General features: G+C 35.3%; 3 protein-coding genes across 4 annotated transcripts; 1 reads left to right on the top strand and 2 right to left on the bottom strand.

The window, feature by feature from the left end:
- Positions 1 to 319: 319 nt before the first annotated feature.
- Positions 320 to 28,934, bottom strand: LOC136116999 (uncharacterized). Its single transcript, XM_070996888.1, has 2 exons — positions 28,282 to 28,934; positions 320 to 2,058 (listed from the first exon to the last, which is right to left on the bottom strand). The coding sequence occupies exon 2, from the start codon at positions 1,977 to 1,979 to the stop codon at positions 909 to 911; it is 1,071 nt and encodes a 356-aa protein (XP_070852989.1). The 5' UTR covers positions 1,980 to 2,058; positions 28,282 to 28,934; the 3' UTR covers positions 320 to 908.
- On the top strand, positions 5,964 to 8,018 carry LOC139352872 (uncharacterized). The gene is made up of 6 exons (XM_070995509.1): positions 5,964 to 6,629; positions 6,680 to 6,801; positions 6,860 to 6,964; positions 7,106 to 7,318; positions 7,392 to 7,730; positions 7,824 to 8,018. Exons 1-6 carry the CDS (start codon positions 6,530 to 6,532, stop codon positions 8,016 to 8,018), a joined length of 1,074 nt encoding a protein of 357 aa, XP_070851610.1. The 5' UTR covers positions 5,964 to 6,529.
- On the bottom strand, positions 23,938 to 25,890 carry LOC108013799 (uncharacterized). 2 transcript variants are annotated; one of them, XM_017079773.4, is made up of 2 exons: positions 24,272 to 25,890; positions 23,938 to 24,205 (listed from the first exon to the last, which is right to left on the bottom strand). In XM_017079773.4, exons 1-2 carry the CDS (start codon positions 24,664 to 24,666, stop codon positions 24,103 to 24,105), a joined length of 498 nt encoding a protein of 165 aa, XP_016935262.3. In that variant the 5' UTR covers positions 24,667 to 25,890; the 3' UTR covers positions 23,938 to 24,102. The 2 variants fall into 2 exon arrangements, with proteins under 2 accessions (XP_016935262.3, XP_070852749.1); XM_070996648.1 differs by having other exon boundaries at positions 23,938 to 25,879.
- Positions 28,935 to 60,948: the final 32,014 nt, after the last annotated feature.

The following is a 60,948-nucleotide window of genomic DNA, read 5'->3' as shown; positions in this document are numbered from 1 at the left end:
TATCCCGACTTCCTTCGTTTTGTGTTTTATCGCTCTGAAAATTTTAGATGGTGCTTACAGCTGCTTACAAGAAACTTAAGTTTTACCACTTTTGGGGAAATTTAATTACAGCATCCGATTTTTGTGGCAGTGAGGATTATAAAAGGAGAAGGAATATAAAATACTTGGGCATTTAAACACCAACAAACTGAGTCACACGTTTGTCATTCTAGTTTAAAGCTGTGCCACTTTGGCTTCTGCTACACTGAGAAGATTGCAGTGTAAAAAATAGATTAACAAGAGTATCTCAAAAATGGTATCCCTTTATTACAAGCCATTGTATTTAACGAGTAAAAACCAATTTTTCTTTATTTAAGTCTAATTTAATATTAAAAAAAAGGATTTAAGGGTATAAATAAAGTATCGTGTTCGTAATAAGGATACGTTGAGATCTCAGAAACTATTAGATCTAAAGAGTTGAAATTTTGCATGCAGATTGATAAGATCAATTCAAAGATAAGAAATGCTTGCCCGAAAAGAAAGTAGTAAATTCAGTACAGTTAATTTACTTCTTGTATCCCAACAATTGGTTTTCTTTTCACAGTGCAGTACTGCTTCATTTTGCCATGAGTGCAGCTAAGCCAAAGCGGAAGCAGCCAGCGAGGATGACAACTCGTGACAATGGGAAAGGCGGATGCAAAGGATGGGTGGGCTTGGGAGCGGGCTGGGGATGAGCAGGGGCTGGAGGAAATGGCGTCGAAATAATTCATGTGCAAATGCATTAGTCGCTGACTTGCATGGGCACTTGATTGCTGGAGTACACTCAAAGAAGCCAAGCGAAAGATAAAAAGTTTGCTTAAACGAAGTCGGCATAATGGCCATTTAATGTGTTTCAAGGGGATACAGACTATGGGAACTATTGACTATAGTTATTTAATAATATGATTGGAGAACTTATAGTCACTTATCAAGAAAGCTGGTATGGCACCCATGGGCATCACTAACAGACTGACCAAGAGATCGGCTATGGCCAGGGAAAACAGGAAGTAGTTGGTGACGTTCTGAAGCTTCCGGTCCAAGGCCACAGCCAGGCAGACGAGGATGTTGCCCAAGCCCCTCGCAAAGATGAAGAAGACCACGAACAGGAAAAGCCAATCGTAGCCGTGGGGACTGTAGTCCAGAAAGCTCTTCGTAACCCCGATATCGCTCGACGTGGCTTCGGTGGAGGCGACTGTTGTTGTGGTATGGGCCGTGTAGTTGGCCAGAATCATGTCCAAACTGCTGCTGGTGGCATTCACGATGCCAGAGGTGTCGTTGCCGGCTTCCATTAGCTCGCTCAGGTTGAGGAAGGACCAGAGTCCGTCGTGTTCGTTGCCCAGCTCGATGGGATAGGCCTCCAGTAGGCTGCCGTTCGAGAGGGGCTCCGCCTCCCCCAGGCCATCCAGCTCCCCAAATGGCTCCTGCTGCGGCTGCAAATGACAAAGAAATAGTTCCTGGGTCAGCCCCAGCTCACATTGCAAAACATCCTCTCCCTCCTCGCAGCTCGAACTATCACTAAGTATATCACTGGATGTATCACTGAGTTCCCCGTTGATTGCCAGTCCAAATTGCTCATACGCCTCGTACGGAACTTGCAACAGTCGCGCCCTCAGCCTCAACGTGCAGCTTTCTGACAATGGACCCTCCCCATCGCATCTGTAGAGGGCCGTCTGCTCCGCTTTATCGAAGGCTTGCCGGGCACACTGGAATGTGCTGCTGCTGCCGTTGACGAGGATGTTGCTGGTGGGCAGGATGAGGTTGCTGTTGCTGCTGCTGCTGGTGTTGCTGTCGCAGCCAATAAAAGGCTGCCAGACCTCCGGCCGGGCCGCCTCTTCCAGTCGACAACTGAAGTGTCGCTGTGTGAATGTTGCTGCTGGGACTGCTGCAGTTGCTGTTGCACTTTCCGCTGTGGCTGAAGTTGTTGTCGTTGGTCCATGACTAGAGTAGCTTTGCATCTCCATTTCATTCTAAAGCTGTTTGGCCCCCTCGACGACAACAACAACTCAAAAGAGTAGCTGTTGTTGAGTGCAAAGTAATTGGCTGCAACGAAAAATGGGAAAGGTTGGTTGGTTAGTTGCAACTTATTTATTTCAAGTTTTCAGATTTGACTTTTTGTTTAGCACGCTTTTTTTAGGTCAGTTCTGGGAATCAGCACACTGCTTCTGAATTCTCTATTCATGAGCATGAAAGAACGCTATAGCGTAGAGCAAGCGTAGATTTCCCAATCAATGGTCAGACTTAAACAATTCAAGGCATATGGATGAGTATTGATAATCCTGCGCTGCGCAGGAAGCCCTAGAATCTGCATGGGTAATCCCAACATAATTTTTGAGATCTCAGCGTTGATATGGAACTGGCTAGAAGGATTCGTCGAGGAATCTGACTGTCCGTGTGAACGCTGTGATCTTGCGAAATTTATTATCAGATTCCGATTCAGTTCAAGTTTGTAATTTTAAGATCTCACGCTGTTTATAAACGCCAATCTAATATAATATCTCCATTTCCCCTTTCTAGATCTGCACATGATCAAAGAGCCAGTCTTTAACAAAGCCAAAAGAAAATATTTTCATGTTACACTGTAAACTAAAATAAAATAAATATTTTGAGAAAGTAAGGTATGGCAACTATTCGACAAACCATTTATTAATTTTAAAACCAGACATTTTTTTGCAACGCTTGTCGAAACCACTGTTAGAGCAATTATCGCAATTTCCCATGTGGCCATTTCACGAACAACCTTCATTAGAGAGACCTGAACAAAACGAAGAATAAAGCGACCATATTTTCCAATATGTGTTTGTGTGCTCCTGTCAATAGATGACACCTGAAGAGTTGAGCTCGATGGGATACATCAGATGATGATGATGTTGATGTCGATAGCGCTGATGCCTGTGACGATGGCAGTGTCAACAAGAGCTGGCGACTCGATTTGAATTCGCTTTAAATGGCACGGCCAACAAAGGGTCGCGCGCTCATGGGTCCCCCTTTGACCTTCTGCCAAACATCCGCCCACTTCCCGCTCCAACGGCCTTGAATGCGGCTTTTGTGCTTGTGTCAGTGCCAAATTCAGCCGCCAACCGCGTGCTTCTAAAATGTGGTTTTAATTTTCATTTAGGGCTTGAATGTTTTCCGTTTTGTTGTCACCACTGATAATGGGTTGCGCCACACACACAAATTGATTAAAAATGCTGCAGAACCAACCCTGCAGTTCCACAATTTTGTTAAGCGCCCAATCATCACGAAGCCGACTGCGACGTCGGCAGAGAAGCCAGCGACGCCGGCAGAGCTGAGCGCAACGGCGGCAAAGCGACGCGCTCTCAGTCGGGTCCGCAAAGAGAACGCACAAAAAGTAATTTTGGGCTCTCCCTCTCTCGCCATGTCTCAGACGGAAAAGTGCGTGTGATGGGAAGGAGGCCCAGCAACTAAAATATATAGACTTTTGTGCACCCTTGCCTTTTGAATAATGCAACATTTGTTCGTAAATGATAAAACAACCATTTAAAATAATAGGTTTCTGTTTTCAAATATTTGTATTTCTTAAAAAAATTTATAGGTTTATTAATATTATTTAATAATATGTGAAGTTTTAAGAATAGATTTTTATAAACCGATTTGCATAGTCGGATATGTCTATAAATACCCTGCTTTTATGTGCAAGATGCATAGACCAAACGGGACATGCCTAAAAAACAGAACAACAACGGAATAGCGGAACCGTTGTTGTTGTTGCTTGTTGTTTTTCTGGAAGGCACGCGACTTTTTTCGTCTTTTTCACTTGGGTTTACTTATGTGAAGGAGTTAGAATTGCCCGCAATTAAGGTAGTTAAATAAAATAAACCAGTGGTTTAAAAGTGATACCTATACGATTCCCAGGTAAGTCTGTCGCAGACCAATATTTATTTAATCAGTGAGAGTAAAAACATGTTAAAGTATATTGAAAAAATGGAAAATAGAAGATTCCCAAAAAAACACGTGGCGGAAAAAAAATAGCTGTGAAAAATATTAATTTTTGACGTGAAAAACAACAAACATGCACAAAAACAATAAACAAATGAATGAATCTGTGAAAAAATTTGAAAATCTTATTGAGTGCTAAGTTCCTAGGGACCAAAAATATGAGATGTTTGTGTTTTTAACTTATGATTTTTTGTATTAATAACATTAAAGCACAATTTTTATTTTTGTGTAAGTAAACAAACATGGCTATTTAAATAAAAATCTCAAACATCTCTAATTTTCCGTCCCTGGAAAAAAGGTATTTTTTCCGCATCTGCAAAATAAATAAATGATTTAATAAATAATAAAAAAAATACATAAATAATTTTTTACAACAAAATAAAATAAATCAAGTGACCGAAAACAAAAGTTTGCAAATTTCTTCTCGATATTTTTTTAATTTTCTTATATTTTTAGACAAGGCTGATGGTAAATCTATAAAAAAATGGAAGGCTAAGTCGTTCCATCTTAAGCATATTATCCGAGGAACTTGTTCTGTCCCACAACTTGGAGGGGGGCAAAACAAGAAGATGCTCAGACTACCCAAATTTCGCCCGTGCCTTATTAAGTAAGTTTTTGTTGAGGCTGAAAACTATTGTTTGTAAGTTTAATTTTTAAAAGACTTCTGGGATTTTTACATTGAATGCCAAAGATAACATTTCTTTTATTATAAATAAATCTTACAAATAACGATTACTTTCGGTCACTCGTTTTTATTCTCGTCTTGTTTTATTTTTAAAACTAATTTTTTTCTAATACTAGATGCAATCGCCCTGGTGGATCCCTCGGAGCCTCCCGAAAAGGCGCTGCAGAAGGCAATGCGGTGCGTTAAAAACTTGAGTTGTTGCATCTACACACATCAGCGTGCTTTTACCGTTCCTGACAAAGTCGAAAGACCCAGTCGTAAATGACAGCATTCCAGCACGCGTTCTTTCATTATGAAATGGCATCGAAAAGGTGTTCCGGAAGTGATGAGTCTGTCCATTCTTTTTACACGGGTGCGGGACAAAAAAGAATGCACCCGTTGCATGCTTCTGGAAGCATATATCTGGAATGCACCTGGAAGTAACAAACTAAACACATTCTGGGTGTACTCTTTTTTAATGCACCTGGAAGCAACATACTAAACACATTCTGGGTGTATTATTTTTTAATGCACCTGGAAGCAACATACTAAACTCCTTCTGGGTGTACTCTTTTTTAATGCACCTGTAACATGTACCCAGGAATGCACCTAGAAGCATTCAAAAACGAAATATCTGGAAGTTTTCCCGAGGAATACATAAAACTGGATTTCAATTTCATATTTATTTTCATTTCAATATTCAAAAACGCAACTAATTTTTAATCGGAGTAACTCCCCTTCTGTACGGTGCTTTGGTGCTTCCTTCTTGTTTATGTACTTTTGTCATTTACGCAGTTCAGTCCTTGGTGTGCCCATTTATTTTTTGCGATTCTGAAAAATATAAAGCAAATTGAATATTATATATTTTGAAATATGTGTATATACATTACAAATATACAATATGTTTATATTGTATGTACAATTTACATACAAATAGTTATTATTTTATTTGTTTAATATGTTTTTAGTTTGAATGTTCAGTGTACATGTACTGTGTTATTTTATTGTGTTCATATTGAACTAAATTATCTACACTTTACTTACCTGTGAAAATATTGATGTAAAATTGGTGGCAGAAAGCAACAAACTTTTTCAAAACACGTGGCACGAACTTCACTTTTCAGAACTAAAAATGCAACTGACGAGAAATGCAAGAGACAAGAAAAACCGCTCGCTTCCTTGCATGTTCCCTTTTGTCTTTATTATTTGTTTGTCAAGAGAACAGTTCCGAAAAAAGACGATTGTAAAAAAAATGCGCATCGGCAACCTTCGGGTTTGAGTTTGGTTTTTTCACATTCCCACTAAAATGCACCTGGATGTACTATATTGAAATACACCCAGATGGCACCCAAAAGACTGCCCCCAGCACGCACATTTTGCTGGGTAAATTTGCATGCGTGCTGTTTTGCGTAAAAAAGATACGACCCAGAACTATTTCTTTCGGAATACGTTCCCGAAACGGGTGTTTGGGCATGCTTCTGGATGCATTATTCTGAAACACTTCTAGAAGGCACCGCAATAGAATGCACCCAGCACGCACATTTGCCTTGGAAAATTTGCATGCGTGCTGTTTTGCGTAAAAAAGGTACGACCCAGAACTATGTTTTTTTAAAACACGTTCCGCAACTTACGACTGGGGAGTCGCGAGTTTCTGACTTTACTAATACGAACATTTTGCATAGGTAAGTAAAAAACGTAGAAATATATACATTTTTAAAATTAAAAATACGGCAAAAAAGATTTTATAATAAATAATAACTTTTTGAAACAATCTTTTATTATTAACTTAAATTTTAAAATAATAGCGGAATAAAAATTGTTTGCCCAAATTAATTAATAGGTATTAGATATTATTATTAAAATTCCTTTTTAATTTTCGCTGTCCTAGAAATGGATACTGAAAACAGAATTGATGAAATGGACGACGAAGCCCAGTTAAAAACTTTACTAAAAAGTTTTAACTTGGAGGCAATAACGGAAAATTTAAAATGTGAGTGTTGTATAAGGTGTTTTTATTTAAATATTATAATCTTATTATAGCATGTGGGATTACCTATCGTTCTCTGAAATATATAAATACTGACGACATACGCGATGCTATTTCAAATGTTGGCTTAAGAGCCGAACTCAGAGAAAAACTATTCTTTTGGCGTAAGTCAGAAGTAAGTAAACACCAAATTACATATATAAACATATTTAAAAATATTGACCAATTTCAAGTTTAATATCGATGATAAAACCATTTCTGCGGATTCAAAAGTAAGTGGTTGGTTAAAGGAACAGACGTCGACGGGATCAAGTATTCAGTCTGCTGTGGCGCATTTGGTATGATAATATTTTTATTTTGTTTTTGAATAGTTTGTTTTACATTATTGTCAAACTCCATTTGCATGTTTCAAATTATAATGTATTTATTTCATTATGTTTATTGACAAAGACTAATTAGAAAATATTTGTTTTTTCTAGAATATTTCAAATATTTTGCAACTTTATCCCAAAGCACAAGGGCTTCTCCACTATTATGAAACAAAAAACGTTCTAACAAATGTTCACCGGGAGGATCTAATTTCCGTAATAGTTGAGCACGCCATTGCAACGGAGTTCCAAATAAGAACTTCTGAATTCCCCCTAATTGTAGACCAAATTGTTTCTATTTTTCCAACTGAAAGTGAGGTCAGGGTAAGTGAAACGCCATATAAATTATGCTTTTTAATATGAGAATACATTTTTACCATACCAAATGTATTTCCAGGATTTCTATTTTATCCCTCGCAGTGGCAAAAAAAACCCTGCTGGGAAACTATATGCCAAATATACAAATAACAGAACGAAGCGTATAAAACTGGACAGAATATTGGAAGTTCCTGTTAAGGACCAGACAAAAAGTCAAAAGTGGAACCTGCTAGATTTTGACGAAACTTTGTACTTAGCTGACAAAACAGAATTAATGAGGGAGATCTCAGACTGGAATCTCGTCTTAGAAAAATGGAATAAAACCCATCTTACTCGGCGTAAGGATGTTAAAACTCTGGATGGAGCTGAGTTTTTGAAAGCATGGCCAAAATATGCTGATTCGCGGGCGCCGGAATTGGTAATTTACAATTATAATCAGACTACATTCAGATTTTTATTTTTTTATTATTTTTATTTATTTTTTTGTGCTCTTTTATTGTTTTTTTTTCAGATTCAAATAGATTTTAAACTTTTGTTCCCCGGTAGAGAGGACGCATTATCCGGTAAATGGGAAAATTTTAAGGAAAAAATATCTCTTTACTATGAATCAAATATTCATGGCCCTAGCAGCAAGGACCTGCTAAAGACTTTAACCAAAGCGGAGAATATTTGTAATTTAATATTTTGTTTGAACTCTTTAAAATGAAATCTCTAATTTTCTTTTTTATCTTACTATTTATTTCACAGATTCGACTGATTTTATTTTGACTATTCTGCTACCGTCGGTTTTACCATCGAATACCTGGTTTTCATCAAAAACATCAAGGAGCAGGACAAAATACACATTGTTCGACTCCCAGGAAAGTTTAGTCCTCCGCGTTAACTCTATCGTAGACTATCAGCAAAGAATTGCTGATATAATAAGTAAAAACTATTCAAATTTGGAAACGGTCCAACCTTTTGTGTTCGTAGAAGGCCAGGGTGCAACTTCTTTAAAATCTTTCTTTGTTTACTTTGATAAAACTATTTATAAATTTGATTCATTTATTCAATCCTTAGATATTTGTTTTAAAATATTTAACACGCTGGACTTAAAGTATCCCCCGGCTTCTGAATTATCATGGAATTTTATCCAACAGTATTTTTATAACATATACACCGAATACGATAAAAAATCAGCCAATTTGTCATCCTTGCTAAGTTTCCTAAAAAGTTAAGTTTTAAATATGTATCCTTGTTATAAATGTAACAAAAGCTTTAAAGGTGGCGATTTATTAATTAAGCACTTGCAGCTTTACCACTTAATTAAAAAACCATCACTTGATGATCCCTTACAATGTAAGCTTCCCTCATGTAATCAACTGTTTTCTGCATATTTTAATTTTAGAAAACACATACGAAAACCTCACGACATACCATTTTGTGAAACACCCATTGAAACAGCAGTTGAATCAGTTCCAGAAAAATTAAATTTAAGTTTAAATAGTTTTGATTTTGATTTTTGTTTTGATGAACTTAATGATTCACACATTCAACGTATATTCAATTACTTTAAAGAAAATTCGTTTTTGTTTACCCTTCGTTTGCACGAAAAATCTTTTTTACCACGAAACGAAATAGTTAAAGTTCAAAGCATGGTTGCAGAGCTGATAGCTCCTATAGGCATCGCCCTTTACAAAGCTGGCACAAATGCCGAGGCCTTAAAAAAGATTCAAGAATCGATTATTTCTTTCTGCGCGAACCCTTTTGAAACCATACAATCGGAACATACGTTTTTCAAAACATTGAAAATGAAAAAATTGTTTGAAGACCCTAAGCCGTACACAATATCAAATGTTATTGCTCCTACAAATAAAAAGGGCAGAGCTTCTCTCCTTCCTAATAAAGTAGACATAATTATGATGCCTGTAGTTTTTCAAATAAAGTCATTTTTTGAACTTCCAAATATCTTAAAATTAACTATTCAAAATCAGAAATTTCTAGAGGCATCTAATAATTTTCGTAATTTTGTTAATACAGAGTCTTGGACGAAAAAACTGAAAAACTATAAAGACGATGATATTGTTATACCGTTTTTTTTGTATTTTGACGATTTCCAAACAAATAATCCTATAGGGGCCCATGTATCCTCGATTTGCGGCTGCTACTACTCATTTCCAACGCTGCCTCAGTATTTATTATCCAAACTAGATTTTGTTTTTCCTTTCGCTTACATACCGTCTAATGCTTTTAAGGACATTGAGTACGACATAATATTATACCCTTTATTTCAAACTCTTAAAGAATTGGAAAATGGTGTCAGCATTAAGATTGAAGAGGAAATTAAAACTGTTTATTTTGTCATCGGCCTAATACTGGGCGATAATTTGGGCTTAAACTCACTATTCGGTTTTGTTAAATCTTTTAGAGCTAAGCGGTTCTGCAGGGCATGCAAGCGAACAAACATTGAAACACAATCTGATTTTGAAGAAAAAAATAAATATCTTAGAAATAAAAAATCATACAGCACAGATGTAAAAGTAAATAACTTTTTAGAAACCGGAATAAAAACCGAATGTATATTTAATGAGCTAAAAAACTTTCATGTTATTGACAATTTTTACTTCGATCTTATGCATGACGTACTAGAAGGGATATGTGTGTATGGAATTTGTCAAACTCTAACTGCCTTGATTAAAGATAAAATTTTAAACATTGATTTGATAAACAACCGCAAAAATATGTTTCCATTTGGCGAATTGGATATAAGAAATATTTCACGACCTTTAGATTTAAATAAATTAAGAAAAAATGAACTTAGAATGACCGCCATTGAAAAGCTTTGTTTTGCCAGATTTTTACCGTTAATGATTGCTAATGATATACCTAAAAATAATGATATTTGGATACTGTATACGCTTATGTTAGAAATAATCGATATTTTGTTTCAAAATGTATTCACTACTCATGATTTAAACGTTTTAGAAGGTAAAATTAAATCGCATCATAAGTTATATGTACAACTATATGGTCCTAGTTTAAAACCAAAGCATCATTTCCTCTTACATTACCCTACTGCTATAAAAAAATGTGGTCCAATTAAATATGCATGGGTAATGAGGCTTGAAGCTAAGCATAGATTGTCAAAAACGTATTTAAGTTCAATAACATCACGAAGAAATCAATGCCGATCAGCAGCCATTAAAGAGTCTGTAAAGTTTGCCAATTTTTTAATGAATTTTAAAAACGGAATTCCCCCTATTTTTGATAAATCTTGTTTTAAAAATGTGAATGTTGAAACTATAGAATCTGTGAATCAATCAAATCGATTTTTGTTCAAAACTAAAAATGTTGAATATGCAGAAAACTTTGTATACAAAGGAATAACTTACAAAACAAATTATTGTTTAGCTATTAAGGTTGGTAATACTCTAAGACTGTTTAAAGTACTTTTTTTCGTTAATGAATTGACAACTGTGTATGTAGCCTGTAATGCTATTGAAGTTAAAACATTCTGCAACCATATGCAGGCATATGAATGCGGAAAAATTAAAAATGTATTAGTTCTTAAACCCATTGAAGAGTTTTCAAGCCATCCAATGCACATGTATGATGTAAATGATAAAAAATATGTTGTATACAGATCTCTGTAAAATAAGTATAAGTGTAACTGTATTATTTGTACCTTCCAGCAAGCCGTTATGAAAAATGTATGTTTAAATATAATCAAAAAAAAACAAAAATAAAATTTTTGTACTAATTTTTTTTAGTGTACCAAAAATATTTGAATACCTATCATATTTAATATTACAATTGGCATATTTTAAATAAATATGTCTAGTATTGAATCTTAATACAACTTATATTGAATTTTAATATTTCGGTTATTCATTTAACTATTAAAATTTTAGAATTTAATATGGTTTCTGTTTATATTAAACACGTGTACTATTTAATTTAATTTTTTAAAATTTAAAATCAAATAGTCATTGTATTAAATATAAATATGCATTGTATTTAATTTAAATATGGCTTATATTTAACTTAAATATTTAAAATATTAAAATCTATTCCGAAAATATTTAAATTTAATATGGAAAAAAAGGTTAATATGCGCATATTGAAATTTAATAAAAACCGCAATGGATGAAAATCAAAGCGAAAAATATTTGGGTTGAATATGAAATATTTGGATTTACTACGTTTTTTTATCAGTGTAGGCGAGTCGAATAAATCGGTCGACTATATCATACAGCTGTTATAGGAACGATCGAATAATTGATGGGAAAATAATAGGAAAATACTTGTTGCTTTGTTATTTTGGATCTTATTCTTATTTACTCCGATATATAGCATTTCTTAATATTGAAGAAATATGAATTTAATTAAATAAAAGTCGGATTACTTTGTCATATAGCTGCCTTAGGAAGGATCGGAAGATTAATGTTATAGTATTATAAAAACCGATATATCTCTTTTTCGATAAATCATATTCGCTTGTTAATGGAAATCAAATATTATTGTAATATTTCTGTAATTATTTTTTAGTTCATTAAAAATCGGAAAGGTCTGTACATACATTGCTCCTATAGGAAGGACCTGCAAGGGTATAGAAACTTCGGCTTGCGAAGCTAAGATGTTTACTAAAATTTAGATCGCGGTTCAAAAACGAAATTTCGGTAACATGCTCTAATTGTTCCCCATACTGTTTTTTTTCTCGCCCACACTGATAAAAAAAACGTAGTAAATCCAAATATTTCATATTCAACCCAAATATTTTTCGCTTTGATTTTCATCCATTGCGGTTTTTATTAAATTTAAATATGCGCATATTAACTTTTTTTCCATATTAAATTTAAATATTTTCGGAATAGATTTGAATACTTAAATATTTAAGTTAAATATAAGCCATATTTAAATTAAATACAATGCATATTTCTATTTAATATTATGACTATTTGATTTTAAACTTTTAAAATTTGAATTAAATAGTACACGTGTTTAATATAAATAGAAACCATATTAAATTCTTAAATTTTAATAGTTAAATGAATAACCGAAATATTAAAATTCAATATAAGTCGTATTAAGATTCAATACTAGACATATTTATTCAAAATATGCCAATTATAATATTAAATATGATAAGTATTCAAATATTTTTGGTACACTAAAAAAAAATAGTACACAAATTTTATTTCTGTTTTTTCGATTTTATTTAAACATTTATTCTTCATTACGGCTTGCTGGAAGGTACAAATAATACAGTTACACTTATATTTATTTTACAGAGATCTGTATAAAACATATTTTTTAGCATTTACATCATACATACATACATGTGCATTGGATGGCTTGAAAACTCTTCAATGTTTTTTAAGAACTAATTTTTAATTATTCCACATTCATATGCCTGCAAATGGTTGCATGTTTTAACTTCTATAGCATTACACGCTACATACACAGTTGTCAATTCATAAACGAAAGAAAGTACTTTAAACAATCTTAGAGTATTACCAATCTTAATAGCTAAACACTAATTAGTTTTGTAAGTTATCTGCGAAATAAATAGTAAGATAAAAAAGAAAATTATAGATTTCGTTTTAAAGAGATCAATCAAAATATGAATGGTTAAAGATTTGGACCTGAAAGAAAACAACAAAAGAGCACAAAAAAAATAAATAAAAAGACAAAATCCGAATGTAGTCTGACTAAAATTATAAATTACCAATTCCGGAGCCCGCGAGTCAGCATATTTTGGCCATGCTTTCAAAAGCTCAGCTCCATCGAAAGTTTTCACATCCTTACGCCGAGTATGGGTTTTATTCTCAACAGGAACCTCCAATATTTTATCCAGTTTTATATGCTTCGTTCTGGAATTTGTATATTTGGCATATATGTATGTTGGTTCGAGAATGTATTTGTTTGCCACTGCGAGGAATGATATAGAAAAAATGTATTATTTAATTTAAAACCTCCTTTGCCGTATTCTTACTTTTAAAAATGTATTTATTTCTACGTTTTTTACTTACCTATGACTTTGCCAGGAACGGTAAACGCACGCTGTGTGTGGGTAGATGTGTTGCAGAAAATGTACATTTGTGTGTTCGCTAGGGCACGCTCAACTTTGTTGGCGACCAAGCAACGGTAAGCGCACTGTGTGGTATATGTATGTGTGTGTAGCTGCACTTGATTGTATGTTCATACGTTTCTGAGAACCGAAAATTTAAATCCACTTAATAATTAATACATTCTACGTGCATATGTATGTATGTATATGTATGCGTGTAACGGCGCGCGCTAATTTGTTGTATTCTAGGAAAACGCAGTACGAGTAAAATATTTTTGATAATTTTAATTTAACTTTTATACACACATATGCACATATTAATTTTTAGGCTATTTTCACTTTAAAAAAGATACGACACGTCCTACTTCTTTGGCTGCAATTATGAAATGGCAAGCGTCGTGCCGTGTTGAAAAAGCGGAATCAATTGTACATACATATGTATTTCCGAATACAGTTTAAAGAAAAGACATGCCGCGAAAAATGTACTTTTTGGCATTGAATGTTGCTGCCAACATACACACTTATTTACATATTTAAAGAAACTTCACATGATTTTTTGATAGCGCGATCAAGTTTAGTTTTATATTTGTATGCCACCTTCACTTTTATAAAGACCCGACACGTCCAACTTCTTCGGCTGCAACTCTTCAATAACACGCGTCGTTTAGTGATCAAGAAGAAGAGTCATTGATCAAAGCAAACACGAAAGAATGTGTGTAGGATAGATAAAAAAAAAACCGCCAAAAATTATCTTAGCGCCTTCGTTTTTGTTCTGCCCATTTACATACATAAGTACATACATATGTACATATGTCAATTTACTTTAATGTATATAAATTTGTTTTTAAAAATATATAATGTTTGGCCTGAACAAATGTATGGACATGAATATACAGTTTATGAAATAAATCTTTTTGTTATAGTCAGCTTAAAATATTTATTTTAAATATTATCGTACTTAAAAACGGACATGGCAGAAACTAATATTTAAATATGAAACATATTTAAATGTGATAGTACAAATAAAATACATTTTAATTAATTAATTTGTACGTAAATATAAAAGATATCTTCTTGAGGTGTTTTTATTTGATATAAACATTGAAAAACCCTTTCAAATTGACACTTTGTATATTATTATTACAAACATTTTTATTTTAAATATTAAAAACTTTAAAATAAAATAATTTGAATACTCAAAATTAATATGAAACATTTTTAATTTAAATACGGATTTTTTTAATTCTGAAAATATTAACGATAAATATAATATTTTTAAAAATAAATATAAGCAAATTTAAATTAAATATGCTTTTCTTTGATTTAAATATTTTAGTATTAAACTATGCAATTTAATATGTTTCGTATTTAATACAATGTTTTTTGTATTAAATTTAAATACGAAATATGAAATTTTTGATTCAATATGCGGATATTTAAATGTACTATTCCATTTTTTTATCAGTGCAGCTAATGTCTCTCTCTCTCCATACAGTAAAAGTACTATTTAGATATTTCGAAACATATATACAATTGACAGATTCTAAAAATTTTATTGCTGGTATACAATTTTTTATTAACATTTATTGGTTCCTTCAATACCTATCGTTTTACCCAAAAGAAATTTTCCCACGCTCGCTCGAGCCCCAACAAAAGCTCATAACCCTAAAATTTGTTGTAAGCCCAAAATTTTAAAGATTTGGAAAAAGTCTTATTGATATTTTGTTTTGTATGTCAATATATTTGTTCCAATTAACTATTTAAATGTGACCTTTCATTAACAAGTTAAGACCCAATAATGTAATCGCCACTAGGTGGCGCTCTGCAATTTGAAAAAAAATTGCTTTGCTGGTGGCATATCTCCCTTGCGCTTAGAGTTTAGTAACAGGTATCTGATAGTCCAGGCATTTTTAATTAAAGGAACTAGTGCAGTACAGTGAGTAATAAGTAATAACAGCACTTTCGTAAAGTTACGGGAGATTATAATACTTAAAGAGCCGGTGAAGTAAACGAAAATACTGGTATGGGTACTTTATTTTATGAGTTTACGAATTATGTTTTCTGTTAGAGAGACGTCGAGTAGAATGCAACCTTATGTTCCAGTAAAACCAAATTATTCGACAAGATTTGCAGCCTGGGTTAAGCTTGCCCCGAGATCGCCCCAAAACTGGGCCAACCACATACATGGTGATGGGTAGAGACGCAAGAAGGTCCCTTATGCATATGAAATGCGCTTTGACAGTGCACTTTGCCGACTTAATTTGAGTGGCGACGTGGCTGCAGCAGCAACATTAGGGCGTGTCGATTTGAATGGGGCCGAAAAAAGTGACAAATCGTATGAGTGGAACATAATCTTTAGAATGTTTAAAGCAATATTTTGTTTGGGGAAAAATATCGTAACGCGCTCCAGATATTTAAAAATTTTAACTAGGAAAGTAGGGACCTAAAATGTTGTAACACAAATGTGCTGTCTACTATATTTTTGCCCAAGAAACAATATTTTTCATTCCCGTTTGGGGAGTTTTAGCGCCATTTTAGGCCATACGTTTGTTTGCCAAAATTGCTTGGAATCCTTCAAAGATTACGTTTTTGGCACCCAAATCGAACCACCCTTTTGCACATATATCCCCGTAGCGAAAAGCTTTAATGATGTCGCTGCATTTTGAAGTCGAGGGTTGGCACTTGAGGAAGGAATCACTTTAATCACACACAACGCCTTTGTTTCAATGTGAGTGTTGGTGGGTCCCTGAAGAAGATACATTTATGTAGCAGACAATGATTTGAGTGTCGCAGAGTAAAGACTCTGTTAGTTGATGGTAAAAATAATGATGTTGTTCTCTGGCTCTTGGAAAGCAAGTGCTTAGAACAATGTCGAATTTTCCAATTCGGAGCTCCAAGTTTACGGGTTAAAAAATAACCAATCCTACATAAAAACGGAAAATTTACAAAAGTCGAGAAAGGAAGCTAACTTCGGCGAGCTAAACGATATAGGAGTCCAATTTATAAAAATTAATTTAATTTCAAATAAAAAATGATTTGCTTGTACGTTAAAACATACAAATCCAATCGGGTTTTATATTAATTTTTTATTCATTTTAATTTTGCATATGCGTATTGCATTTGCATATAAAATTGGGTCTTCAACTTTTTAAAACTTAATTAATAGTGTATTTACTTTGTTGTCATAAATTATTTAAATCGGTCCGTTCACTAAAAAGTTGTAATCAAAAAATAATTAATTAACAGCTGATAGGGATGAACGATAGGTGGTGCTTTTTTGTTAGCTGAGTAACGGGTATCTGATAGTCGGGGCCGTCGACTATAGCGTTTTCTTTTGTTTATGGTTACGGAACTATCTGCATTGGTAAATTTTGCCAACCAAATTTTTTTTGTGTGTAGATAACATTTCTTCAACCCGGACTAAGCTACTTCCGGGAAAGCTAGTACTTAAAATTTTGTATAAAAAATTCGATCATCACGACTTTATTACCCATTTTTGTCAGAGGCTTATCAAGGGCTAAAAAGGGAAGAGATTATTTGGCACGCCAAGTTTGCTGGTGTATGACTGCCATAAACAATGCAAAGCAAGTGAGAAAACGGCATGGCAAGCCAGGAAAAATAATATTTGCTTGAAATTCAATATTTGTTTTATGGGCCTCCTCGTTTGAGTGATGTGCAAAGTATCGATTAGAAGAAAAATAAAACCTTTCCAATTGATCTGTGACAAGCGACTTGGGTCTTTCTTATTTATTTCTCCGAGTGAGTAACCAACTGTGTTAATATTGCTTTTTTTTGTTTTGCCAGTGCCATTATCCATGGTTGCTGTGGTTGCTGCTGTCATCACTCGTGTGTGGCTTAATTTGCGGTTCATTATGCAACTAATTATTAACGGGGCGTTGCATTTTGCGTTTTTCCGTATCGTCATCATTTTTTTGTTCAAATTTCGCTTTATTTATAGACAACACTTGATGGCTGTGTTTACTTATTACATGACTCGTTCCTGGACGGTGATATTCAAGCAGCCGTGTCGTATAAATTACAAATCCACTTTAATGTCACATCAGAAAGCCTGATCTTCTTAAAAACATACTTTTAATATCTTTGAACATACACACAACAAAATTCAGCTATTCAAATTGTATTTCTTGTCACTTTGTTTACTATTAAATGGTTAACCCACAATTAACATAGTTACGTGTGTATTTTGCAATGTGTTGTTTATAAAGCCCAACTGGGTCTTGCGTCTCGTACACCTAGACTCCAAAGAAAAAGGCCTAAAAAGTTAAGACTTTACACAAAACATAATTAGGGTATTCAATTGCGTTGCAAAAGTGTAAACTTTGTAAGTTTGCCAGACGAGAATTGTGAACGCCCTCTATTTTAAAATATCGTTGCAGGAAATTGACGTACAAAATAACGCCAACTTTTAAATTTTTGTGAAAAGAAGGCTATGATATTTTCTGTCATTAAAACCCAACTTTTCAGTATATTTTTAGTATTTTAGATAAAATTCCTACCCATTATTAACCCCCTATTTCTACACAAGTACAACAGATTTGTATACATAGGCTGGGGTGTTGTAGGCCTTGAAAACTATTTTGTATTGAAATTGTTGTTGGAACTGCTTACACTTTTACACTTTTCAAACGATTGCAACGCAATTGAATACCCTAATTTAATATATTGTCTAAAGTCTTTAACATACTTTCACACTAGCTGGAAGTCTCCTTTAAAAAGTGCAATTTAACAACAAGAAATAGCGGTATAGTCGAGTGTCTCGATAGTGTCAGATACCTGTTACTCAGCTTTTAAATTGAAAATTGATAAAAGTTAATTAAATGTTTAAATGACCGCTTTGAAAATTTGAATACGCATCGAAGATTCGCAAAAAATCGCATTTGGCACACGGGTCTTACCATACGAGAGTATGGTTACAGTGTTACGCGCACAAATTTTCGGGCCTTTTACTGCCTTTAAGTGCTTTTCAACACTGGGCGAACGATCTTCCGTCTTCTTCTTTTTCGTTTTTGTGAGTTAGTTAGAGTGGGCGTGGAAAAGTTTTTTAGGTCAATCGACAGGTATAGACGAGATCAATACATTTCTGTTAAATTTGTTTTCTGGTTTTCTGTGGGCGCCACAGTTTTGCGCGGCTTGTGGGCGTTACAGTGAGCGTGGCACATTAGCGTAACCAACTTTCGCTGCGTACGAAGCTAAGGAATCTAAATCTTAAGTACCAACCCTCTTTCTTTGATAGTATCCGAGATATGCACGATTTTTGTAAGTTTGTGGGCGTTAGAGTGGGCGAGAAAAGATTTTTTTAGTCAAGCAATAGGTACAGTTTTGGGTGGTTTGTGGGTGTCATAGTGGGCGTGGCACCCTGACGAATAAAACTTGCGCTGCGCAGGAATCTGTAGAATCTGCATCTGTAATCCCAGTATTGTAGCTTGTGTTGTTTCCGAGATCACAGCGTTCATACGGGCAGACGAACATGGCTAGGTTAACTAGTCGGCTAGTGATCCTGATCAAGAATATATATATGTACTTTATGGGGTCTGAAACGCTTCCTTCTACCTGTAACCCTATTACTCTACGAGTGTCGGGTATAATTACTTGTTTTATTTTCCATATAAATTACCATGCTGCCGTGACGTATCTGTGAGTTTAGTTAAGAACTTTGCCAATTTTAAGGTTTATATGTACATAAGAACAATTTACTAACTGTATTTTATAATTGGATAATTATAAAAATAGTTATTTAACTACAATCAATGTGTTGCGTTTACTCTACCCTTTTTATAGTTACACAACTATTTTTGTAGTAACTCTAACGCTTGCGTACTAAGTGAGAATTACTGTTTAATGGGCAAATCTGACAATTTGATGGTTGGGGACCGTTTTACTATTATATTGGTCAATTTTACCAATAGTTTCTTTTGTGTGTAGTAAGCAAGAGCAGCAGCTGTTAGAACCAAAGACTAATTAGTAAAAGTTATTCGTTTGCGATTTGTATTAATGTTTGTATATAATTCGTTGCGATTCCGCATTTTGCGGCTATTTAAAATAGTTTCCTGGCGGACACTCAAAGTTCGATTCGGCAACGCGTGTACTGGTTCGATACTGGCAATAGGAATACAAAAGTGATAAAATAAAAAAAAGGAGGAAATAAAGAAATATCAACATAATAAAAACCGCCATAAATTGTATATAAAAGTGAATTTTTTAACTTATATCCATTGGGATCAATGCAAGTTTATATTCGTTCCTAACTTCTCTCCATTCAACACTACTATCTAACAAATAAATATGTTGATGTTATTAAGTTTTCAAATATAAAAGTATTTTCAGAGCCGTCATAAAACTAGTAATGAATTTTTAACGTGGTGCTTTTGGTTGAAAACATATCCCCTTATTTGTGGCGTTATCGTGCGGCTTTTTGTGGTTGCTTGCGGAAGTGCGCATAAATAAAAGTTCGTTTATTACACTTTTGCGGAATTTCGGCAATTTTTTGAGACTAGACCGCGTCTCACGCATTTTTCTAATAGCTGGCACGCTTTAACGGCGATGCCAGCTATTTGATATGGACCAATAAAGAATACGACCTTCTGCCCGACCATAAATATAAAGTGGGAGATATATGCTTGGCCATTAATCTGACTGGCCCAATAAGTAAATAAACCTAAAGAGTGCATCGCGTCGAAATAATTGGGTTTTTCTCTTGTTTGGATATAAATAATCTAAGCACGTTGCACACTAAAAGAGTTGAACGTGAAACCGAGACGAACACGTCGAAGATGAAACATTCGTCAATTATGCAACGTGCATTGAACCATCTGGCGACCCTTAGGGAAAAATAACTTCTAGTGAATCGTCAGTGCATTAAAAACAAAGCTTTTTTAAACTCTAAAATTTTAGTTTTCCGTTAAGGAATATTTGCAGTAGAAACAGTTAATTCAGTTATATTCGTTAGTTGGTTGTAGCAAACTCCTGTCACTTTTAATGTGAAAAACTAACTAACTAATAACGCAAGTTTGGATTGCCTACATAATTTCACTGCCGTAGGTCCTATTCATAGAATTCGCTAGAGCTCTGCCCGAGTGTACTTGGATAACTCTTTGGCTCAACCTTTCCGAAAAAACAGAACAAGTCAAACAGCTCACAAAAAGGTTATTTTCATGTCAGGAACCGTAAATAAAACTGTGTTACAGAATTTGACCATTAAATATTTATCTCAATGGCTGCTAAAAAATCTTATTCGCTTTGATTCCCCATTTTGAAATTTGTTCGCCAAAAAATTGCCCTACACAAGGATTTTAAGAAAATGGACTTCTTGATTTGTTAATAAAAAAAAAAACAAAAAAATTTAAAGATATTTTTAAGGGAGATCTAAACGACAGATGACATAGTCTTCATAGTAGTACCCCCGCCCTTTATTTTTAAAAGTGACTTGGTGTCATTTATCTTATCCAATTCGTCCAATAGTATAATATTATAATAAATCAATAAAATTTAAGCAGATGAAGATACATTACAAAAACAATGTTTGTGCCTAACCGAAGTAGACACTTCCGGGTCACACCGCGGGACAAGGGGGTAATGAGCACTTCTCGCTGGCACGGGGACGCTTTGATGGCAGGACGATCGCGTCGCGGCAATGGTAACGATGGTTACTGCGATGCCGGATCACAGGCGATGCTGGAGCTGCGCTGAGGGTGAGCTAACGTGGTTAGCTGCTAGTTGAGATAGTGTATTACGAGCCCTATTCCCAGTTGTAGAAAGTAGAACCGCGGAGTTAAGAGGTGTGTTGATAACTGTTTTATTCTTCATTTGGAACATGTTTATATACTACTTGGAACACGGAAGTTTAGTGTAATGTTTAGTGAAGTAAGCTATATTCTAAAGTTGGTCAGGGAATTATGATTATGGTAGCAGTTTGCGTAGTTGGCTTTGCGTAGTTGGCTGACACTGCAAAATGTGCTGACTGCATTGGCCGGTCAGTGTGCCGTTGAGTCGGTGAGACGGTGAGTTAGTGAGACATATAATATGCTGATCAGCAATTCTCATATTCAGTGAGTGCTACTGAGCGCCTGGTACTGTTCCCAACTTGGCTACTGCTTGATTTGTTGGGTGTGGTCATGTTGAGTACCTTTGGGTACGAACAAACAAACTTCTAAATATGAAGGACGTTGGCACTCCTATTATATTGACCGCAGCTGTATGTATATGACAATGTCTTCTTTCGTTAATAGCTCCCTTCAAAAAATTGTACAATTATTTTGAGTATTTTGATCCAAGAATTCATTCGTCTGTAATTGCGTTTGAAATATAGTAAAAACAGATTTCTTCCAACTTTGACATCCATTTTCTCTGAATCCCTGGCAAGGGGAACTTTTTGGTATGTACAGTTTAAAATGGCGATTCAAGGCGAATCAAATTATCTTGCAGCCATCGGAGTAAATTTTTGATGCAACAGTATATTTAATATTAACATACATTTTTTTTCCAAGCAAAAACAAGAAAGGAAGTTAACTTCGGCAAGTTGAAGTTTGTATACCCTTGCAGTTATAATTATTAAATTTAAAAATACAAAAAATGATATTCCTACACAGAGAAAATTATGACGTTCTGAAATTGAGAATTTGTATTCTCATTTTGAGGATGTACTCAATTTAAGTTCAAAATTTGTGGAAAAAGCTCATGTTGAGAAAAGTTGCACTCATTTTAAGAAAAATAACTTGAATTGATAACAAAATTCTAAGTTTGAGGAAATGTGTTCTTCAATTTCAAGCTTGAGAATTAATATTCTCATTATGAGTAATCGATAAACTCAAAAATGAGTTGATAATTCTCATAATTGGTTCTAGAGAGTTCCGTTCTGCGAACGAGACGAGAGATGAGCGGCCTTTAGTTCGTTGCGTATATGGTTGTCTCTTTCTCACTAATGGGTGTGTAAAGTGGTACGCGCCGCATTTGTGTGACTGTCATTTGCCGTGTGATTTAGCAAAGTGAAGACGTGCGCGTAACACAAAGTTAAAAAACTTTTGTAGTGAACTGGACATTCGTGCCACCCTTCCGTACCTCGAGGGTAAGTTCTTTAATTTTAACTGTATTTATAATGTGCTTAATAATGATACAATAAACAAACACTGCAAAAATATTGCCAAAGCGTGTACATCAATATGTATGTATGTGTGATTGTAAGTGGCGTGAAGCACGTGTCTAGTTTTGTTAGTTTTTTATGTATAATGTACATACATACATACATGCATTTTAAATGTACATTTAATAACATTCTAATTTTAGTGTTTCATATTTATATATGCATATATATTTACAATATTTGCTAACAATAACGTTTTCTTTTCAGCCTCTTTGCTTTTCGCTAGACCAGACAGCTAAGGGAATAATATCATAACATGGAACATAAACTTAAATAAAAAATAATATGCTTGTATATATATAACTGTATTACAAAATATAATGAAAAAAAATATTTTACCTTTTTTCTGGGAATGGGTGGAGCGGGTTTAAGTGCAAAAGTTCTTCATTTAAGAATTTATAAGTTCACTATCAAGAACTTGTTTCTCATTTTGAGCGCTAGAAATTTCTCAGTTTGAGAAAAGGGGATACTCGATTCTAAAATTCAAGCTAAATTATTTCTTAAAATGAGTGCAGTTTGTACTCATATTGAGGAAAAATGTTCAAAAAAGAGCACAAACGTACTCAATTTAAGTACACATTTTTTGAGAAATTTGTACTGAAAGTGATTATTTTGCACTCAATGTGAGAATTTTTGTTCATGCTGAATTTTTGAGTACAAAAATACTCAATTTGAGTACAAATTACTTGAATAATTATCTCTGTGCATATACCCTATAAGTGCGAAATAAATATACTACATTGTTATTAGTTATATAAAATTACAAAAACTATAATGATCTGATATGGAAGGGCTATCGAAAATTAAATAAAGCCTTGTACCGTATACATTAAAGACGCTGAGTTTAACAATATCCTTTCTTCTAGATTAGGATTTCTAAAATATTTCATGAATTGTATACTCATAAATGTACCTGCGAGTACGGAAAGGGTAAATCCCTTAAATCCAAGCCGCGTAATTGCTTGTTTGGCAAGTGTAAGTTACACTATTGCACATTCGGCTTGACATTGTGGCGCAATGTAGTTCAAGCAGCCGAATACTTAGCCTATAAGTCTTGTGCTGGGATTTCCTCCACCTTAAAAGACCTACCTGCCCAGAGCCACACTGCTTTCATTCTCATTCTGGGCACTCAGCAGAGCATTTTCACCTGCGATGCGTTTATAATGGAAGGCGGGAAGGTATGAAAAGCTGCGAGCGACACATCGCGTATACGCCACGTTGTGCATAGTGGTTTGGAGGATGAGCAGGTGGGCGGGTGAAGGAGCACTGCGTGTTTGTTTTTTGCGTATGCATATTCCACTTGCTGGCTTTCCTGCTTTTCATGTTGTCATTCATTTGTTTGACGACTTTTGTTTGCTGGCAATCAGCCAAGGCTAATAAAAGAACAAAATAAGCCAAATAAAACGCTTCAACAACTAGTTTCAGTTGAATTGTGTTGACTTAATTCCATTTTATTTTATTTAAGGTTCCGTCAGTTAGATTAAATTGAGAACTCTAGCCATGTGGTTCCTGATATAAGGAAAGTAATGGAAATTGATTGAACTGTGTGACTAGAGACTCTTTGTGGGAATTAACAAAGTATCTTTAGGTAGGTTTACTATTCTTGCCAGTTTTCCTAGTAGTCGACGGGGGCTTGGGATCAGCGGAGCCAGTGGGACTCCTCTGTTTGGAAATTTCATCGGTCTGCCTGGAAAACACGAAACGATGATACTGTCTGGCCAAATTTGAGCACTGCAGAGGTTCGTTGGGATACCGTTGATAGCAGTGTATCAGTTCCTCCTCGAACTTTCCGATCTCGCCTTCACAGTCCTTGGCCCATTTTACGGGCTTTCCAAAGAGGTCCAGAACTCGCTGCAAAGACTTTCCAAACTCAGTTTCCTCAACCTCATGGGAGCGCCTTTTCCAGGACTTGGCTACTTTTACAGGATGCATATCTTGCACTTCATTCGGCTTGTGTTCCATGGTAGTGGGAGAATCGGAACGTGCTTCTGCTGTGGGTCTTTGACTACATTTTTCGCAGATGGTAGTCCCCTGTTTAGTGGATTTGGCGGTGGCCTGATCGATCCTATGCACCACATCCCGAGTAATCTCAAAGGGCATAGGATTTGCCATCTGCACAGTCTGCGGCTTGCTGTTGCTAGCACCCATTTTTTAATATTTTCTGAGAGCTCGCTTCGACTTTTCAGTTTATATTTATTGCTCCTTTATGGAGAGACAGATAATTTGAAATATTTGACCTCAAATGCGAAGCCTTACCTTTGGTTTCTTCCCTAAACCGTTCGTTCTATCTTTTTTGTAATTAATACGACTCAAATGCATTCGACCAACAAAAAACTTAATTTCCTAACCTTTTTTATTCGGCCAGCTGTCAGATTAAAGCATTTTGGCTGTATAAGTATTCAACATGCTGAGTGTCGATTTGTTTAGTCGAACTGTTTATCATTTTGGTCAAAAAAATGTATACGAATGTAACGATTTGGATTATCTCGTAGTGCTCGTAAAGTGGGTCACTAAGATCTAAGCTTGAGACACAAACAAAGAAGGCTTAGATTTTTTTTAAATTCATGCCAAATTTTACTTGTTGCATTTATTTTTACACGATGTTTTGATTTCATATTTAACATACGTCATAAAATTTCTCATATAGGATACCTCCGATGTCGACTAAGTTGTTAATTAGGACACTCTTTGTCATATATTCGGATCTGCAAAGCGGCGTCAACTTTTAATATATTAATACAAATTGGGTCATTGAGTTCTCGTTGAGAAGTGCAATCTCGACTGGCAGCATCACTAGCACCATGAAAACTATATATAGTTAAACAAATATATATCAAATATTACCTTCAATTATCCATGCCCCACAAGGAGTGTTTTGAGTGTTTTAAAATATCACAAAAAGTAGAGAATTTAAAAAAAATGAAAAACGATTACTCGTTTAACACAAGATTTCGCTTCAGAAAAAAATTACATTAAAAATCTCGTGAGCGACCAATGTCCAATTAATTCCTAATTCTTCAATTAATGGCGTTCAAATCTTAAATTTTTAGTGTCGTCTTTTAGAGTTTTAATGTGTTTAAGTTAGCCGTTTAGTCGCTAGGGTCAAAAGCTATTCTTGACCGTTAACTATATCTGCCCCTTTCCCCTACATGCTTTTTAAAGAATAAACTTAAAATAATGAACAGGAAAAAAATGTGTTTCCTCGAACTTTAAGTCCCTGTACCTCGAATATTCTACTTGGCAGATGGAAGTTCGAAGCTCGATCGACTTGACTAGCTGACTGGGTTAAAATGTAAGCAAGTTGTAAAATATTTTTACCACCTTTGCCCACTGCACCACGTGTTCTGCGAAGTTCATTGTTTTTCTGCTGAATAAGAACGAAATTGTAGCTGTGGCAGCCTTATAAGGTTGCAGCTTCTGGCACGTGCCCCTGTCATTAGCCCCTCCGCACCTCAACTAACACTCGTTTGCGGCATCTTAATTGTGCTGTCAATCATTTTGCATATTTGCACAGATCCAACAACAAATTTATACGGGTTAAAAGATAAATAAAATGAAATAAATTTGTGATGGTCAAGCGGAAGCACAGTAAATTGTAATGGGAAATGAATTTAAATATATGCAAAATGAGCACAACGAGGATGCTGAATGTATGGGTGCTGGATAATGACAAATCATGCGAAATGGCTAAGAGGTCGCACTAACTGAATAATAATTATTGATTGTTGATACTTGATTGCTCGTGAGCAATTTACACAGCAGCCAATTAAATGATTTGGCAGAAAGGAAGGAGAGATTTTTCGAATGCCAATTTGGCATAGGAATGTTTCATCAATTGCTCAAAGTCAACGGGCAAAACGATTAATTACCAGCGCAAACAATCTTCTTGTTTTGGATATTTAGAATGGCGGACCAAGCACACATTTTTAACATTATACAAATTTTTAGGGGAATAAACTATTGTGGATGGTGTGATTGCAGACCATCGACTGGTATACGACACCCAATGCTTTAAAGAGTGGAAAAAGCTTAAATCTCCAAGGCAGGTGATATCTTAGCAAGAAATTGTGTACTTGTATGAGATTATAATGTATTCATTTTTTACAGTCCGAAAGTAAGATTTAGTTAGTTTATAAGACAAATGGAAAGCTGATTGAATTTAAAGTGTTTGCAGAAAATCTATAAATCTACATGAGCAAAAAAATAGAAATCGGTATCAGCCCCGGGAAAGATATATGCTAATACTAAATAAAGCATGAAGACAATGGAGTGGTCAAAATATTTAAGCTATTTGATGTCCGAACAAAATAAAGACTGTGTTGATTGAGTCTTTTTACGTATGTATCTAGTAAGGGCGCTGATCAATTGCCATATGAGAGATCCGGATTTCTCATCAATATTAAATGCTTTTGTACATTGCCTGCTGTTTTTGAATAAAATAGATCTTTAAAGAAACATGGTACCAAAATAAACTCAATGGTTGTACATAACATCGACTGAAATAAAACCACAAGCTTTATTAAACAATAGAAGATCAGAAAAGTATTTTTATGGGACAGATTAAAGGGACGAAACGTAAAAATGCATTCCAATTTTATTACGAAATTAAATTACCCATATTTAATAAGTAACAGCGCATTTTGATTTGCGGTTAGCCTAGGCCTTGCCAAAGGTCTTGATTTTTATGCCATCCCCTCTGAATCCCTGCACACTTTCCACAGCAAAGTTAATGGCTTACAGTTGAGCCAGAGGCATCATAACCTCTGTGCCTGTTGCTGACAGGCCCTCGAATGCGGCTTAAACACCTTGGTGGCAGAAGGGCGACAAAGAACCAAATTACCTCCAGGTAATCAGCGGCAGTTTACGTTTGTTCGGTCCACTTATCTTGTGAATTTATCTGCGAACCGCACGGAAGATGACTTTCGCTCCATCTTAATGACAGCTGGCCTGATAGCAGGATCTGGGCCTGAGGCCGGCATATTTGCAGCGCGTCCTTTATGTCTCATTAAAACTTTACGCACATCAGAAGCAGCAGTGGCAAAAAGCTTAATAGTTTAATTTCCCGACAGGAGACCCAAGACCTCAGAATGGGTCAAATGAAAAAGGTAGTTGAAAGGTAAAAACAAAAGATAACCAAAATAAAGAGAAACGGCCAACATTTGGTTTTAGGTTTCTTGGTAATAAATCTTATTTTTCTGCTGACATGTGAGTAATCATGTGCGAGGTGGGGTTGGGTCCCTGAAAGCAGGAAAAAAGAGTGGAAACAGGAAGAGGTTGGGGTGTCTGACTTTACCTTCCTTTTTCCTGACTGCCCTTAGATTCCTTAGATTTGCGTGTTCTACATTTTAATACTGTTTGCTTTTCGTTGAGGTTTAAAGAGGGAGTCAAGAGAATTGAAAAAATACATTTTTAATTACGTAATCAGTGCTATGTTTATTTTATTTTTATGCTTAACCCGAAGTATGCTTGTACGCTATGCTACGGTTTCCGTTTCCCCTTTCTTTCGGTGGACCTAATTTACTCAGCCTTACACCACGCAAAATACATAAATCGCTTTTAAACATTTTTAAAAATTACATTTTCTTTGTTAAGAGTTCTGTTTTTCTTGCACATAACTTACGCATTGTTCTCGTCTTCTTTAAATAAACTGACCAATACATTTACCTTAAAAAAATTAAATTCTATGGCCATAGTATCTACTATGAATAAAGCATTTATACTAATAATAATCATTTGTAACAGACATTCATCCGTCTTACTTACTTGTTCTAGATCTACAGATATTTGTGAGTTTCTAAATCCATGTGATGCACAACAATATTAGTTTTTCATTATTAACACCTACTATTTTTTCATGATTTTCAATAACACACTCAGCGGTTTTACTCATTACTCCACATTTTTAACTTTTAATAAGCTACAACTGCATATATAACTTTACTGCTTTTGCAATAATAACTTCAACCTAAGCCCGCATATTGCAATCGTTCTTCAACGCCAAATGTAATTCTTAAGTACTTGTACATTCGGGTATTTTACTTATATTGTATGCTATATTTTACGATTGATTTCTGTATTTCTTTTTTTTTTCGGTGACACTTAAAGTTTTGTTATTTCACATTTAGATAATGAAACTATTTATTCTGCTCGAGTACTTTTGGTTGAGGAGAGCGCTTTGGAACGAACGCATCGCGGCAAAATTTCAAAACAAACTGATTGTGTGAATTTTCCGAACTGGTCCATTGAGTCAGAAAAGCAAGTGGAAAACAGCACCAGCGACTTCGTAGTCGGCATCAGCTCAATTTGCTCTCTTCGGCGCTCCATTCGCGAACCGCTCTCTTGTGCGAAACAGTGGGAAATTTTCCTGGTTTTGTTTGGGAAATTTAGCGTGGAAATGCTGCTGTTTCTGCTCGCTGCGATGGGCGGGAAAAGTGGCACGTGCTTCTGCTTTGGGCCGTCAACGTCTGCTACGTGATTCTGGCGGGTCCTCTCCTTCCCGAGTCTTGTGTACTTTATGAATGAGTTACATATACGCACACATGCCCTCAGAAGGCCAGAACTGAACGGAACAAATAATCACTGGTCGCCCACTTGACAGCCTTCTAAACAGAACCTATTTATATGTATACCCTTTCAGAAGGTATTACGATATCAGTCAAAAGTTTGCAATGCAGTGAAGGAGACGAAACGAGCCGGGTCGAACAGTCATGTTATTTAGCCGCCATATGAACGATCGGAAAAATAAGGAAACTTAATTGGTGTACTAAGAAGCTCGAGATATAAATCTTTTTTACGACTTTTGTAAAATCCGATAGTTTGGCGGAAAATCCAAGGAATGACACAGATCTTTAAGGCCTATATAGTCAAAATAAATTTTACCCTAGATTTTAGAAAATCGCCATTAAAATTTATTTTCTCTAAATGCAAGAAAGTTATTTCTAAAGCTAGGGAAATTTTTTAAAATCAAAATAGTTTTTCTTAAATAATGAAAGCTTATCTTAAAAGTTTGTTTGAATGGTTACCATCAACTAAAATCACCCTAAAAATAAGAAAAAATGGATTTAAATAAAGAAATTATTTTATAAAAAATAGAAAGTCTGTCACAAAAATAAAATTGTTTTGCAGTTCCTTTTATAAAAATGAATAACCTAAAATTATACCCAAGCCCTAAAATGATTCTTACCCAAAAAAAATAGACAAATTTCAATCAAAAATAGAAATTATTTCTAGAAAATATCAACGTTTTCTAAAAAATAGAAATACTTTCTAAATAATAGGAACACATGTTAATTCTTAATATTAACATTATATGTTGCGTGAGCATCACCACAATTTTATTGGAACTTGTATTCTGTTACTTGCGACTGTTTATACATATGTACACATGCATATAAGGTAATAAACCTAGAAATGGCCAAGTGAATACTCCTGTTAGTTTCAGAATTTTTTTGTTTACGAAACTAAGTTTATAGGGGTGGGAGAGGTGAGCGGCAACTTATCGATAACACTCACGGTCTTTGCCCAATTCCACAATATTTAAATTAAGTCTAGGAATATATGTATAATGTTTAATGATTTCTGATGAATGGCACTACAGTGTATTTGTTTATGCTGTGCTTATTATTGCATTTATTTCATTGTTATTACTCGCTGGCGATATCTGAGGAAAGCCAAACATGAGGAAGAAAAAATGTCGATAGTGCTATCAATAACTTACGATAACAAGTATGGTCGCGAACGTAGCTTTGGTCCATCTCTAAGACTTAAACCGCATGTTTTTTTTCATTTCGCAGTTCTTAAAAGTGTTACCGATTACAAGTGAAATCACCCAATACAGATCTTATGGATACTTAGCTCCAAAGTCTAAACTGAGAAGCGTTAGCTTCTCGGGTAAGTAGTTTAATTTAACTAAAAATACAAACTTAGTATTAATTATGAACGCATGCTATATCTGAATTTTGGAGAAGAAAGCTTAAGATCGTTAAGCAGGGAGCAATTTAGGATGGAAATTCCAAAGGAATTAGTAGGGCAAGCGGTAGTTCTTTTCCGAGCTGCAAAATTGGAAACGCCGAGTGAGTAAATATGTACACTTACTCGCAAATATCTGCGTACACCTCCAAACAATTGCAAAATCAAACTATGAACATTAATTGTTCGGTCATTTATGCATTAATTTTATTCATTCTTTTTTTAACGAAATTGTCTTTAATGACGTTTTCTTTCCAGAAATATTTAACAGGGGGTTGTATCTTATTTTTAATTTTAAACTTAACACTACGAAAAAGTGTACGTTAAAAAGTCTGCGTACAGCTGTTTAAAGACAAGTGGAATGCAACATTGTGCAACTACCGTTAAGATTTCTGGCGCCGATCTATCTTCTGCAGATTGTCTATGCATGTAGGTATTGAGCAGTTGAAACTAAATTTTTTCAAATCAAGTTCAGTAGAGTTTTAACATTTATATTACATTTATTTATTTAACACCAATATTAATTTTAAATATTTTTATAGAAAACATATTTCATAAAAATTGTTGGCAAGCAACCAGGAGGTATTTGATACAGTAAAATCTATAATTTAAAAGCCAAGGCAAAAAAGCAGTCTGCTGTTCAACTCAGCGGCACTTCCAACGTGAAAAATACTTGCCCGAATCCAACTGATCTGTACGAGGGTGTTCAATATAGAACCACGAAACGAAGTTGATGAAAAGTGGGCTCTTACATTTGAGTGGCGTCAAAGTTTCCGGTCGACGACTGCTACACTTAGCACAATTATTGAAAAATTTAAAACGGCCTTTTTAATTTTGTCAGAGTATAAATTTAATGAAATCATTCTCTAATCAAAGCGAAGGTAAGAAAACAAAAAACTTTACAAGACTAAGCAAACTTTTACTTTACGAGAAAATATATTTAGTGTCGTTTTCTAGTCCGCATGTTAAATTTAAAGTAGTCTTTAAACCTTAAAATCGTATGGGAATTCAGTGTTTTACACCAAATTTTCATAATTCAGTCTCTTGTTGTTAATTACACTGTGTTACTAAATAAACAGTTTACTTATTTACCTCGATGGATACCTTAAAATTGTTATACCCGTTACTCGTAGAGTAAAAGGGTATACTAGACTCGTCGGAAAGTATGTAACAGGCAGAAGGAAGCGTTTCCAACCACATAAAGTATATATATTCTTGATCAGGATCACTAGCCGAGTCGATCTAGCCATGTCCGTCTGCCCGTATGAACGCTGATATCACGGAAACTATACAAGCTACAATACTGGGATTAGGAATGCAGATTCCTGAGATTCCTGCGCAGCGCAAGTTTGTTTCAGAAGAGTGCCACGCCCACAAACCGCCCAAAACTGTGGCTCCTACAGTTTTGATCCTAGAATTAAAATTTTAACTGAAATGTATTGTTCTCCGCTCACAATTTTCATGCTAGATACAAAATTTTAACTGAAATGTATTGGTCTCGTTAATACCTATCGATTGATCCCAAAAAAAATTGGCCACGCCCACTCTAACGCCCATATCGCTTAAATCTGTCTACCGCCGGTAGGTGGCGCATTTTAATCTCGCTTTGCTGCTTGCTTATCTCCATTTCCCTTTGGTCCCATTAGCTGAGTAACGGGTATCTGATAGTCGAGGTACTCGACTATAGCGTTCTTCCTTGTTTTCGATTCGAATTACCAATTCAATCTGATTTGAAACCAACTTTAAATCTATTCTATGAGCGAACGGATTCTTGTTTTGATATGCAGTCAAAACATTTTAAAAGTGTATCTCTTTTTCTTCTACTCCCACATACTCAAAATAATAAATTTTAATCGAGTTCTAAACTAACACAGTGTTATCAAAGTATTGAGTAATTTAATACGGGTGTTTCAAATGTTATAAGCAGATATTATTAAGAAATACTATTTACAAAATTAGACAATACATTTTTAAACTTTCGAAGCATAGAAAATATACAGAAGCAAAATTAAGCTTGACATTTCAAAAAAATCGTATATATGCGTGTTTTTTATTATCACAAAATTATGTTTTGTTCACAGATACCAAGGACGACCTACTCTTTGATGTCATTCACTCTGTTCTCATCCCTAGCAAGAGAGGAAAAAGAGGATCTTCGGGGAACTTGAAGTTAAGTATACTGCCTATATTAAAGGGATTGCTGCCCTAGATTTTGGAAAATAAATGCCATCAAATTTAGAAAGAAAATTATTTATTTCGAGAAAACTATTTCTAAAATCTAGGAAGAATAGCCATATTATTTAGAATTTTTTTGCATATTTAAGAAATATTTTTCTATATTTAAGAATCGTTTTCCTGTATTTTATGAATATTTTCCTATATGTAAGAAATATTTTCGTATACTTTAGAAAGTGGTTTATAATTAGTATGGCTTTTAGCCCTGGATTTTAAAATTTTTCGACAATATTTTTAGAAAATCCTTACCTTTCAATTTCTTGCGAGCATGTCTTGAAGACAAAAATAGGGCGATTTCCTTGACTTTTTTTGGTTATTTTTATTTTGAGTGTAGATTCTTAAAAAACTAATGCTGCAGATACGTGCTACTTGGCGCGGAAAGGGTAACTCAATATTCTAGTCACGCAGCTTAAATTGGCTAAGTACAAGCGATTTAAAGTTATAGCGTTTAATTTTTAAATCTCAACTAAATTAACCCTTGAGATTCCTCAACTTTAAATACATAACACTTTTTGCAATATAAATTACCGATTGGAAGTTCTTAAGCGACAAAACTCCAACTTGTTTGAATGCGCAAGAAACTATGCAACTCTATTATGTAAAAAAAATTTTAATTCCTGAGCTCCACATTTATCACTTTTGGAAAACCCGCTAGTTTGGCGGGAAATAAAAAAATTTTTTTTTTTAATTTGAAACTTTTTTGACAAATCATTCAAAATCACCTCTTTACGAGGTTAAAAAAAAAGTGACGATCGCAACTTCAGCGTACAATAGTAAAAAATCAATTATTGTGATGAAAAATGGTTTTAAATTCTTAAAAATAAATTCACTATCTTAAATGTATTCACTCGACAAACCACCCAAAACTGTGGCTCCTACACTTAATATAAAATTAACCCTAAGGTCAAGGAAGTATATCTACAATTTAAGGCTAAAAGCCCTAAGAATTTTAATTTAAAAAAAAATATTTTTAAAATAAATGACACATTTTTTCTTGTTTAAGACCCTATAAATACGAAAACACTTTCAAAATATGGGATAAGTCAAATACAAATTATACATATATACAGCTTTACTATACATTCATAAATAGGTAGGAGAGTGTAGAACAAGGTGACGAGTAGGGTAAGGTGACGAACTCGCCAAATCTCATACGTGACGTTACGTATAAAAATTCCAAATAATTGTATTCGATTTCTCTTATCGTTAACTTTTTTAAGAACTCGCGTAATTTCTTTGTGAGATAATTATACCCGTTACTCGTAGAGTAAAAGTATATACTATATTCGTCGGAAAGTATGTAACATGCAGAAGGAAGCGTTTCCGAGCCCATAAAGTATATATATTCTTGATCAGGATCACTAGCCGAGTCGATCTATCCATGTTCGTCTGTCCGTATGAACGCTGAGATCTCGGAAACTATAAAAGCTACAATTCTGGGACTAGGCATGCAGATTCCTGAGATTCCTGCGCAGCGCAAGTTTGTTTCAGCAGAGTGCCACGCCCACTCTAACGCCCACAAACTTCAAAAAATCGTAAATATGATCTCGGAAACTATCAAAGGTAGAGCATTGGGATCTCAGATTTACATTCCCTAGCCTTGTACACAGCGCAAGCTTGTTACGCGAATATGCCACGCCCGCTTTAACGCCCACAAGCCGCCCAAGCCTGTGGCGCAATACAATGAAATGTATTGGTCTCGTCAATACCTATCGATTGATCCAAAAAAAAATTTGCCACGCCCACTCTAACGAACATAACGCATAAATCTGTCTACCGCCGGTAGGTGGCGCATTTCAATCTCACTTTGCTGCTTGCATATCTCCATTTCCCATTGGGCCTTTTAGCTGAGTAACGGGTATCTGATAGTCGAGGTACTTGACTATAGCGTTCTTTCTTGTTTTTTGTTGAATTTTGTGAACTAGAAGTTGAACCAGTTAATTTGATCAATTTAAACGAAGAACTGAAGTAGTCATGTTTTTTAGGTGTACAGTTAAATTTGTATTATATATTCTTCTATTCTGTTTACAAAAAAAAATCGACGAAATACGCCACGAAGGTGAACTTGGTTTTCCGGTAAGGTACATCTCCCTGATTAAGAAAAGGGCACTTAACATTTCTTGTATGGTACCACTTGTTTTCAAAGTGAAAAAAAGTTTTTCGCACTTTTTTATTTTCTAACTCGAGTTCTGATTAACCGAATTCGGTCATCAAAGACTCATTTTACAGGTAATAATGGCCTTTAACTTTCCATTACAGACCATTGAGTTCCATTCATTAGTTTACAAGCTAGACTTCGTCAAAGTTGAAAAAGTTGGAAAAAATGCAAAAACGCTGGGACAAATGGTTTTTTTTTAAATATACACGCCTAAAAACCGAAATTAGTTTATACCCAAGTGCAAGTTCACATTCTTCAGTTGGTTGTCGACGAGTACACATCTTACAGCTCTCCAATTTATTTTTGACTTTTAAGCCTAGTACTCAGATCGGCTAAGAGTTTCACTAGTCGAAAAATCTTATTCTTTGCAGAGTGACCGAAGTTTTCAAAGTTCACCCGCAATGCATGTAGCATGGTCTTACTGTCAAGAAGCTGGTTTGACGAACGGAAAACAAATCAACTGGAGCAATTAAAAAAAGAAGAGTCTGCTGGTGCACAAAGAAATTAACATAAATATAAATGAAATGTTTAAGGAATGTTTTATTTATGTAAATTAGTAGTATAAAGTAAGTATCTTTCCCGCGCCATCTGTAGTCCAGCTCCGAAGCCCAATATGCATATTGGACTTTAAGGAAGTGGGAACGGGGTTGTTCCGCCTGATGCTGCATACAGTCACCCAGCATCCCGGTAATAGCTGGTGATGGCTCCTCCAGCTGGCCATTACCGTGCGATCTTGTTTCCTTCTCCCTATAGAAGAAGGTGCGTCCTCCATCTCCGCTTTAGCTGCCAAGTAGTTAGTGGAGGTGGAGTCCAGTGGTTCCTCAATGGAGACCTCGTCGGAGATCGAGCGAAGTCCCACTCGGCATGTTCCTTCCCACTGGGATTCTCTGGTGTATCTCATCACCTCTAGCACTTCAACTATTCTGCGGACTTGCCCTATTGTGGTATTGCTTCCTGTACATGAAATCCCACAATAATGGCCAACAGCAATAAATGATCCCTGACACATTGTAAGAAATCAAAGCGGGATTTCCTTCTACAGATTAATTTATTTTTATAGAATGGGCAAAGCAATGCTGCTTTACGGAAGATTTTGTGGCAAACTCCGGTTCGCTCTGTTTATGTGAAGACCACTTTTTACCTGAAAATATCGGTCAAAGGTATTTAAAAAAGGGTGCCATCCCAGTTCTTAGTTTTGTCGAGACCAATGGAAAAGGTGGAGAATACAGAAGAGGGCGCGCACCTGTTTCAACCCCTTCCAAGAAAAAGAATTCAATCCGAGTCTCCGGCGGAATCTTGCCGCCAATGCCATAGACATGTTACAACTTTAAAGGCCTTTCAAAAAATAATTATTTTAAATAAAAAAAATTTACAATATAATAAGAAACGACTGGAATTGCTGGAAAAAGAAAATGTTAATCTCAAGAAACGATAGAACGGCTTAAACAAAAAGGAAGCAAGCATTTTGTATCGGAAATAGATTCTATAGCCCTAAGTGAAAATGAGAACATATTAGTAAAAATGCTTATAAAAGAAAAAAAGTGGAAGAAACGTTAGGTGGAATACAACAGAAAAACAAGGGAGAACGCTATAGTCGAGTACCTCGACTATCAGATACCCGTTACTCAGCTAAATGGAGATATGCAAGCAGCAAAGCGAGATTAAAATGCGCCACCTACCGGCGGTATACAGATTTAAGCGTTATGGGCGTTAGAGTGGGCGTGGCAAATTTTTTTTTGGATCAATCGATAGGTATTGACGAGACCAATACATTTCAGTTAAAATTTTTTATCTAGCATGAAAATTGTGGGCGTCACAGGGTTTTGCGGTTTGTGGGCGTTAAAGTGGGCGTGGCAAATTTTTTTTTGGATCAATCGATAGGTATTGACGAGACCAATACATTTCAGTTAAAATTTTTTATCTAGCATAAAAATTGTGGGCGTCACAGGGTTTTGCGGTTTGTGGGCGTTAAAGTGGGCGTGGCAAATTTTTTTTTGGGTCAATCGATAGGTATTGATGAGAACATTACATTTCAGTTAAAATTTTCTATCTAGCATCAAAACTGTAGGAGCCACAGTTTTGGGCGGTTTGTGGGCGTTAGAGTGGGCGTGGCACTCTACTGAAACAAACTTGCGCTGCGCAGGAATCTCAGGAATCTGCGTGCCTAATCCCAGTATTGTAACTCTCATAGTTTCCGAGATCTCAGCGTTCATACGGACAGACGGACAGACGGACAGACGGACAGACGGACAGACGGACAGACGGACAGACGGACAGACGGACAGACGGACAGACGGACATGGCTAGATCGACTCGGCTAGTGATCCTGATCAAGAATATATATACTTTATGGGGTCGGAAACGCTTCCTTCTGCCTGTTACATACTTTCCGACGAATCTAGTATACCCTTTTACTCTACGAGTAACGGGTATAATTATTTGCGCAATCCATTTTTTTTAGGTCAGCATCGACCTACATATTTTTGCGAAATTCTCTTAAGCTGAATCTTCCTAGTCCTTCGTCGTTGCAAAAGTGGAGCTACATTAAAAAACGTCAACCGGGCGACAATGAATGCTTATATAAAGCATTAAAAGATGCAATCAAACCGATGAATAAAGCTGAAAGGGTATTTTAGCCTGCAACGAACTATCTATTAAAAACTTGACGTATAATTCATCTAGCGACATAATTGACGGCTTGAAGCATTTACTGGAACGCTCAAATAACTTGGGAACACATATGCGTTTTTATTTTAAAAGGTCTTTTTTCGAATTGGAAGTTTGTTTTAAATTATTTTGTCCCAGCTTATTTTGATAGCTCCGCAGATGATTTTGTTTGCACCAATATACCCATTAAATTGACCTCAAGCCGATATTTTGTAGGTTATATTGCTAAGGAATCATTTTAAAACAGTGAGAAATGTTAAATTCGCATTCCGAAATTTTTATTGCAGAAAAAAATTTCTCTAACGATTTGGACTTTGAAAAGTTAAGTGCTCCTTCAGATATTTTTTTAATGTATGTAAAATACACATCAAGGTTTTTGAAAACATTTTTAATAACAATAAACAACAAGAACACATTAAACAGTTTATAATGAGTAAATGTGTAACGTGTACTGGAGAAAGTCATTTTTCATCGTGCTTTGATGAAAATGATGAGTGCTATTCACATAAAATGCTTATGTTAGATGAATTGACTAGATTTTTGCTGTACAAACATTGTAAGTGGCTAGACTCCCCAGACAAATGTTGTTAATGCTGAAATCGAGCCGATACCAAATATAAGTAAGAACGCCGAATTTACGTGCGCACACGACAAACGTATTTTATTGAGTGAGACATATAAAGCATCATAAAGCTAGAGGAACAAGAAGAAAGAGAATAAGAAAATACTATCGCTTAGAGATGTGCAAGTAGAACGATATAACTTGTAAACTTCAACAAATGTAAAGCTAGCAATAAGCTAAATATACTTCGTCATAAATAAATAAATACCTGGGGATCTTTAAACAGTAAAGCTTTAATTTGTTTATCGAACATTTGCAGTTTATATGGAAAGCACTCACCATATTCATCAAAATATAATGAAAAATCGTTTTTTCGAGTACACATTACGCTTTGATTCAAAGTGAATTGCTTATTGTGTTCATGTTTTTATTGTTATTAGCTATTTTTTTAAAACCTTTGATATGTAATTTTCACAAAAAAAAATATATTTATAGCAGCGATTAATTACTAAAGTCCCAATTGGTACATCAAAAAAAGTTTCGGCTATAAAAACATAATATAATATATTAAAAAAAAAAAAATGTATTAAAAATATTAATAAAATAAATAAGTAAAATAAAAAAAAACAAGGAAGAACGCTATAGTCGAGTACCTCGACTATCAGATACCCGTTACTCAACTAAATAGAGATATGCAAGTAGCAAAGCGAGATTAAAATGCGCCACCTACCGGCGGTATACAGATTTAAGCGTTATGGGCGTTAGAGTGGGCGTGCCAAATTTTTTTTGGACCAATCGATAGGTATTGACAAGTTCAATACATTTCAGTTAAATTTGTTTATCTAGCATGAAAATTGTGGGCGTCACAGGTTTTCGCGGTTTGTGGGCGGTAAAGTGGGCGTGGTAAATTTTTTGTTGTGTCAATCGATAGGTATTGATGAGAACAATACATTTCAGTTAATATTTTCTATCTAGCATCAAAACTGTATGAGCCACAGTTTTGGGCGGTTTGTGGGCGTTAGAGTGGGCGTGGCACTCTACTGAAACAAACTTGCGCTGCGCAGGAATCTCAGGAATCTGCGTGCCTAATCCCAGTATTGTAACTCTCATAGTTTCCGAGATCTCAGCGTTCATACGGACAGACGGACATGGCTAGATCGACTCGGCTAGTGATCCTGATCAAGAATATATACACTTTATGGGGTCGGAAACGCTTCCTTCTGCCTGTTACATACTTTTAGACGAATTTAGTATACCCTTTTACTCTTCGAGTAACGGATATAAATACCAAATGAAAAAAAGTATAAATACCTTAGGGGCCGGGTTCTCTAGTGCTAACATTTCTCGAACGGAAATAGTCCTTGCTAGGCGATTTTGGCTTTCTCGAGCCTCAATGTGAGAGCTAACATTGACAGGGACTCACACTCCCTGTTAAGTCTTTTTCGACTCGACAAAGTGACAGCTGATTTCACAAAGCCAACAAAGAGGAAGAGGAAGAATGAAAAACAATAGAGTTTTGCTTAATTTGGACAGGGACCTTGAGTTTGGAGGTGAAAGAAAAGATTTTTTTGGCTGAATTGGACGAGGACAAGTTTATACAACGTTTCCGATTGAATAAAGCTAAACGCAAAAAAGTATTAGCGAAAGTTTATAGCGTAATATCCACTTATACTTACCGGTAGTACCCTTACATCAAGTAAAAATAGCCAAATAATGTATTCAAAATATGCGTTAAAATCAGATACCAAATGCTTGTTGGCTCTACGATTCTATTCACGGCAAGAAACTAATTACGGCAAGAGACTTCTGTGGTGTCAGCGTTCTCTCTGCCTCCCGAGCGGTCAAAGAAGTATCAGAAGCGATTGCAATGCTGAGCCAGGAAATTATAAGTATGGAATGTTGGAATACCCCTATTCCTATACAGAAATACCATTTTACTATTATCCACATTAGGCATTAATGAAAGAGTAGCCTTTGGTCACACTGATCATTTTTCTTCCCCTTTTCTTGTGACATCTTCATGAGTTAAGTTGTGGTGCTGGTGTTGCGGTAAAATAAAACATAAAACATAGTTCCTTCTGCGTAATTATTGGAATAACATAGGAAAGTTTCCGAAAGTTCTTGGTGCCATAGATTGCACCCATGTCCGTATCCATTTTTGGCAACAGTCGCCTTCAGAATCGTCTCGACAACGGCGAATTTAAAAAGCATTATATTTTAAAAGTTGGAGGATACAAAACCACTGAATGTAGAACTGAACTGAGCTGAGCGACTATATAATGAGTCACAAATACGAGCTCGGAATACAATGGAACGCTGCTTTGGAATTCTGAAAAAACGGTTTCCAGTTATATCTACGGGCATGCGGATTTCTTTAACCACGGCAATGGCAGTAGTAGTCTCATGCGGAGTTTTGCACAATATTGCCATTTTGGAAAATAGTCACTTACCTGATGATAAATATATCCAAGCCCAGAAGAAACTCCCAATATTTATGAAACAGTACAGGAAAACAGGAACGATGTGACCGGAACACAAAGCCAAATTTTGATTAGTAAATACTTCGCTACGTAAAATTTTTATTTCCTATTTTAATATCAATAATAACTTATTTCAGACTATGAATTCAGCCTTTTCGGATTTCAGTTTCACAAAGTATCAGCATTGGTTAAAAACAAAGAAAAAATATTAATCAGAATATCTTCCTAGCATTTGTCTGTTCTATCTCCACATCAATCAGATCGTTTTTTAAGTTTATGTTTCGGAGTTCAGACAGCTGCTTTTTCATATCCAGTTTGTGACGCTCGTTTTCATTCCTATAGTATTCTTGCTGAAGCTTAAGCAACGACTCCTCCACCAGTGCGATATCTTTTAAGTTTCTCGGCAGCAAATTCACATCGGATTTTCTTTTTTTAGGTGGTCAACTTGTCGCTCAAAATTTTCCACGTCCGTTCTATTCCAGATTGGGCAGCGAATTTCTCAGCAAGACGTTCCCAAGCAACTTCTTTCTCCTTCCAGGTTACGGCATCACATTTTTATTTTCCAAAAATGCTTCACACTGTTCACAAGATCAATGAGGATATGCTCCTACACCAATGAAAAGTTTTTTCTACGAACTTTCCTTCACGACATTTAACAAAGTTTTACAAACCAAACATGAACAAAAGAGCTGATACAAAACGTAATCAGCTGATGCAAGAGTCAATGCAACCATGTGTTTCGCTCAACAGCGCAATTTTATGTTTAACAGCACACTGTAATTGTTTCTCAATCAGACAAATTAAAGGCGTCGAAAAAACCGACCACTTTATCTGGTCTTTCAGTTTTTCGGACAGGGACTTTGACAGGGACTCGAGAAACCGGCCCTTAGTCAATTTGACACTGGGATCAAGCACAATAAAAACAAAAGCAAAAGAACGCGTAAGATCTGAAAAAGCGAGAGAGCGCGAGACAGTTACTTTTCGACCGGCTTGCGAAACAGAAACATATATGCACGACAACAGTTTTAAATGAAAAGAAACGGAATAGAGATTACAGAGAGCTATGAGAAACAACACAGAAGCCAAAAGTCAATATTAAATAAACAAAGAACACCAAATACCGATATAAGACATCAACACGGCGACTAGGCTAGTTTTGGTTAAAAAACAAGACACCGGTCTCGCAGAGATCAACACAACCGGATTAAATGATAGAGTTGTCTCGTGAGTCCTGAGTTGTATATTTCAGTTTGAAGTTCCCCGAAAATCATATTTTTCCTATCTTGCTAGGGATGAGAACGGAGTGAATAACGTGCAATAGCAGGTTGTCCTTGGTATCTGTGAACCAAATATAGTTTTGTGATAATGTATTATTTTTTTTTTCAAAAATTCAGAAATGTACTGTTTTATTTTTGTTAATAACTTAGATAATGATATCGTAAGTAAAAATTTGTTCTAATTATGGTTAAGTATTTTTGCATTCATACCTTGGCTTTGGTTAAAAAATGTTTTGAGTATATTTATACTCTCGACTTCATTAATTTAAAAAAAATATGGAGACCAATTCTTTTTAATGGTTGCCACTTTGAAATAAATGTTTCACTGTCCTTAAAAATGTATTTTTTAGTAGTCTGCAACCATTTAAAAATAACACAAATTGTAATTTTGAAATAAAGTTAGTAGATCAAATTTATATATAAGAATACAAGCAATTCGTGTCCGAATGTCTGCTTAAGAATATTTGACTCCTCAAAAGCTAAGTGTAGAAGTCGAAGACAGGAAACTTTGACGCCACCAAAATGTAAGGTCCCACTTTTCATCAACCTCGTTTCGTTGTTCTTTGATAAATATAAGCCTCTGTTTTTTAGCGGTCACCTTACCGTTGTCCAGATCAGTTCATTTTGGCAACTATTTACCTCGATTCTTTGCCTTGACATTTAAATTATAGATTTTACTATAAAAAGGCCTCACCTGGTTTCTTGCCAAAATTCTAAAAATAATATGTTTCCTTCAAAAATGTATAAATTGGTGTTAAGTAAAAAAATGTTAAATAATTATATTCCTTAATTTGGGATTCAGGAGCACAGCTTGATTTGGATGAATACACAAAATGTTCAAAAATGTATTCTCAAAATCTTTTGAAATTCGTTGTGAAGTCGACCAGTTTCTTTGAAGTAATTTATTACTGGAACAGATAGCTTGCTTCACGGAAAAATTGATGCTAAATCAATCTTTAAATATATAAAATTATAACTAGTAAAATGGTAACCTAAAGTTACAAGAAATTTACCTCACTGACTTTAATCCAGGATGCTTTGCCTTTATCGATGTGGTAATTATTCCGATGTAAATTAACAAAATACAATTTTACGTACACGAATTTTCGGTCTCTTACTGTCTTCTAGTGCCTTGCAACACTTGCTAAATGATCTTCCGTCTCTTTCTTTTTCGGCGCATGTCGGACACGCTCCCCTTTACCTGTTACATATTCTCCAGCGAATCTAGTATACTTTTCTACTCGACGAGTAACGGGTATACACAATTGTCAGTGTCATCGATACTTTTACCAATAAAGGCGTATGCCAGACTTAAACCTTGGGTGTAATCTTTTATAAAAACTATTTGCTTATGGTATTGATATTTTTAATAAATATTTCGATATCGCGAGGTAGAGTCAGGATTGACAGAATTGGGGCCCTGAGAATTTAGTATTTTCGTACAATCTAGTATTAAGAAATCCCACTTTAGGTGTTTTTATAAAAAAGAGGAACGGACGACACAATGACACAACGGACACAAGCGAGTGACACAATGCAAAAGCGCGCTCGTGGACCGAAAATTTTTAAAATAATAAATATTGATGATGTGATGCTTTTATAATATAAATTAAGGATTCCTTACTTTTTATTCCCTTGCAGAGGGTATTGTGATTTCAGTCAGAAGTTTGCAACGAAGTAAAGGAGACGTTTCCGACCCCATAAAGTATATACATATATTCTTGATCAGGATCACTAGTCGAGTCGACATATTATCTTATAAATTGGGAATACAATTTTTGTATTTTTCGGAATTACTAATTAAATGTATTAATTATAACTGCAAGGGTATACAAACTTCGGCTTGCAGAAGTTAACTTCCTTGTTGAAAATGTAATGACAATAAAAACTCAATTCATTACTTTAAAAGAGGTAGTACTAATAGAATATCATTGCAATACTTTTAAAAAATATAATGCTAATGGCATAGCAATGCATTTCTATTCAATTAAAATAATGGCAATGGGAAAACAATCCATTACTTTCAAATTCAAAGTAAAAAGAATTCAATACTTCTGACAAAACTCATTACTATTGAAAAAAAAAGCTATTGGCATTTTTCTGTAAACGATTGGGAAACAATTTTCGAACGCATGTAACCAAATGTGTGAACAGAACGTTTTTATATATATATATATATATATATAACGGTTGGTAAATAATTCTAATTGCCGTAATAAAAAACGTTTATAAATTTTCTGTTTTCTACATATTTATTGGTCAATAGATTCATATTTAGTTCTTAAAATTTCTTTGTTATTATTAATAGGATGAATGTTAAATGGGAAAAAATATATGATATCGAAAACCTTAAAACTAATGGAATCCTTTGCAGAAACAACTTCAAATACCTGAAAATGGTCATCAAAACGATTAACATTAATTTTATTACCTGCTATATCTACTGGACTACTCTAAATTATAAAATATTTTGTTCTATACAATTAAGTTATTTTTTACGGCAAAGTGGTAATTACATTTATAACGCGTTCCTTTTAAAACTGTATCATCCGTAATTTTTCAGCTGAAGAAACTAATATTAAAGACAGGTTTCATGTTTTTAAAATATGTCTATTGCGTTAAGCCGAAAGTTTTGGAAAACTCAAAATGAAACTGAGAGGGATGAATTTACTCTTGACATTGAAATGTTGAAATACATTTTCGCGGTTCTGTGTTTTCCCTCTAAGCGCGTACACCATAAATTCCGAAGAGGAGTACATTTCCTAATCGCCTTTGCGTAATGCACCAGGAAATGATGCGTTGGCTTCAGGGCTCTGTACAGATTTGTATACAAATTTAATGATGTTTCTTAATTAATAATTCCAAATGACTTAAATCTTTTTCTGAGAAACTTGGTTTTAAAATAACATCAATATTTTGCAATAACGATGTGAAAACTAACCAATGCTTGTTGTTTACAGGTATCAATCATCTAAAATGATATTTGAAAAATGTATATAAAACATTGATTCATTTGCGACATGGCCAAGTTAAAATTTAGCCTAATAAAATATTAAGCCTTAACAAATATTTCCAATTTCTATTTCTCCAAACTGGAAAAGAGATTTCCTACTTTTTGTAAACCTTCAAATATGCAACAACTTATAACTTCTGTTTCCTTAAAAACATTCAATTGTAAATCGGTCTCATAATTTTCTTTGTTTCTTAAGGATTCCGTTGACTGTTCTGTATCAAATAGCATTTCGGAACGAGATCTAGTACAAGCTCTACAGTATTTAAAAGCATTGAATGACTGCACGTAGCCTACAACGCTATTGAGACCTATATAAATTTTCACCTACAATTAAGCCTAACACAAATTGGACTATGCATTTTTTACCTTTAGTATCTATTGCTACTCCTTCTTGTAACTCTTTCAGCATTTCTACTAAAGAAGAAAATGACTTCCATAAACAAGATATTTTAAATCTTTTGTCTGCATGAAAGCAACAGGACAAAAATATATTCTAATTTGGATAGTAAATATTGTGGCATAGTTGGAAAACTGATAGAAACACCACATATGGAAGTTTTGTGAAAATAATCTAGATAGAGAATAAACGGTATAATTCAGACCTAAGCTCTTGAACATTCTTTTTAAACAACTCTACACTAGCAAAGTTATTTATGGTTCTGCATTTCAAGTATATTTCGGTAATTTTTAAAGTTGTGTTTAAAAGTTTGGGGATTTAAAAGATTGCGTTAAAAATAAACTTTAGTGGCATTATGCAAATAGTTGCCGATTTGGAAGATAAGGTAGGATACTGACTTTTTCGCCAATTGTTGCTAGAATAATCTAATCGGTTGGTTCCTCGTACAACTGATGTTCCTTTAACATTATAAGCCCTCTATATTTCGTTTTAATGTCAATAAATTGTTCCCACTATTTAGAATACAATTTAAATATTCATTAATTTCAATATTGTTTAACGTTTTTATAATTGCAGTGGATGCTGATGAAAACAATCTCGATTTCATGTTCTAAATTTTAAAAACTTCCTAACTGTTCATGGAATTTTCTTGTTACAGGTTAAGGGATAAATGTAACGCTTGCTTTTTTAAAATTTGGATAGTATTGGAAATATTTATCCTTCTTAAATCGAGATCTGGCAAGTTATTTTGACTTATGTGGTCAAAGATATCTTGTTCTAACATAAATGTATGAAATGAACAACTGTGCTTTCATCGCATTTTAAAGGAACGCTTTTACATCTGTGCATTTTTTCAAGGTGCACTCTAAAGTTTCTCAAAGTTGTAAAGTTTTGACTACATCTTTCTTGGTTACACTCTAACTTTAAAAAACTTGTGGGTAATACATGGTCATCTTTTAAGTCGCGTATTAATAATGTGGGAGATAGAATATCTTTATGACTTAAAATAAAAATAAATAAAACAAGGAAGAACGCCATAATCGAGTACCTCGACTATCAGATACCCGTTACTCAGCGAAAGGGAGATGGAGATATGCCAGCAGGAAAGCGAAATTGTAATACGCCACCTACCCCTGATCACAATATGTGGTTATGTGGGCCGTATACAGATTTAAGCGTTATGTGCGTTAGAGTGGGCGTGGCAAACTTTATTTGGGTCAATCGATAGGTATTGACGGGACTAATTTCAGTTAAAATTTTATTTCTGGCATGAAAATTGTAGACGCCACAGGCTTGGGCGGTTTGTGGGCGTTAGAGTGGGCGTGGCATATTCGCGTGACAAACTTGCGCTGCGCTCAAGGCTACGATATCTATCTTTGATATTTTCCGAGATATCCGCGTTCATATTTACGATTTTTTGAAGTTTGTGAACGTTAAAGTGGGCGTGGCAAACTTTTTTTTTGATCAATGAACCCAAGAGACAAATAAATTTCAGTTAAATTTTTTTTAGCATGAAACTTGTGGCTTGTGGACGTGGCAAACTTTCAATCAATAGGTATTGAGCATGCCAATTGTGGACGCCACTGGTTTTGGCGCTGCGTACAAGGCTACGGAATCTAAATTTGAAAACACATTTTTGCTTATTGCCGATTCCTACTAACTTTAATTCGCAAAAAAGAAGAGTATTTTGGACATTTATGATACCTGTAAAATTTATCCGAGGATAAAGCCGAGGAAGGTCCATGAAGGCGCAAAATTTTTCGGCTCCGGTTTGAGAGACTCCAAGCATCCTCATGGCAAAAACAAGTCTGCGATTGACTTCGAAAGCGTTTTTTATGCAAGGGCAAGAAGGAATTTTCGTTGGAACACATGTGTTACACTTCATTATTAAATTGAAACCCAATCCTCTGCTCGCAGTTTCAGAGAACTCCACGTCTCCTCCACATTTTTTACAATTGACTACTTGCCCTAGCTTTGGAAAAATAGATAAAAAATTGATGACTCTATAAGAAACACTTGGATCGATCGACACTTTAGAATCATCAAAAGAAGTATTGAGCTTCTGCTCAGATGTACTAGTATTCACTGTCACTTTCTCTGCAACAAATCTATTTTCTGGACCAACTCTTCGTTTTTTTCTATCACTTCTGTTTGTCTGCTTACCAGCACAGTGTCTTTTATTTTTTCTATCCATTATTCAAAAATAAACACAAGAATTTAACTTTAAAAAACACGACAATGAAAAATTTCGACAACAAAACAAGAGCACGTGTTTACCAAATATGTAAATATGCTCAGCCGGCACTTACTTTAAACTTTACAAATATGTTAATCAATGTTTGAATTATCGGAAAAAATTTTTTTTTTTTTTTTTGGCGGCCATGTTTTTCTTCTGTAGCTGATCCAAATTGGCGTCTTTTTGAAACTTCCCTTGCCTGGTTGACAGCAAATCAGCAAAACGGCGCCACCTAGATCAAAAAACCAAACAGATTCTTGAAATATACATTACTGGCTATCGTTCGACATATGGGATTTTAAAAATATTGATTAGAAAAAAAATGGCGGCTGTTTGAAAAAAAAAATTTTTTTTTCGCGTAAAATTTTGCACTTAATTGTTTATAAAAAAAAAAATTACATATATCAAAAAACGGCTACGTCCAACTGAAACGACACTTTTCCCGAATAGAATGCCATTTGGATCAGGTCGATCGGATAAGAATTTTTTCAGTTATGCTGTCAACCAGGTCAAAAAACATGGTTTCGAGATAATCGCGTTTAAAGTTTTGAAAGGGTCAAATCGAATTGAAAAAGGTAGTTTAAAAGGTCTTACGTGGTTTATTTTGTTACTCGGCAATCCCTGGACCGTAGAGCAGCTCTTCCGCATCCATCATTTGTTTTTGGCGCAATTCCTGGGCATGCAAACGTCCTTCACGCGTGTTTGCCAGGGTATGACGATTGGCGTAATTGATGCGTTCTTTGTCAATCTTTTGACAGTAATCGTAAAGATTCATTCCGATACAGACTCCCATGAATTCTAACACACGTAGAAGTGCTGTGTGACCATTATTAAATATAATAGTAGCTATGTTTGCTGCAATATGTACAGTTGTTACTCCATTGAACGTTGTTTTCGGCGCGAATTTCCAGATAACGTTGTTGAAACTTTCGTTGTTATTCTGATTGAAAGCACCCAAGCATCGTTTTAAGAGATCGTCACGACTGAGATCAGTATATATCGGCTTTATAGCATCCAGAACGTCTTGGGGTAATGCAGGTTTGTGTTCAAAACCTTTCAGTTTTCCGAGCGCGCGAGCCTTTTGCCATTGGCACCAAGATTCCGGACCTTCCGGGCAATTTTCGTGCTTTGGATGTGAATCGGTGGAAGATTTATGTAAAAAGGTTGCCCATATGGCTTTTTTCATATTCTCTAAAGAATCCATGTTGCGCCTTATAGCTAACCCGTAATAAAGGGTAAGATCCTTAATAATCTTATCAGTAAGCTTACCCCTGCCTCCAAGACCTTTAGTGGTTTTTTTGCAATTGCGCAATCGAGTTCCCATGCGTTTGGATACATGATTGACGCATTCTTTTTTCGTCACATCATAAGGAACATTCTCGACGACTTCATTATATGTCTTGGAATCGCCGTCGCCGACGTAACAATCATACTTTACTTGATGCAATTGTTCCGACCTTTGAAACATCTCAACCATAGCGTGCGGCTCCATATTTCCAGAGGGACCAACGTGATTCGCATCGCACGATTCCTCGTGCTCTTCGTACCATGAATCGTACTCAGCTGTACCTTTTTTATTTTTCCCCTAAACGTCCCACTATGGGGAAAATTACCACTTTATCTGGCATTTGCATGTTTTTTAAAAGTTTTCTAATTACGACAATTTTACTGTTAACGCATTAAGAAAACATCAGACTGTTATGCCCCAAACTCAAAATGTTAAATTTAACAGTCCCCTGTTAGAAAAACGGCTGTTAAGTCAGCTGTTGCAATCGAAAGCACGTGCGGCTAAGTTGTGTGAATTTGTACGCTGAGTTTGGATTTTAATATTTAATGATGGAACAACAACTAGAGGAAAACCAAAACATGAATGCTGATCTCGCAGGTTTGCACTGTGTGTTAAATGTACTAAATCGTTAAAATTGTGCGTGTGTATACTAATATTTTGCAGTTTTCTAAGAGCTTCCTTAGCTGAATTTTTAGAAACAAATTTCAACTTTGGAAAGGATTATCTAAGAGAGTTTAGAATTGTTTAAGTGTTTGTCCAAGTGATTGTTGTAGCGTTGTCAATTCTGAGTTTACAGGAATTGGTCCTAATGTCATATTTTTCCATATTTTGGCGGAATTTGCATTTTTATTAGGTAACCTCACTTTTTCCAACGTCGACTTGTTTGCAGTGTGGAATAGCGAGAGGGGCCGGCACGAGCGAGAGAAGGCCGTTCAAAGATATTTTGAACTGCATGCGTGCAATAATGTGGATGATAATATTTTAAAACATAAAAGTCACCAATTTTGCAACAATTTGTATTACAACTGGCTTAAATGTCATAGCTCTTATAAGAACTTCGAAACAAAACATTCCACATGGATGAAAGGCAACACAACTTTGCCTTTAAAAAAAAGTAACAGACCAGTTGGACGACCACTACTTCCATTTGAATCGAAAGGCGAAAGGGCTCAAAGACTGCAAGCAGCGGAACTTTCCAAATTCCAAGGGGACGATGTTTTTTTGCTAGTACATGCAGCAACCGCAGCTGCCCGGAAACAAGGACTACATGATCTTGCTGCAGTTCTTCAAATACTAGGAAGTACCCCGGAAAAAGCCAAGCAAGTCAGAGAAGGATTGACAAAGCCCGTTGATCAGCCTATAAGTGCGTCCAAAGACGAAGCGTTGGCATTAATTTTGGATCAAGGATTGACCAAGGAGCAGTACTGTTCTATCCGAGATGACATTCGTAAGAGAAATGTGGATATCTACCCAATTTATAAAAATGTGGCAGAGCAAAAGAAGCAATGCAGACCAGGCAAAATCAATGTATCAGAGACTGTAGCCAAGGTCTCTCTGCAAGACCTTTTGGAACACACAGCTTTTCGGATTGTGACACTTCAAAAAGATGTTATCCATGGTGTATTGGCCAATCAGCACACTGATTTTTTATCTGCTGAGCTCATCGTCAGCTACGGATTCGATGGAAGTACTGGACAGGCGAACTATAACCAGGCATACGCAGATAAAAGATCGTGTAACGGAGACTCATGCCTTTTTGCCACTACCATAATGCCTCTTCGACTCATAGACTCATCCGGAAATTTGTTGTGGAACAATCGCACCCCTCAGTCCATTAGGTTTTGTCGTCCACTAAAATTGGAGTTTCTCAAAGAAACAAAAGAAGTCATTTTAGAAGAGAGCAGGGACATACAATTGCAAATTGAAATGTTGAAGTCAACGATGTTTAAGGTATCTTTAAACGATACTCAATTTGTGTATGTAAGATTCAGTCCATATCTCACTGCCATTGATGGAAAAGTTCTGAATGCATTAACGGACACAAAATCATTTCAAGCATGCCCCATATGCCACTCGAGCCAAAGAGATTTCCTTGGAAATAAAAATTTCAAGTGCTTAAAATTTTTGCCAGTTTCAGACAATCTGAAATATGGAGTAAGCCCACTTCATTGCTGGATAAGAATTTTTGAGTTCGTCTTGCATGCTGGGTATAAGCTGGAGGTAAAGAAATGGCCAATTACTGATCCATGTGACAAGCAAGCGATGCTAAAACGAAAGGCAAGTATACAGGAAATGTTTTGGGCAAAACTGGCTTTGAAAGTCGATAAGCCGAAGCAGGGGGGTTTTGGAAATACAAATACCGGAAACACTGCACGTCGCGCGTTTGCCAACTTCAAAAAATTTTCCGAAATAACTGGAGTTGATCAACAAATAATCTACAATTTGAGGATCATTTTGATATGTTTGTCTTGTCAATTGCCAATAAACTTAGAAAAATTCGAGGCATACTGTCACCAAACTGGCGAAATGATTGTGGACAGTTATCCATGGCTCCCCATGACACCAACACTCCATAAAATTATTGTGCACTCAAGGCAAATCATGGAAAATACGGTGCTTCCAGTCGGCTGTTTTGGTGAAGAAGCGTCTGAGTCCCGCAACAAAATTTATAAATCGGATAGACTTCATCACTCCAGAAAGCACAGTCGATTTGAATCTTTAGGCGATGTGTTTAAACGAGCTTTGGATACATCAGATCCAGTGATTTCTTCCCTAAATTTATCGCGACGCATAAAAAAACATAAAAATCTTTCCCTTCCCATTGAGGTTATCCAGCTGCTCTCGTGTGAGCACGAATACATAAGTGATTTTTCAGAACAAGATGAGCTTGAAGACAACAGTCTATTTTTTCTTGAAAACTTCGAGCTGGAAAATGAAGAAAATGATGAAAATAAAGAAAATTAATTAAAAACTGGGTTTTCACAATTTTTAGGGCGGGAGGGGGCGTGGCGAAACTCCTATCTACAACGTAAGCACGTAGAGGTTACTGAATTTGAAAAGTTAATATCTAAAAATGCATGTAAAATATTATTTTTTCGATTTTTTGGGCAAAAGGGGCGTTGACACGCCCATTTTTCTAAAATAGGTTCTTATGGTCTATAACAACATAATAAAAAAAACCGCAGTGAAAAATCTCTTTTGGTTTACTCACAATAATAAATGCCAGATAAAGTGGTCATTTTCCCCATAGTGCGTCCGTACCAGATTTAATAGTTTTTGGGATGATGGAATCGGCACAGAAAGATGTAATCGGGGGTGACACAGAAATCGATCTGGCAACTCCGATAGTTACAACTCCGATACAGAGCTACCAGAGTTTATTCGTCACAATGTAACGCTTTGAGGTTGAATTCATTGTCAACTTTCATATGTTGTCGAATTCATGAAATGAGGTTCATGCCAACACGAATCTGCTCATTTCTTGAAATGAAAGCGTGAATTCACCATCGCTTTAATAGAGTAATAGATAACTTAAAAGCTTCGGAATTCCTAAAAAAATGAATTTTACATTACTAGAATACACAGTTATTGGTAATGATTTTAATTTTAATTATATATATTTTTTTTTGTAGGTCTTACATCTATAAGTATAGGAGTATATGAATTATTTATGGAGAGGGTAAGAGTATAGCAGTAATATGTATGAATAATATGCAGATATGTTATTTTTTTGGCTGTGCCAAGGGAATAAATTCGTCCTCATCCGAAGAATTCGTGCTGTCTATCTTACTTTCTTTGGTCACCGGTATTCTATTTTTGGCCTTGGAACAGCCCTGGTTGGGATCGAAGTTGTTGCCCTTTTTGCACGGGCTTGCGAAGAGATGGCCTTTGGGTTGCCCTGACCCACGTTGTTCGCGATGCTGGTCGGAATGGAACCGTTGCCTGGGCTTGCGAGGATCATAGTACCGGATTGTTCGGTAATGTGTTTAGATCCTATGGTGTTGCCGTGAGTGAAAACGCCTGAATTGATTTCCTGGTTGATGTTTACATACTGGTTTTGGCCTTCCGACATTATTGTAAGCCTGGGTGATATTTCCTGTATGGTTTCCAAAGACATTACAATTCTAGTGCTTTGCAACACTGGTTAAAAATCTTCCATCTTTTTTTTTTTTTGGTGCACGCACAGTGGTTCCGCTTGTATGGAAGCGCGGCCAAAAATGCTTTTAATGGCATTAGAGGGCTGAAAGTTTTACCAAGCTTCGTAAATAATGTTTGTAGTTGAAAAAATCCGCCAACCAATGAACCCCAAGCAATAAAATTTAACAAATAATTAAACAATAACAATTTATGAGCCATTTAAGTACTAAACTAAATTTAAAATGGTTGTAACCTCAAAAAAATACAAAAATTCTAGGATGTCTCCTCAAGCAAGCTATTAACTCAGGGAAATAATTTTTAATTGTCCTTTTTTTCAATATTTCTCTGCCTAAATATATAAGTCGGACCGTAAAAGCAAATAATTCAATATGTCTGTATTTGTAAGTATGCGTGACATTTTGCGGGTATGATTCAGTCTGCATTTTTTTATTTCTTTGTTGTTCGCCTCTGCAGCTTCCTCCGAGAGCTCTCCAATTGAAACAATTGGGTGCTCTATAATAGCAGATCCGTGAATAAGCACCTTGTGAACCGTCGCAGGCAAATAGTACCCTTTGGCAGTATCGAGGGCATATTCATTAAATTTGTGTACGTTGATTTTGTGTCCCGATGCCGATTGCAGTAAGGTGGAACAACGATGAATCAAATTTTCATTAAGGACTGTAATTTCTGCAGACAACCGAGGATTCGAAAAAAAACTTCTCGGTACATTGCCATTGTTGGATGTTCCTTTGCCACCATCTCTAGGCTGGTCCCCTAATAAGTCCATTTTATCTCGAAAATTCCATCGAACTTCTCTCTTTCGTTCTAAAACTTTTTGTTTTTGTTGGGGCCCTTTGGCCTGCCACATTTTCATGACTGACTTATAAGAAAGGTGAAGAAAGTATTCAAAGAACCTTATTTTTGCATGCAGTGGAGATAAGCCAAACTCGAAATATTTTGTTGATACCTTTTTGTCCAAACATTCATTCAAATTGTTCATCTCCGTTGGCTTTGCTTCGCAAATATAACATTTAGTGGAGTGCGATTCACTTAAAGCGTTACAAACTTTTCCATCTACCATAGTTAATTTTAAGCTATGCTCCACGAATATTTTTCTCTTTTGGACACATAGTTCTGTAGGCATTACAAAATTTATTTTCTCCTTAAAGTATTTCTCCTCTGATTTTGATACTTTGGTCGTCTCTTTTTTAAACTGGAAACGAATTGGTCTGCAATAACGAGTTGACAAAGGCCGAGAGTTTTTCCAAATTACTTTTTAATCAGTTTTTGAAATAAGTTGAAGAGGCACGTAAGATGTACCGATAAACTTTTGTCGTCTACATCATTATTGGAAATCGTTTGCTTGTACTCGCTATGGCCCGTACTTCCATCAAACCTCCATTTTCCAATTAATAACAGATGAGCAACAGAATCATCTGCAATTGTTTCAATAGCATTAGATTGAAGGTCAAGTATGCTCGACGCTGTGTTATTTAACAAGCTTTGAAGTTCGACTTCTGCGTAGGATTCTTCTACAGATATGTTGTCAGGATATCTATCTTTTTTAGAGCTTAAAATGCATTGATAGCTAGGAAAAAAATCTAATAATATTTTGCTGTTTACAAAATTCCGAATCAACAAATATTGGGGTTTGGTCATTGCGGTCTCCATTAAAAGAGAAATTACTTCTGTGGTATCCGCTGGCAATACATTTTGGGTTTGGTTTTCGTTGCGTAATGCAGAGACAGCGGTCTCATCAATTTCGACCAGCTGAGCTATACGCCGACGCTTAGTCCTCGTTGAAGACTCCATAAAATTTAATTTTTTGCGGCCGCGTGGAGCACTTTCCGCATTTTCTTGGGGGACCATTTTTTGTATTTTTCAATAAAATTTACTGCTTTCTAGTCAGCCAATCAGACTCATATTGTAAAATAGAAGATTTCTTACGTTTATAACCATCCAAAAATCAACAATTTTTTTGCAAATGTACTCAATTGGTTAAATACACGCATTCAGTTCATCTCCAAAGCCGTTGTTTATCAAATTTTGTTGGACATCAGCAATTACTTGTCGTAATCGACCCAACCAAATTATTATTTACCTCCCTTGTCCGTCCTATTTTGGAATACTGTTCTTCGGTTTGGAGTCCACAATATCAAGTGCACATTGATCGTATTGAGTCGGTACAAAAAAAATGTCTTCATTTTGCCCTTCGTAGTTTGAACTGGGATCAAAACGTAAGGCTACCTTCCTATCAGAGTAGATTACTATTGCTTAATTTACCTACACTTGTAAATCGTAGAACAATGCTTGGTACTATTTTTATGCAAAATCTTATTAAAGGTGATATTGATTCGATTGAACACAACTAAAACTTTAGGTAAACATAAAAAAGACGTTCACAAAATACACAAAAAATATTAAATCGATTTTGTTAATTTCACTAAAAAATTTGTTGGATTTATTTAATTCTTAATTTATACAATTAAAGTAAATAAAATGCATTTTGAATAATGAAAATCAGATCACTATATCAAACGTTTGACCACTTTGAAGCGCAATTTTGTTTTGTAAAAATTCTTGCTAAGTACAGCTGTACACATGTACACATGATCACGCTTTGCATTCTATTTTTAGAAAGTCCCTTTAGATTTCCAGACAAAACCGGTTTGCCATCAAGAAGTTTGAACATTTTAGAGCAGTGGTCGGCAGCGTCCTATCTAGTGAGCATAGGGAAGTGTTCTGCCCATCCTCTGCTCGCTCACGTATAATGTACATGTTCGTGTGACTTCAACATGGGTCTTCGGGTCGTTTTTTTCTCAACTTCGGCGCGCTTTTTTGTTGCTGCGGCAGAGGATCTCAGTGCAAAGCAGAGAAACGTCTCGCTTCAGCACGCCGCGCGCAAACTTCGTGTTTGTTACACTCACACTAATGCAAGGCAAACTTGTAATGGTATGTGTGTTTTAGAGACAATTTGCTTGCAATTTTTTTCTATTCGTTGTTATGACTTTTTTTGATTTTTGGTCTCTGGCGGAACCACTGTGGCACGGTCTAGGAATGGACCGGAGATTCCTGGCAGGAACATTAAAATTTATGCACCCCACCAGGCAAGGACAATCAATATTTCTACTAGCAGATGATTAAGAAAGACAAGGCCAGCAATTGCACGGCGATCCTTCAAGGGACAATGCAGGGAACACTGACTAGCATAGGGAGGTGCCGGTTCAGTAAAATGCAAGGATTGCAAAGCAAACTTCTAAAACTTTTTCTGCAACCTCTTAATCCTATTGATCCGGACACTTCCCGAGGGGTTCCAAATAAAGAAAGCTTATTCAACCCTTCAACGGACAAACGGAGAGTATACAGACAATCTGGAATACGGATCTTTGAATAAGAAAGAGTTTCGCTTAATATAGCCGAACATTCCATATGCCTTTGGTAATATGAAACTCAGGTGTTCGTTAAACAGAAATTTGTCATCAAATAATACACCCAGATCAACTATTTCATTCAAAACAGAGGAAGGGGTGGTTATTGATGTGATAAGTAAAGAAGGAAGTTAGAAAAAACGATACAGGCACAAAAGTCATTTATAAAAAAAATAAAAAGTAAATGGCCAGTAGAGCTACCCTGAGGAAGTTCAGACGTCGCTTTATAAGGATGGGATAATGCACCACCTACTTCAACGTGATAACGTCGGTTATCCAAATACGATGTTTTCCAATTAGGAAAAGAGGAGTGAAAGCCAAATTTGGAAAGTTTAGCCTTTAGGGCAGAGTGACAAACCTTGTCAAAAGCTTTGGCAAAATCTGTGTAAATCGTGCCAATCTGTGAATGATCTTCCAATGCATGTACACAGTGATTCGTAAAAATAGCCAAGTTGGTCATCGTAGATCGATCAGGCAAGAAGCCATGTTGATTAGGTTCTATAAAAGATCTTATTAAGAAAGATAGTTTTTTGAAAAATATTCTTTGACTTTAACAATTTACCTATAATTAGAAATATCAAATTTACATCCGTCTTTATAGACCGGCATGACTCTAGAAATTTTCAATCTAATTGGGAATCTACCTTGAGACAAAGAAAAAGAGAACATGATTTGCAGGGGTAGGTAAGGACTGGCAATACAAGTCTTAAGGGAAAATGAAGAAATTTCATCAAAGTCTAGGCTAGAGGAATCATCAAAATACCTAATTGCTTCAAAAATGCCATCACACGATATGTGCAGGCTTCCAATATTGCAAATTTTTGAAATTAAATTTAAAGTGTAGAAAATCTGTTGAAATCAGATCAATCCGCAGAGCCTTGACACAGTGGAAAACAGAAATTTCTCCTTTGTATATCCTTCATTTGCCTTGACTTCACTTTCACTTTGTTGCGGATCTTTTAGCAGTTAGCAGACACACGTGTGTATTACTAAAGGAACCAAGTAGAAAGAAAAAAAAATTATATTAAAAAAAATAGTAAGGCCACATAATCCAGAAATGCCAAAAACTATCGATATTCGATATATGTATATACTGTTTTTGCTTTTAATAATGTGATATTTCCACACACCTCCTCAAAAATAGTATACATATATTCTTTATAGTTTACTTAAGATAAGAAAAGTGTCAGTATATGCTATAGTAAGAGTTGTACAATTCCAGTCCAACATTTGTTACAAGGATTAGGGAAAACCCACAAAAACCCAATCAGACTGTATTGTACTGTACTGTACGTTAAGCAATTTCATTTCAAATTATAAAATTAAAAAAACCATAAGTTAAGACAGCCGCTCTTTAACGCCCACAAACCGCGAAAACCTGTGACGCCCATAATTTTCATGCTAGATAAAAAATTTTAACTGAAATGTATTGGTCTCGTCAATTTTTGTTATGCCACATTTCATATGGTGTTTTCAATAATTCTTTAAGTGTATTACTTGGTCTTGTACTAATTAAATACGTTGCTGTTAATACAGCTTCACCCCAGAAACTTTTCTGTAGGTTGACTCCTATAACTAAAGCGCGAGCTTTTTCAGTTATAGACCTTAACATCCTTTCGGATTCACCATTTTGCTGAGGTGTGTGTGGAACTGTTAGATGGTAACTATGTACAGTTTAACTACTTTCAGATTAAAATGGGCTTCGCTATTTAAAATAAAGTCCCTAAATGCAGCAAAAACCTCTGACTTGTAAGATTACAAATATGTTTCACAGTAATGTGTATATTGATCTATAAAAACAACATAGTAATTCTTTTTGTTTATTGTTGGAGGTGTTATCGGACCACACATCGGAATGCACTACAAATAATGGCCTATTTATGTGATCTTTATTTTTAACCTTTTCAAAACGAAGCCTAGTTAGTTTTCCTTTTATGCAGGCTTCGCATAAATCATTAACTGGATTAACATTAGTTAGCAAATTAGAATATGGTTTTTTATTTCTGACTTGTAAGATTACAAATATGTTTCACAGTAATGTGTATATTTATCTATAAAAACAACATAGTAATTCTTTTTATTTATTGTTGGAGGTGTTATCGGACCACAGACATCGGAATGCACTACAAATAATGGCCTATTTATGTGATCTTTATTTTTAACCTTTTCAAAACGAAGCCTAGTTTGTTTTCCTTTTATGCAGGCTTCGCATAAATCATTAACTCGATTAACATTAGTTAGCAAATTAGAATATCATTTTTTATTTCAAGAAATTTTCCCTGACTTATATGCCCTAACCCCTATTGCCATATGTTATAATTTATTTTACTTGATACATTCTTAGGTATTGTAAATCTCACAGAAGGAATATTATCAATAAAATGTGCATCCATTACATTTATTTTATCTTTACTCACAAGCACACCTCCTGGATGAAATACAATCGTAAAACCAGCATCTTGCTTCTTTTTAACAGAAATAAGGTTTTGTGATACATCAGGACAAAATAGGACATCATTTAGGGTAAAGTTGGTAAAAGTATCGGTTAGCAACTCGATTGATCCCTTTTTAGTTGCAAATATAAATTCGTCCGACTTTGCAACAGCGATTTTGATTGGTGATTCAAGATGACAAACGTTTGAGAGTAGATTTTCGTTGTTGGTCAAGTGATCAGATGCACCCGAATCCAATAGGAAAGAAATATGCCCATCACTAATATTATTGTGACGTTTGAGCATAAATACAATACCAGATCTCTCTGTCTCTTTTAGACCTTGAGCCAATTGTGCTTGTTTTTCTTTATTATTCTCACTTTCTTATACTTATAGCAATCCTTCTTTAAGTGCCCTATCTTGCCACAGTAAAAACATTTTTGTTTATTAAATTTGAATTTGGATTTAAATTGGACTTTATCTTGAAACTTATTATTTTTATATTGAAACTGATTATTTCTATTTTGAACGTTGTTTACTTTATTTATTTTATTCACAGCTTGCAAAACTTTTAAACTTGTATCTTTAGACTTTTGCTTTAAGTTAATTTGTGACGAAAGCCGAAGTCAAATTATTTTCGGCGAGTGTTTCGATGGCGGTAATGACGCGTCATACGAAACAGGTAGAGAAAGCGCCAGATGCAGAAAGTTCCGTTACTAGATCATCAAATATATTAAAATGGTTTATCAAATCCATATCGCCTTTTAATTTTAGTGAAAGTAATTGTTTTCGGACGGATAACTGTGTAGCCCAACTTTTGCGTTCATATATTGAGTCTTAATTATAAAAAAATTTCTTTAGCACTGTAATCCTTTGAGACAAAACTTAAAAAGGAATCACTTAAATATTCAATAATTGTATTTTTGGCAAATTTCTCTAACTTTTTTCACTCATCAGTATTTTCAACAGCAATTTCATTAGTAACTTCACCACCAGTTTCATCTAATACTTTAATCGAATCATTTTCGCTTAAAAGCGCTCTAACTCGAAATTTACAAATCGCATATTCTTCACCGTCGAACGGCTTAATATTTATTTTTGATTTGATAAATAAATTACATAAACATAAGTACAATAGATTAATAAATCACAAGGTGTACTTATCTTCGATGTGGATCTGGGCCCATAACCTGTAGAAAATCTGTAGAAATCAGATCAATTAGCAGAGCCTTTACACAGTGGAACACAGATATTTGTCCTTTGTATATCCTTCAATTGTCTTGACCTCACGTTTCGAATATTTCCAGTATGATAATGTCATAATCACTGTTGGAAGAATTCATAAAGACACACTGCGTTTTAGTTCTCATGCCGGATATATTTCGAAAGTATATTTTGAGACCATAATTTCCTTAATGATGGCTGTTTGAATTTACTGCAGACAAGCCCCTAGCAGGTTGTCAGTCAGCGCATATGGTTGAAGAGGAATTCTCACGTCCAAATTAGATGTCGGCCTTGCATGATCACAAGTACTATTACGTACCTTGCGCAACGTATCCGGTTAAGAACATCGTTCCAAGGAATAATAGTGCAATCGAATTGGGAATATGTAAATGATTTTCTTACGGACGCATGACTGTTCTGTAAATTGCACCAATAGAGAGAGGCGGTAAAGAGCACAGTTAAGAAGTTTCCTACTAATCATACAAGAGAGCGCTCTCCCAAGAGACGCACTGAGCCCATTAGTATCAGATTCCGAAGATAGCAGCATCCGATGTTGATTTAACTCCAGCGGCGAATGTGTAAAGAACATATTTTCGATAAGCGCATTCCATCCTAATGTAAGGCCATGCGACGAAACGGCAGAAAGCGAAGAGAGAGCAAGTGTGGGCAGAGTGCGGCGAGCGATATCGTGAAAGGCAAATGGCGAATTCAGGAGCGCAGAATGATCAACAGAGAGCGCCAATCCAGAGAGAACGCAGTATGGGAGAGTAACTATTGTAAATTGCGAGCATAAGCAACGCAAAGGAAAACAGCAGAATCTGAAGCAGCTCGCGAAGAACTATTTCTCTTAAGTCGAAACTGAGATTTATGACATCTGGTCCAGAAAACAAATGGGTAGTCGGAAAAAAAGCCGACCGCTGATGTAGTT

Source organism: Drosophila suzukii, chromosome 3 (genome assembly GCF_043229965.1).
Source record: "Drosophila suzukii chromosome 3, CBGP_Dsuzu_IsoJpt1.0, whole genome shotgun sequence".
NCBI classification, from domain to species: domain Eukaryota; kingdom Metazoa; phylum Arthropoda; class Insecta; order Diptera; family Drosophilidae; genus Drosophila; species Drosophila suzukii.
The sequence above is the reverse complement of the archived record's forward strand: the minus strand, read 5'-3'. Positions and strand labels throughout refer to the sequence as shown.

Coding starts and splice junctions, on each gene's coding strand:
- LOC136116999 (XM_070996888.1), bottom strand. CDS start 1,979: ATGGAGATGCAAAGCTACTCTAGTCATGGACCAACGACAACAACTTCA.
- LOC139352872 (XM_070995509.1), top strand. CDS start 6,530: ATGGATACTGAAAACAGAATTGATGAAATGGACGACGAAGCCCAGTTA. Junction 6,630..6,679: donor AATAACGGAAAATTTAAAAT/GTGAGTGTTGTA, acceptor ATCTTATTATAG/CATGTGGGATTACCTATCGT. Junction 7,731..7,823: donor ATTCGCGGGCGCCGGAATTG/GTAATTTACAAT, acceptor TTTTTTTTTCAG/ATTCAAATAGATTTTAAACT.
- LOC108013799 (XM_070996648.1), bottom strand. CDS start 24,666: ATGGGTGCTAGCAACAGCAAGCCGCAGACTGTGCAGATGGCAAATCCT.